Source organism: Diabrotica undecimpunctata, chromosome 4 (genome assembly GCF_040954645.1).
Source record: "Diabrotica undecimpunctata isolate CICGRU chromosome 4, icDiaUnde3, whole genome shotgun sequence".
NCBI classification, from domain to species: Eukaryota; Metazoa; Arthropoda; class Insecta; order Coleoptera; family Chrysomelidae; genus Diabrotica; species Diabrotica undecimpunctata.
This window is the reverse complement of record NC_092806.1, coordinates 32,013,218-32,072,840: the sequence shown is the minus strand read 5'-3', so window position 1 is coordinate 32,072,840 and position 59,623 is coordinate 32,013,218. Positions and strand designations below refer to the sequence as shown.

General features: G+C 33.1%; 2 protein-coding genes across 2 annotated transcripts; one reads left to right on the top strand and one right to left on the bottom strand.

The window, feature by feature from the left end:
- Nucleotides 1-15,182: 15,182 nt before the first annotated feature.
- On the top strand, nucleotides 15,183-23,304 carry LOC140438200 (uncharacterized). Its single transcript, XM_072527910.1, has 2 exons — nucleotides 15,183-15,447; nucleotides 22,784-23,304. Exons 1-2 carry the CDS (start codon nucleotides 15,439-15,441, stop codon nucleotides 23,120-23,122), a joined length of 348 nt encoding a protein of 115 aa, XP_072384011.1. The 5' UTR covers nucleotides 15,183-15,438; the 3' UTR covers nucleotides 23,123-23,304.
- Nucleotides 23,305-29,123: 5,819 nt separating this feature from the next.
- On the bottom strand, nucleotides 29,124-56,941 carry LOC140439408 (uncharacterized). The gene is made up of 4 exons (XM_072529292.1): nucleotides 56,763-56,941; nucleotides 44,274-44,906; nucleotides 37,234-37,575; nucleotides 29,124-31,275 (listed from the first exon to the last, which is right to left on the bottom strand). The coding sequence occupies exons 1-4, from the start codon at nucleotides 56,797-56,799 to the stop codon at nucleotides 31,109-31,111; spliced, it is 1,179 nt and encodes a 392-aa protein (XP_072385393.1). The 5' UTR covers nucleotides 56,800-56,941; the 3' UTR covers nucleotides 29,124-31,108.
- Nucleotides 56,942-59,623: the final 2,682 nt, after the last annotated feature.

The window sequence follows — 59,623 nt, the reverse complement described above, 5'->3', positions numbered from 1 at the left end:
ACTAAATATTCTGTTTTTTTGTTGTTGATAAATGAATTGAAGTTTTACATATAAATGAAAAGACTATCTTATTAAGTTATGTTTGAAACTATTAAATATCCATATTTAAAACGATTTCTGCTAGAAGTTCTTTCATTGGTGGCATTTTTTTCTCGTTTGTTTTCTTTTCTTTACAGGCTATAGATATTTACAGAAATGTTGCTGTGATAATAAGTTAAACATACTAAGACATAGGTATATTTATCGACTTATCTATAAAATATTTTTAAGTAAAACTAAGTATGTTTTGACATCATCATCAGCATCAATCAGTCCTGATTTGTCTCTTGTTGAACATACAGTGGTGTTAAAAAGTCCTGCATTACCTAAGCGTCTTATAGTTTTTGAGGTTTACAAGTTTTTTTGTATATTTTCGCTAGTTCATTTTAAGTTTGTGCTTACAATTAGCATTATCGGTATACTTACTAATGTTTTTTTAATTGCTAGCTTAAAATTCTACAGAAAAGATTAAAATAATCTGATTGAAGGGATTTCCCATAATCCGAGCAAATTATGAGGTGATTATTAAGTCGCTAAAGTACTATTAAATTGAATCTTAATGACAAATTTGCCACATATTTTGACTATATAAACACTGTAGTTACCCTAACACATTTATTTGCTCTTTGATTTTTAATAAAAAGGTCAAAATGTCATCCCAGACCAAACAAACTAAATTATCGGACGAAAAGCGTTTTGAAATTATTTTTCACCATAAAAACGACAAATATAGTCGCGAAATAGCATCCGCAGTAAACTGTAATCAATCTACAGTAATTAGAGTCATTAAGAAGTATGCTGAATAAGGAAAAACCGACGACAGACCACGAAGTAGCTGACCAAAGAAAACTTCTGTTCGGGATGACGATGCATTAAGAAGAATAAGTCTAGCAAACAAAAGCCTTAATTCCACCCAATTGATGAAGCTGTGGTCTGAATCTACAGGTGTAAGCGTGTGCACTTCCACTGTGAGAAAAAGACTGCTTAGTTTTGGACTTAAGAGGATGTAAGGCACGAAAGAAACCACTGCTTTCAGAAAAGCAAAGATTGCACCGTTTGAAATGGACCAAGGAACATAAAATCTGGACAGCAGAGCAGTGGCAGAGCGTACTGTTTAGTGATGAATCCACTTTCAATATTAATAATCATGCTGGAAATGCCTACGTCAGAAGATTTCCTGGTGAAGAATTTTCTCCAAAATGTGTTCTTCCCACAATTAAACATCCAACCTCCATTATGATAGGGGGTTGCATGTCCGCTCGAGGAGTTGGTCGCCTAGACGTTATCTCAGGGATGATGAATGCTACCAAATAAATTAGGGTACTACAGAATAAAATGCTGCGTAGTGGAAAAGACCTGTTTGGCGAAGAAACATTTATTTTTCAGGATGATAATGCTCCTTACCATAGAGCAAAATTGGTTAAAGCTTGGATGGAGAATAATGAAATTGATATGATGGATTGGCCAGCGCAATCCCCGGACCTCAATTACATTAAAACAAAATTAATCGAATCTCTAATGCCATGCTTGGCATCACTGTTTTCCATGGAGGAACTGCAAAAATTAATAAATTCCATGCCCAAAAGATCTGAACTACTTATTAAAAACAAGGGCTGGCCAATTAAATATTAAAATCAGTTTAAATTACTTCAATGTGATGTACAATATCGTCTTGATGTAAATAGAATAATGTTTGTAATATTGAATAAAAAATTTTCCGAACTACATTTTTTTTTATTAATCAAAATTTTTGCTGTGTTTCTATTTTATAATATTGTGTTTAAGTGCTTGTTTGATATAGATAGTAAATGGTTAAAAAATATTTAAGGTAAATGCCTTAAACTTCTATTTTCATGTATTTGGTAAGGTGATGCAGGGCTTTTTAACACCACTGTAGGTCTAGAACTCTATATATTTCTATCTATTTATGTGAATTAACCACAATTTCGTTATGGTTAAAAGCTGAAAATACGTTTATTTTGTCATTGCCATTTTCAAAATGGACTTTATTTATCTTCCAAAATCATAAAACTTTCGTCTTTTTTATTGATATGGTTTTTTATTATTTATTTTTTTATATTGAAATTCTAAGTATTCTTTATAGATAGTTTTTTGTATCATACCTTCAAAAATTTTGAAATTATCTGGAAATCGTTGTCAAAAGGTATTGCTTTTATTTTGATATGTTGCCAGATTGATTAATTTGTCTACCTATCACTATAAATTTATCCCTCCCTTTTATGATACTATGCCTACGTAAAAACTTTTTTAAATTCTGGGTTTGTCGGTCTGTTATAAATAAAAACATTTAATAATTGCTTCAACGTTTCGGCTATTTGTCATTTTCAATAAGCACTTAATTTTATAAACATTACATTACCACAAGCTAGTGAATAAGATTCGCGTGACTCTAGAGGGCTATGTAGCACCAGATGTTAGGTGTCTCTCTGCTATGCCGAATCCCAAACGAAGAAATACATCGTATAATAAAAACAACAGACGCCATAAAAAAAAAACGCGTCGCAAACATATTGGAAAGATCTTTGATGTCAGTCTTATTATTAATAGAATTTTGATCTGTTTTATGTGAATCATCTCCAATATGCATATTTTATTGTAGTTTTGCCCTTTTTTTTAATCTGTACATTTTCAAAATCAAAATATTGACTATTTTCCAGAGAATGCTTGGCTAAGGGTATTAGGTTTAAATTTTTTTCTTGTACAATATGTTTGTGTGCAACAACCCTTTTATACAGATATTGGTGTGTTTGTCCAATATATGTTGAACTACAGTCTTTACAATTTATTTTAGAAATAACATATCTTGCCAACATTTTTGACATTTGTCTAGAAAATCTATTATTGTATGGTAATGATATGTAGAGCTTGTTTGATTTAGTGATGTTACTATTATTATTGCTAGGTATGGTTTAAGTTTATTTTGGATCCGCTTTGGAATTAGATGGATTGATGATATTGCAACTTCCTTTTTTTAATTAGATGGTTGTAAAATTCTAAAGAATATTTATTTTTTCTAAGATATCTTTAATAACTTTTTTTCAGATTTTCAAAATGGTATTGTGGGCTAGATAGCTTAATTGCCCTTTCAGTAAGACTGAATACACTTCTTTTATGGGATATAGGTTTATTATGGTAAAAATGCTATTAATGTTGGACATAAAATGTTAAAAATATCCAGGAAATCAAGTTATAATTTAATAATAATTTATATTGGGCAAACAGACCAATATTTGCATAGCAGGGTTGTTGCACACAAACATAGTATACACACTACCAAATTAAATACAACAGCCATAGCCAAGCATTTTCCGGAAAATTGGCAATTTTTTGATTTTGAAAATGTATAGATTTTGGAAAAAGAACAAAACTACAACAAGAGATGCATATTGGAGATAATTCACGTAAAAAAGATCAAAATTCTAACAATCATAAGACTGACATTAAAGATCTTTTCAATATGTATCACAAATTAATAAATTGAGTTGTTTTTTTACGTTTCCGGTAGAAGATAAACATACTTCGGGGATGCGACCCTGCCCACGTAAGCCATAATTATCTCCCAATCTCCTGGTACCTGGGAAAAGTTACTCGTTTATCTTAGACTCACCTAATTGCCATCAAAGTTTTCCCTTTCAAGAATTGGTCATAATTGGACCTTACACCAAACGAAAAAAAGACCCAACCAAATCACTGGGAAAAAAAATATTGCACAAATTTAAGGAATACCGGTTAGCCTACCAAAGACGAACATTAAGACCAGACTAAAGCAGGATACCACGCTTATACAGAGATCCAAAAATTCACAAAGAGAATGTTCCCCTCACACCGACTTGCAGCATCATTAGTTCTCCTCGTAGCAAACCGTGAAAGTTTCTTCCTAGACATAATACAGCTTCTAGTACACAACTCAACATCTTTTATCAAAGACTCACAGCAATTCTTTCCAAAACTAGCAGAAATACGTTACAATTCCAACAATATGCTAGTCAGTTTTGATATCAACAGTCTTTTTACCAATGGACCTTTGGAGAAAACTTTAAAAATATTAAGAGACAAACTAGAGACGGATGATACATTAACAAGAAAAACTAAATTAAATGTATCAACTATTATGGAGCTACTAACACTTGTACAGATAACACTTATTTTCAACTAGATAATGATTACCATTAGCAAAATTTCGGATTAGCAATGGGCGCACCAGAATCATTGAATAAATTTCTAATCGAGATCAACAATAAAAAAGAATCAATCAAATTTACCATGGAACAAGAAAATAATAATTCACTTCTATTTCTGGACGTTCTAATCACAAAAGAACATACAGCATATGCAACCAAAGTTTACAGAAAATCAACCCACACCAGCAGATATTTAAATACCACTCCAACCACAACGTAAACATCAAAAAAGGAACTATCAAATCCCTATATGGTAGAGCCCGAAGCACCTGCTCAAATAAAAATGAATTTCAGAAAGAAAAAACCGCTAACAAAGGTTTTGACTAAAAATCATTACTCATTGTCATTTATAAACAAGGAATTCCACAAGATTAAAGAAAGAAATGAACAAAAACGATAAGCAATCTAGAAAGATTCACAAGAAGTGACTCTAAGGTGACAACAATACCATATGTAAAGGGTACATTCAAAACAACCAACCAACATACTGAGATCTATCCGTTTTAAAACAAAACCCAATAATACACAAGGAAAATAAAAAGGTGCGTCTATAAAATACCCTGTGAATGCAACAATTTATACGTGGGAGAAACCGCAAGAGCATTAAGTGTCAGGTTAACCGAGCATCAAAGATGCATCAAGAACAGACATAAAAAAGAGAAGTCAAAGAAGCAGCCTACTCAACGAAGAAACATGTGTAGCAGACCCATCAGTAGAATGTAGCAGGCTTTGGTTGTCATTACTAAAAGAAGAAGTCAACAACAAGAATATACCAACAATACGGAGTAACAGGAGGTCGAAAAACATCACATACAATCTTACACACAATACATATACAACACACAATACACAAATCTACGTTTGCACAATTTACGTTACAAAATCACAATTACGATACAGTTTACATATACATATAACACAAAAAATTAACAAAACAGTCATATTGTTGATATTCCTAGGGTAAAAACACCACCCTTAGATTTTTTCAACCATTTACATCCTGGTGCCTACAAGATGAAGCCAAACATGTCAATTTTGAAATGATATAACCTAATAACAAATAACTTTGGTTATATATTTTGGAAATATTTTATAATAATCTTTTTTTGAGAATGATTTCCATAGTGGCAGTCGAAACGTCAAACACTAGTTAGATAAAAATGTGATTTTCACTACAACCAATAATTATTGCTTAATTCCATATAAACATAATATTGTTCCACTGGTAGTATGTGTTCTACCAGTAGTATATATTATTTTACATTGTAGTTAAAAGGCTTTTATGTTCTTTTTCAGATGGGGATATTGATGTTATCCACGTTGTTTATTATTACGTCAGCTACAGATGAAAACTCAAAAAATGTTACAGCACACAGTAATCCACAATTACTTTCTGCAGAACCAGTTCACGATAATGAAGCAGAAAACGATCCGGATGAAATATTGGAAACAGCACATAGAAGTTTTAGGCCAATCTTCGTCTACCGACAGCGAATACTTAAACGAAATAATAGGAATGGATAAAATATCTGCAAAATCTTGTTTAATAATTTATTTTTTATAAAACGATTTGTAAAATAAAACAAGTTAAATGTGTTAATTAAAAAAAAGTTTATCCTTTTTCATTACAGATATCTTAATAAGTTTAGAAAAATTGAGTTTAAGTTAAGTTGAATATTAGTTATAATAAAATTCTTCTCTTCTTCTATTGTATATTATATTGTATATTATGTATATAATGACATCATGTCCCGATCGCTCAGATCGCTTCTCTGTTCTGGGTTGCTACACCTAGTTTGTGGGAGATCTTTTTGGCGGTGTTTTACCATTAATATTTATTTTTCTTACCATTCATTTTACCTGCGACCATAAGTTTTTCTAGGACTTCTATTCTTCGCACTATGCGTTTGAAGAATCTGGTGTAAGGCTGATTCATTTTTATTGACAGTTTTGTGATGATGTTTAATTGTCTTGTAGTTGAAATGTTGGTGCAATGTTCTGTGTATGATATTTTTTACTTTTTCATATAAGCTCACATATCTCTATATTTTTCCGCGGTTGCTGGCCTATAACGTCCGTGTCTCATATGCATATTGCAACAAAAAAAATTATTGTTTCCATTCTGCGATTTATTTCTTCGCCAGACTCTTCTTTGTTTGTAGTGAAGGATCCGATGTAGTTAAAGCTATTAACCACTTCAAAATTAGCATTCTTACCGACAGTGGATAGATTGTTGTCAATTACCATGATTTAGGTGTTTTTCTTGGTCAGCGAAAGATCATTTTGCCTGCTCATCGCGTCTAACTTTTTCATTATTTGGACAAGTTCCTAGTTTGACACTTTTTGTTATTCCTCTTCTGCCATATAATAAAAATTATTGGTGATCTTAGATTTTAACGAGAAACAATAAAAGGGAGTTACCACTAAACATGATTACAGTGCACGAAAACGATGTAGCAGCTCTGAGAAGAGCTGCCAATTTATGCTACATGTCAATCAATATAGATTTTAAAAGAAGAAAACTGGAACCCTTCCAGTATTTTTGTTGTCTTTTACCACATTTACTACTATCCCAGAAGACACTAATATTCAAAACGATTTTGAGTTTTATAAGGCATTTAAAATATGCCTAAAAAATGCAGAATTTAAACTTTTAAAGTACAAACGTAACAAAAGTTGAGTAGTTTTAAAAAATGTAATTAAAAACAAGCAGTTTTAAATGCTTAAAAAAAAGAAAATGCATGCCTTACCCACTAGGTCATGTGCCACCACTTACTTTTAGGATAACCAAAATAGGACAGTTATCTCAGATGAAGAAACCGTGATTCCTGAGCACTAAAACCGTACACTGTTAGACACGGGCTTGATGACCAGACCCTCTGAATGGTCGACTGGCGAGGTAACCAAACACCGTTTGCCAAGTCTGCATCCAATCGTATGGCACCCACAAAACTTCAGTGCAAAGATCCGGTCACCAATGTCAAAAATCAAGATCATTAGCTCGCTGAACGGGCACACTTTTGAAGAAGAGTTAATTCTAGAGGTTTCACAAAAAGAAAGGTAAGCCAGGTTGAAGACGCATAACGCAGTTTCTACTAAAGCGACATCGCCACAGAAAGGCCTATAGGATGCCTTATTTCCCAGGACAACCAAGATCAAAAACAAGTAAAACCTACCCAAAGTTATATCTGCAATTGAAGAGGGGTGGATGTACCTTGATGGTCAGGGAGGTATCGTTTCCATCTTTGATCTTAGGACACTAGAACACCTTACTCTGGTAATCTAATGTGTGGAGCCTGGAGTTAAGACTTACTTTGTTGTATATGTTTGTGTGTGTGTGTGGGTGTGTTTTTCCGAATAATCGGGTGATCTTTATATTTACGTCAATAATGATTTGGGCACAAACATCTTTACCGATGCCTCTAAATCTAATGATGGCATTGGTTGTGCATTTGTTACTCCAACGTCTACTTTCAAATTTAAACTACCCCCTAGCTCAAGTGTTTTCACCGCTGAACTGTTTGCTTTGTACCATGCCCCAAAACATGCAAACATTTTAAGAATTTTAAAACCTCTATTTGTCACCGACTCGCTCAGCTCTCTTCTTGCAGTACAGCATCTGTATCCTAAACAGCCCGTCGAGCAACTAATAAAAACTGAACTACAAATCGCCCAAGAGAACCACAAAACTCCTAAATTTATATGGATCCCATCGCTATAGGAATTATCGGCAATGAAGAGTAAGACAGTAGTGCTCGTGATGCAGCAACAAGTGCGGAATTTGAATTAGTACGTGAGAGTGTATGTAAAGATCTCAAAACGTGTTTTAAACAAAAAGTGATTGGTCAGTGGCAGCGCGAATGGTTTCTATCGCAATCTAAATTAAGATCGTTAAAACATCGTTAGTCGAGTGTGTGATCGTTAAAAGATCACACACTCTTATTTATTTTCGACCAGTGAACGTTCCCTGTGCGACCTATGTGCTACGCCTCTTACCATCGTCCATTTGTTAATTGTCTGTCTAAAATACCATAGAGAACGTTCAATAAATAATATACCAAATACTCAGATTTATTAGGAGAAAATTGTCACGTAAAAAATTTAATAAATTACCTAAGGTCAATCAATATTGTGTATCAGATTTAAAGTTTTGTTTACTGAGTAACGCCGCTAACAACCGGGAACCGGTGGATGCGGCAATGTTTCTTTTTAATAAAAAAAAATAATTTGGGTAGACGTCTATCTTTAAAACAGATAGTTTCCGTCTAGATATTACTAAGACTACTAATAAGAAAAACAGAAGGAGAGACTGCTTTAAGAACTTATAAATAAGAGTATATTATTAATCTTGTTGTTCAACGAGATCGGCACAAAGTAACGCTTGCTCAGCTGCCATTTTTCTAAATTAGGCAAACATAATAGATGCCTTAAATTTAAAAAAATGGAATATATTTATACCCAATAAAATAATTCATGTTTCACTTGGGGTTAAATATACTATTACTACATCCGTATTATGCGAGTAACGAGTAACATATTTGATACTGTCTAGAGTTTTTTTGAATAAAACGAATATACATAATAATATATTGGCGATATTAACTTTATTTTAAATATTTTCTTTAATTAAACGCTCAAGACATTATAAAATACAATTTACATTCAGTTAATTTTTAAAGGTACTTTTACTTTGTAAAACACAGTTAATATTTGTGACCAGAAAATTTTTCAAATTTGTTTAGCATCTCCACTTGAAATGGAAAACCACCAAGAAATTTGAACTGAAATAAATATTTGCCATTTACAGAGATACACTAAATACAAAATATTCTAATATTTTGGAGTTATTTTCAATTTGCTTGTAGCCTTTGTAGAAAAGAATTCAATAACACTACGAGATGTATGCGAAATACCGAACATCAAATCGTTTAAATGGTAAACAGTAAGTTTATGAAGATATTTTATGGTTGCAAACATCTGTGAATTCCTTTCCTTTGGGTGATAATTGGTAACGTCAATAAGAAAATCAGTAAGGTTGAATCACACATTGTTCTTATGAAAAGCCAAGCTATAAAAATATTGCTAATTTACTTTTGCAGTTAAAAAACTTTTTTTATTGACGAATTCCCTCTTTTATTGACGAAACTATGAGTCAATATTAAGTGATGAATTTTATTTAATCGATGTTCCGTTTTATATAAAATTTTCATAGTTTTTCGTATGATTTTTGCATTAGAACTTCATCATCTTAACTGTTTCTATAGACCTAGATTAGAGCCTCCAGTTTCCCATGTCTTATTCGTCATTCAGTTCTATCCATTCACTACCGTTGTCAGTTTGTTCCACTAACTTTCCTAGTATTGTGATCGATACCATTCTTAGCCATTAGGGTACGTTTGGGAGGGTTATTTTGTTGTGATATGGTCCATATCAGTATTTTTGTGACATATATCACGCCTTTACGCGCTACGAGATATTACCTTCGGATTAATTGTATATTTTATAGTTCTATCTACTCATACAATTCTCATATACGCTACAGATCCAATGTTCATATACGCAACCAAATATTCTACTTAATATGCTTCATTGAAGACAAAAGCTTTGTAAGCTTTGAAAAGGCGAAGTATAACTAACGTTCAGGTATGCACATTTGTTTTACAATGTAAGACCTGAAGGTAATACAATGTGGCATTGGCATTCCTGTTATATGAAATATATAATTTACTACAAGCTGTGTAATGATAAATTATAAAAACATCAAGGTAGCTAGTATTATTATTAAAACTCAACAAAGGTAGACCGTTCAAATAATTCAAGCCTATATTCTACTGTTTTTACATAAAGATGAAGAAGTGGACACATTTAACAAAGATATTTCTTAATACATAATCCTTCCTGTTTACTTACCACATCAGAATTATCCAACGCTGGCGATCAACATTGCGAAGGCTTCTCGATTTTCTACCACATGGAATAATTTTCCAGCATGATATCTGACTCCATTCACGAATTTTTGTTATTCGAGAAACTTGCTTGCTTCCTACACTTCCCCGATCTTCTATTTTGTTTTTAAGAATCAGCTGCAGTATTCCATTCAATTTCTCCCCAATGGCCAATCGCAATGTCTTCTACTTCTTCATTAGTTTTCCTTGCCGCCCAAGGTATCTTCAATATACGTCTTTGAATCCACATTTCTAATTAATGTTCTAAAGCTATTTTCTGGTGGCATCTTAATGCAATTACTATTTTTCTTGGAAATAAGCCACAATTCAAGTTTATTGACGTTTCAATTTCCACTTCTGAAATCGTTTTCAAAATACAAACCATTATATACCAATAAATTAAACAAATTTTGTTTTTTGTTACTTGGTTAAAAATTCTTCTAATAATTTAATTTTATCTGACTAATTCATATTGACAATTCACACATATATTATACATTTTAAAGTAGACGACTTTAAAATGATATTGCCAATATTGCTAAGTTGCGTTCCTGAAACGACTTCATTGTAAGTATATTCGAACATGTGATTCGTCTTTAAAAAGACAACCACATGCAATATTGACAGTAAAGTTCTCTTGTTAGTGATTTTATAGTAAATCATGAGGAAAAAACCAGGAAAAAAAACCTCATAATACTATCCCGACATGGTAAGTATTTGGTCTTACATTTAGTTTATTCTCTATAAACATCAAACTCTGATTGCATATGTGTGTTATTTAAAAAATATTAATAATGTATCCTCGATATGGTATTGACTTACTAATAGTGGTACTTTATTTTTATCACTTCCTCTTTTAATAAGGGTAGCCAGATCCTACTGAAATCTGCCGAGGAATTTGCGACGCAAATGGTCTCATTTAGCTAGAGCCGCTTCTTTGATTTTTCTCTTTTTACCATCTATTTCTTTTAGGACTATACTTATATCGTTCGATTGAACTCTATGTTCATTTTCCCATGCGTCTTTACATATTTTGGATCTATCAAATTCTCTATTTTTAATATAGGTTTGATGTTCACTTATTCTAACATTGATGTTTCACCTAAATAAAAATAAATAAAAATGATCGCATTCACAAGGTATTTTATAAATGTAATTCTGTGCTCTTTCTTGTTCATTGTTAGGTTTAGTTTTGAGATAAAATAGATCTCAATTTGTTTGTTGTTTCGAATGTTGTTGAATTTATTTCCTATTATTATGTACTATTCCTATTGTATGTTGTAGGATCTCGTTCTAAGTTGTTTTGTTCCATTCTGTCGATTGTTGAAAAAATTCTTTATGTATAATCGATAAAGGATAATCATTTTTTAATAAAACATATGTTAACAAATGTTTCTTCTCTAAGAACGAATTTTAGTTAAAACAAGTAATTTTGGCGCTATCGTATAAGGATTTAATGATTTACTTTTCAATATTTATGTTGCGATTTGATTAGTAATTTAGATATATCATTATGTTAATGCGTGTTGGTTTTATTTTGGTCTGAAGAGAAGGAATGGTGTGTTAGAGGTAAACAGATTGATCAAAACTTGATCTGACAAGGAGCGGTAATCAACACTTAGACACAGAACAGGTCTGTTTCAGATCAGTACTCTAAGACCGGAGGAGCTGCCAGGAGATCAACAATCTAAAAGAAGCGGTTGGCCTTCGGTTAACACTTTAGGGCCAATGGAGTTGTTTCCCGATCAATACTTTGATAGTACTCGATTCTCTCGTGCGGCGGCTCTTGTTTTGTACCATTGTCGACCTTTCATCTCCTCTAGTACGCATCGATGGAAATGGGACTCGGCGGTGACAGTTCGTGTATGTAGCGTTGGAGGGACGGAGGCGATAGCTAGGGATGTAAATCGTTACAAAGCAGAATTTGGAAACAAGTTTTTTGACAGAATTACTGTATTGTTCTCATATCTAATTATATTAAATTATTTTCTTGTTAATTTTTATTTCATATGGCTGTCTCTTAAGTGCATTTTTAAATAAATGGTCCGAGTAAACATTGAACAATGTTGGTGATATAATGCAACTTTGTCTGACTCATCGTTGTATAGAGATTTCGTCGGTTTAGCTATTCAATTCTTATGTTAGCAGTTTAATTCCAGTACAGATTCTTAATGACACAAATATTTTTATTGTATTCTATATTTTAGCATCTGCATTAATTTTACATGATGTACTTTATCAAATGCCTTTTGGAAATCCACAAAACATGCAGACATGATCACGGCATTTTTGTAATAGGTTATTTAGCGCAAAAAGGGCCGCCTCCCTAGTTCCCATAACATTTTTAAAATCACATTAGGTTTATCTAAGAATAAAGCACTGAAAACTTTTGTTTTCTAAACTTTTACAAAATGTAATAAAATCTACTTATTTTCACTACAGCTGTTTCAGTAAAGTGTCTTTTTTAATTAATAAATTTTGTGGAATCTGCCGAAAACGCTGTAATGAAAATAAATAAATTTTAATAAATTTTGTGGAAGTCTAGAAAATCGAAGTTTTCAATGTTTCATTCTGAGATCAAATGAACTTCCATCAGTCTATCACAGATAAGGTTTCTTCGAGATCTTCTTGGCATTTGTGCCTAATTCTGTGTCAAGTGTTTTTACTAAAATCTTAAGATGACTAATTAGGCTAATTAATCGATATTCTGAGCTATTTCTAGCATTATGTTTTTTAGGTATTTAGTTCCATTAGTTCCATTAGGAAATTTTTCCAGTTTTATTTATTGTATTATCCATTATCCTTAATTTGAAAGATGACTGTGCAATATTAATTGGTGACATTAACGCGAAAATAGTAGTAAAATAAGACGGAGAAGAACTACCAATGGGTTTCCACGGAATAATTATAAGGATCAAAAGAGGAACACGATTACTGCAGTTCGTAATGGAATATAACTTTTACCTAATCATTTTCTGCTTCGAAAAAGATTCCGGTAGAAAATGGGAAAGGACAAATTCAGATCATGCCATTTAAAATGCAAATACATTTCATATTATTTAATGGAAAAGAAATAGTTTAAAACGTGAGTGTGTTAAATACCTATTCAGTAGGTAGTCACTGTCAAATTGTGAGTGAAAAACTAGAATAAATGGCAAGAGAAAAAAAAACCAAAGTTATTATAAGTGTAGACCTAATGTTAAATAAAACTACGGAGTTGCAATAAGGATCTGTAATAATCACTATTACCTATTACACTTGTTAACAATATATTATTTGTGTATCAAAAACTAAAACTACGTCTTATCTCCCTCGAGTCGAGGTAAAGAATCATCACAACAAAAAAGACAGGTTCGTATTGAAAAACATGACTGTCTGCGCACTCGGTGTTCCACGTTATCAAGTAGAACCTCCAATATAGGGTGTACAGATATAGTTTACTGCATAAGCGATAAGACAACGAAGAATGCATAGAGAAACATGTCTAGAATGCGAAAACGTAGAGAGCATGCACCTGTAGAAAATAATTCGCAAAGTAGTAAGTTCTCTTAGATACGCTGTACAAAATCTTGTAGTCAATAAAATAAAACACCAGTTGGCTATATATTTTAAATTTCGACCAAAAATGGTCTGTGATGCTTATTTTTTGGCGTCCTTTATTTCGTCCGGTTACATAAAAATCGATCGCATCGAAGTCGAAGACGTCTTACACCCACTGTATAAAAGAAACATACCAATCAATATTATACAAACCATCGAAAACATCTACTTCCATAATCGAATACAGGCAAAGATAAATGGAAAACTAACTCAGTGTATACTAGTACAAAGCGGAGTCAGACAGCGTGACTAATTAAGCCCACTTCTTTTTAATATAATAATGGACGAAATAATACAAGCAGTATGTAAAGATCATGGTTACAGAATGGGAAACAAAGAAATCCAAATATTATGTTATGCAGACGACGCCGCATTAATCGCCGAGACAGAAGACGAGCTCCAAAGATTAACACACATCTTCAGTATAACAGCCAAGAAATACAATATGATAATATCAGCAGAAAAAATCAAATGTATGACAACATCTAAATACCCACTACGATGTAAAATCGAAATTGATGGGAAAATAATAAAGCAGGAAGCAAGGTTTAGACATCTGGGAATAGATATAACTAGTTACGGAGATGTTGAAAAAAAAGTACGACAACAAAGCTTAAAAGCAAGTAAAGCGGCGGGATCTCTTCTGGAAGAACAAACACCTAAGGCAAGACACAAAAACAAGAATCTTTAAGGCAGCAATTAGACCTATATTAACATACACAGAGATGAAAATACTTCGACGAATATAAGGGAAAAGTCTGTTGGATAGGGAGAGAAGCGATAACATAAGAAGAGCATGCAATATAGACGACATAAATGGATGGGTTACAAAACGGAAACAGGAGTGGAACAAACACATTAGTAAAATGGCAGAGGATAGGATAGTACGGATAGCACGAGATAAGTCACCAAATAAACGAAGAAGTAATTTCAGACCAAGAAAAAGATGGTGCGATAGTTTAAACAATTTAGGAGGGTGTTATTGAAGAATAAACAAGCTGTAAAGCCTACATCCAAGAAGGAAGAAGAAGAAGAACATAAAAATTGAGAACTAATTGTTTCAATACATATAAACAGGTATTTCGACAGTTAGTAAATTGTAGTATTTAATTTAAAAAATAAATCATTCGTTTTAAAATGACATTAATTAAATTGCAAGAAAGAGATGCAGCTGAATGAAACATCTGGTCAACGAAACGTCGCAAAATATATGTAAACAACGATAAGATATAGGTACTACGTTTTAACCTTTGTTTATTGCGGAATATTACAGTGAAATTCTGTAGAAATTAAATGTTTTTTTATTTTATCAAAATATTTTACTTTTTGTAAAAATAAATTTTAATAATTCGGAAAACTATTATCATATCTATATTATAGCAATTTGATTTATTGCATCAATCATTTACAAATATCGTTTTCTTAACACACACATTATCTCAGATCCTCATATAAAAACCACAGGGTTTACCAGAGATGAGTCTTTGTTGATTTAGATTTTTACGATTAACATTACTCAATTACCTCGAATTTAATTAATTCTATTTTTAACGTTCGTATATATTTGCTTACTTTGACCAGTTTCTCTTTAAATAAAAATTTGGCAGTGCTAAACACAAGAACAGTTAAGTGACAACTGCAAAACTGCGAATATGGACCAAGTGAGTAAACTTTTTAGTGATAGTTCCGCGTATATGATTAACCTTGTAAAAATCTTTCATATTCAAGAATCAATTACAATAAAAAATTTTATTCTGTATTATTTTAAAACGGTTTGCTTCAATTTGATCGCGTTTACATTTATCCATGCCTTCTTTAAATGTGACTTATATGATTACAAAAGTTTCTATATTTGTAAATATTTCTCTATCTTGGCAAAATAGGAACAATTTCCCCAATTTAAGTCTTAATTGTTCTAGATTACTTCTTGATATTTTTGTTTTTATAATTTACTTTTTTAAGTGCATTAGTTGGATACATGATAATTTATACAAGTGCAGTGTTGTTTATTATATGTTGGACATCCACTAGCTCGTACATGGTTTTTGTTTTTGTCAAGTTTATTTTTGGGCCAACTTCATTGCTATCTGCATTTAGGTCGCTTATGAGTTCTTGTAGTTCTGCGATTGTAAGCAATCAGAACAATGTCGTTTGCAAATCTTAGATGGCTGAGGTATTCTCCATCATTGCTGAATATATTTTCTAGAGTTGCAGCGAAGGGCTTTCGTGATATTGCGTGTCCTTATCGGACTCTTCTGGTAGTGAGAAATTCTAGAATGTCTTCATAATTTTTTACCTTAGCTTTTACTTATCTCTATATATCTGCTAAAGTATCTGTGTATGTATCTATTACTTCCATACAGTTCCACTGTTATGCCATCTATTTCAGCTACTTTACCGCTTTTAATTTTTGTAATTGTCGATTCTACTTCTTCCAAAACTACCTTCTGGAACATCTTCTTGGTTACTGATTGCTTCTTAAAGTGTTACTTAAAGTTAGGGGCTTTGTAAAGTTGGCTGTAGAATGTAGTTACTAGTTGTATTATTTCATTGGTCTGTAATTCTGGTGTTTTCGATTGTTAGAGCAACGATTTGCTTCTTCCCAATGATTTGCTTGTATTCTTATAGCTTTTTCTGTATTCGATTGCATTTTTTACCAGACTTTCATTGTATTTTCTTATTTATTTCCTAATGCTTTTCCCTATTGTCTTACAAAGTTCTGTGTATTATATTCTCTGTATGCTGCAACTTACTTTCACTTGCCTTCTTTGTTTTATCATTATTTTGGTTTAAATAAATAGTTTCCTATGTTCAATTTGTTGCTGCGGGACTCCAATTTCTTTGGCACTATAAAGGATGATTTCCCATTATTGAGTGCTGTCAATTTGGTCATGTAAGCTTTCATTAATTATCCTTTGATAGTAATCTAAGTTTTCTTTTAAATTGTTAATATTTATACCGGTTGTCGTTGGTTTAGCGATTAATTTTATTCTTTCTAGTTTTAGATCTAGAACAATTTTTTCTTTACTATATTGTATCTCTTTGATATTTGTAACTGTTCGTTTTCATTTCCTCTTTATTAAGAACCCAGTACTGCCCGTTGATGTTTCATTATACATCAACGGGATAGAATGAGACTCAGTTTTGGAGCTTTTCCATTACTATTGGAGTACTAATGGAGAGCTATTCATTTAAGTGTCCATCTACGTCTTTTTCTCGTCCTATTTTTTACATAATTTTTTTTATACTTTCAATTTAATTGTGTAGCCAATAAATCCACTGTAGCCTCTTTTCCTCCATATCTTTTCCGTAAATTTTTGTTTCCCATATTTCTGAGCGGCTATTTTATATATTACCTATATCTGGCAATTATTACAGGCTTAATTATTAATCTATAGAACCTCTCCTTTATTGTTAAGCAATAATTATCGATTTTTTAGTTTAACATCATTTTTGTGACATACAATAAAAAAAATATTGAAATTAAATTTTTTTTCCAATACTTTTTAATTTTACTTAAAATAAACTTAGTTATATAAAACAATAAAACGGTTAATTTTGGGGGCAGTTGAAATTTAATTTAGTCTTTGAGACATCTACGCTGTACCGTTAAAACACCAAAACTGAAACAATGTAAATCGGTAAAACAGCATGAGTCAGAAACTGTAGTTTTGAGTAAATCACAAAAAACTGTTTCAGAACAGAAATAAAAAAATATTTTTTTTGGCAATTTTATTTTCTGTCAAACAAAGTATAAGAGTTAATCATCATTAATTACATCAGTAGTAGACCACTGTATAATCTCTACAAAAAATGATCTTTTTTCCTCTGGTATATAGTCCTTGAGCCTGCGTATATCTTTATTTTTTTTTATTATTTGGTACTTTACCATTTGGATAGGCCAGAACTGTTGGCAAAAAATGAAATTCTATCACTTATTTTAAGTTTAAAGTTAATAGTGATAAAACCATTAAGATATTCTGATAGGTACTGTTACAGTCCCTGGTTGGTTTGAAGAATAGAAAAAATTGTATTAGTTTGAAATCTGCGATTCTTTTATTCTTTTTTTTCTGCTCATTGAGTCGGTAGACAAACACGTTTTTTGTAATTTTTGGGTCACGACTTTTTATATTCAAAAATATTTTATGTCTCCGCCATTTTAAGAAGAAACTTTTTGTGTCGTGTAGAATTTACTATCATTTGTGTATATTCTTTTGGGTGGTAAACACGGTCAAAGTTTTTTATGACTCTTTTTATTGTCGCAAAGTTTCTATCGTTCGGCAAAAAGGGGTGGCCACGTTATGGAAAGTGCTGGTTTGTGGTTTTAAAACTTCCAGTATCTACTAACGAAAGTAGAAATCTCACTACAGCATGATTCCGGTTTTGACTGGCACAGCTGTCAAAAAATAAGTGAAGATGTTTCACAGCAGTAGAGGCACTTCAGACTTGATATAATCCATAAGAAATGAAACTACTTCATTGGGACCCTTTCTAGCTTGACCCTCCTGATAGGTGTAAAACATGCCTTTTTTGCATATTGTGAATTCCATAGACGTTGTAGGTTAGTTGACGTAACTAAAAAGTCTTCTGTGCAGGAATAAGTAGAAGTTGAAGATTTTGCATATAATTAAACATCAGACTACATACAGTGGCATCTGTCTTGCATATCTCTGCAATTTCCGCCATTTTATTGTAGAATTTCTTTGCACGTCTTTTATGTACAGATAATTCCACAACGACCACGCGCTTCGGTGTATCGTTTAAAGATGGACTCTTAATTTTTATTTCTAACTGTTCACATTCACAGCAAGTGTCTAAATGTAGGCGTCCAAAATATAGAGAAAAATATTCCTGGAAAATCTTTAAATAAAATTTATACTTTACTAATTTATCATTTTTATCAGGAAATTTGGCACAAAATAGGTAATACATAATTCGTATATTCAATTTTTTGTAATCAAGTAATGCTTCTCCTTCCCTGTATAATGTGAAATATTAGTGGGAAAACTCCCAATATGAGTCTTAATCTGTACTAATAAATTTTCAGACTTGGCATTCTGACATATTTTTTCCACGTTTATCTAGTGGTGCTTTTCCTTGTACAAGAAGCTTAGAAATTCTTCGAATTCTTTTATGACTCACAGTGTGAATTCCCATGATAGCTTTTTTGCAAACAATAATTTTGCCACTCGAACCTGTCACGGAGTTACTAATGTTTTATCTTCTATTCTTTGGAATTTGATTTCGAGGGCGTCTCTTTTTTACTTCACACTTTCCCATAATCCCTTGTAAGTATGGATCTTGTGCATTATTGGTAAGCATGCTTCTGAATTTGGCAAGTATTTCAGCCCTTACTCCGCATTAACTATTTCAAAGCACTTCAAGCGACAACTACAAAAAAATATATAATAATTTTACGTTTTAAATCTTGACCTTAAATCTTACCGTCTCTTCCTGGATAACATTACCTTTATAATTTTCATATTCTTCCCCACACAGCCTTGCTTTCTTAATAATTTCTGACTTATAATAATTGTCTTTTTTACCTCTTTGTTTACTTTTTTCTAAATTCAGGTCATTATTCGTGCCATTTATTGCAGCCATCTTGATCGTTTTGTTTACAAATGCCAATTCCGCGCCAAAACAACATCAGTTGATGACTCATGTGGTTTTCGAATGGAATGGGTATTGATATTAAGCTGTAGTTTATTACCAGTTAACGAATTTGTATACCTGGGAACGCTCGTCAATACTGAAAATGACACTACCGCAGAGATAAACCGCAGAATTTGCACGGCTAATAGATGCTATTTTGGGCTTAATCTCCTTTTTAAATCTACAGTTATATCAAGAAATACAAAAGTAAAACTCTACAAAACAATAATACGCCCAGTCCTAACATATGGTTCAGAAACCTGGACTTTAACAAAAAGTAATGAAAACATGTTAGGATGTTTCGAAAGAAAAATACTAAGGCGCATCTATGGAGCGGTAAATGAAAATGGTGTCTGGAGAAGACGATACAACTTCGAACTCTATAGGATATACCAGGAACCAGATATCGTAAAACACATAAAGATAGGACGTCTAAGGTGGGTAGGCCATGTTATGCGGATGGAGCAAACCGACCCAGCTAGAAAAACGCTCCTTGATAGACCTATTGGTCAAAGAAGAAGAGGAAGACCCAGAACAAGATTCCTAGATAACATCGATGAAGACATGAGAAATATGGAAATACGTGCTTGGCGGAGGAAGGCGATGGATAGGGACGACTGGAGAAAAATTCTTGGGGAGGCTAGGACCCACACAGGGTTGTAAAGCCAAAATGATGATGATGATGTAGTTTATTACAGCCAGTCGAAACTAATGTCGTTTCTGCTTAGAATGGTGCGTTGATGTATAAAAAATGGATTTATGAAGAAATGTCAATATTGTCAAAAATTGACTCTTGTGCTTTCTGAAAAGACCGATTCAAGTAATGAAGAGGGCAAATATTTAAAATTCATTTGTGACTATAGTTTATTCGTCTTCCGGGTTTGGACCGTGTCATTTGTGAGTGACCCAAAAGTGGGTTCATCTCGACGTTTCGCTACAATTGTATGTAGCTTCTTCAGGAGAACAAAAAGAAAAAGAAACAAAAGACAGGAATATGGGTAGTTAGCAACGGTAACTCAGTTACTCAACGCAACCAGAGGCGAATACTAACTACCAAGATGGGCATTTGGTCACAGTAACTCAACTACTCAACGTAGCCAGAGGTGAAAACCAAATGCCAGGACAGGGATTCACGTCCAACAGCTCAGAACACTAACGCGTCGAGAGGCAGGGAGTGAATCCGACGATTACTCCGCTACCGCTCTATTTATAGTCGCGGTGACCTGTCGTGTCGGGACGTATCGGCACACTTCGTGGCGCGAACGTCAAGAAGCGCGCGCTGGCCAATCATGTGGCTGCATCGTGGTAGCGGGACCGGACGGCGGCTCTAGACTGGGATTCCAGATGGGAGACAAGTAGTATCCTTCCTCTCGATTGATATTATGTGGATTTTTTCGGATCTCTAGAGATTCGCGGATTTTCCTGGAATAAAAGAAGGGGCTCTTAGAAATAATATGAGTTTTTTCGAACAATATGGAATGACCGGTTTCTTGGCAGTGTTCTGCAACTGCAGAATGGGAGAAAAGACCTGATCGAATGCATCTTTGATGCTCTTGAATCCGAGTTTTGACGGAACGACCAGTTTCGCCAATATACACTTGTCCACATGAACAAGGAATAGAATAGACACCACAGGAAGATAGGGGCGGTAATGGGTCCTTAGGAGAGGGTAGATATTGTGAGATTTTCTTGGGTGGTCGAAAAGTAGTCCTGATACCTTCCTTGCGAAGAATTTTGCCAATCCTATCAGTGACACTTCGAATATACGGAAGAAAAGCCACAGGAGTATTACCCGAAGATTCTGAATTTGTCGTCCTAGGGTGTAAAGGGGGATGTAGATGTCGGTGTGTAATATTTTGAATTGTGGACTTGGAGTAACCGTTGGCGACAAGGGTTTTTTGCAGATGGCCAAGTTCTTCTCTAAGGTTGTCAGGTTCAGAAATCGAAATGGCCCGATGGATGAGAGAGTTGATCACAGAATTCTTTTGGGCAGGATGGTGGTGTGATGAAGCTTCATCACACCACCACCACCATCCTGCCCAAAAGAATTCTGTGATCAACTCTCTCATCCATCGGGCCATTTCGATTTCTGAACCTGACAACCTTAGAGAAGAACTTGGCCATCTGCAAAAAACCCTTGTCGCCAACGGTTACTCCAAGTCCACAATTCAAAATATTACACACCGACATCTACATCCCCCTTTACACCCTAGGACGACAAATTCAGAATCTTCGGGTAATACTCCTGTGGCTTTTCTTCCGTATATTCGAAGTGTCACTGATAGGATTGGCAAAATTCTTCGCAAGGAAGGTATCAGGACTACTTTTCGACCACCCAAGAAAATCTCACAATATCTACCCACTCCTAAGGACCCATTACCGCCCCTATCTTCCTGTGGTGTCTATTCTATTCCTTGTTCATGTGGACAAGTGTATATTGGCGAAACTGGTCGTTCCGTCAAAACTCGGATTCAAGAGCATCAAAGATGCATTCGATCAGGTCTTTTCTCCCATTCTGCAGTTGCAGAACACTGCCAAGAAACCGGTCATTCCATATTGTTCGAAAAAACTCATATTATTTCTAAGAGCCCCTTCTTTTATTCCAGGAAAATCCGCGAATCTCTAGAGATCCGAAAAAATCCACATAATATCAATCGAGAGGAAGGATACTACTTGTCTCCCATCTGGAATCCCAGTCTAGAGCCGCCGTCCGGTCCCGCTACCACGATGCAGCCACATGATTGGCCAGCGCGCGCTTCTTGACGTTCGCGCCACGAAGTGTGCCGATACGTCCCGACACGACAGGTCACCGCGACTATAAATAGAGCGGTAGCGGAGTAATCGTCGGATTCACTCCCTGCCTCTCGACGCGTTAGTGTTCTGAGCTGTTGGACGTGAATCCCTGTCCTGGCATTTGGTTTTCACCTCTGGCTACGTTGAGTAGTTGAGTTACTGTGACCAAATGCCCATCTTGGTAGTTAGTATTCGCCTCTGGTTGCGTTGAGTAACTGAGTTACCGTTGCTAACTACCCATCTTCCTGTCTTTTGTTTCTTTTTCTTTTTGTTCTCCTGAAGAAGCTACATACAATTGTAGCGAAACGTCGAGATGAACCCACTTTTGGGTCACTCACAAATGACACGGTCCAAACCCGGAAGACGAATAAACTATAATTCTGACTCTGGCCGTGGAAGCCTACGATTTCATTTCATTTGTGACTGTCAGATTCGCTGTTAGCTTTACTGACGTCTGGTGGTGCTGACTCTTTTAATACAATTAATTAATTATTCAAAACGCTATCCATATCGTTTTATATAATTGTGTAAGTTTTTATTTATTTTTAGGTAATAACAATTTTACTGGTTACACTATGTGCCTGCTTACTAGCATCTCCAGTCCCAGAATATGGGACAGGCGTAAAAAACGCAGCTCAATCTGGCACAAACAATATTATAGACACTAATATAAAACAACAACCGTCAGTGGATTCTATTAATACGGATGGTGAAGCAACAACTACATCGTTAGTTCAAGCTGCAGATGACGATGATGGTGAAGATATGGAAACAGCTGATATGATTATTTTTAGACCGTTATTTGTATATAGAAAGAGGACAGCTCAGAAGTATCGTGTTAACAGACGAAATGATAGACCCCAGTATGGATATGGGTATTACGGCTAAGGTTATAAAAAATGTATGTTATTTATGAAACGATCAATGGAAAATGATTCTCTTGCCAAATTTTGTCTAATTTTAGAATCAAACTATTTATTGCTTTTACGTTAAAATATACTAGCTAGAAATTCTTATTTATTATTTTATATTTATTTAAATTTATATTAAAGGCTTAATGTTTGAGTTAATTTTGCATATTTTTTTATTAAACATCCCATTTAACACGTTAAACTCGAAGACATCTAGATGGGGCGTTTACAGAACTTGTTGCATATAAAACAATTCTGCAAAATAGGTATCAATATTTTCATATCTCTTCTTTGATTTTTCTTTTTTCTCTCTTGCAAGCATCTCGTTCTTTAAATGGTCTTCAATTAAATCTTTCATTTCATTTCTCTCTTCTTCATTGCTGTTTTTATGTATTTCGCACAGGTCACACAAATCCTTTTTTTGGTTTGAAGAATCTAAGATTAAAAGTTGTGTTGAATAAAGATATTGACAACTTCGCGAATTGTTGAATATTTTTATTCATTCAGTCTTCTCTATTTAAATCATACATTTTTGTAATATTTAGATTTGAATCTAAATATTGCCTCTGTGTATCTTTTCGGCAATAATGACTTTCTACCCTCGGAAACATGTTGATATGATCCATCACTGACCGTTTTATTTTTTCAGATAATTTTGTAGCACAGACATTTTTTCCTCTTTGATCTTCGCCAACTATATTCAGTATTTTATCTCTTTTGGAAAATGCAGTTTTTACCATTTGATGTGAAAGACACAATGTATTCAGGAAAAACATTTTACAAACTCTTTCCTTCTTTTCAGAAGTACAAAGATAATAGAAATAAGACATAGACCGGCGTGATTGTTTTCTACTACTGCCTGTCGACGTTTCTTCATCATCCTGATCGTCAACATCATTAGTGCAGTCAGCAATCAATTGTATAATTAGTTACTCTCGAGCGTATAATTGGCTTCTCCACTACATTATTTATAACAAAAATTACGATTTGCTAAAATGTAATTATAAAAGTATAACCTACATAACCTAAAACCTATAACATAAGTTTAAGAAATTAAACTATTTAATTGTACAAACAGGAACTCAGATGAAAAGAGAGCTAATAAATGTTGACATACGCTACTTCTGCACCAACAAAATTAAGATAATGGACATAGACTACTTCAGTGTTATTTAAAATGCTTAAATAATTTTAAACCTGGACTTACAACATTTTTGCAGTAAGTATCCACTGTAACAAGGAAAGTTGTGGTCAAAAAACAGCAAACAGCTAATTTTGGACATAGACTAGTTCTGTTCTAAGGCAGCGATATTATAGATAAGACAATAGATTTTGCCACAAAAAAATGTAAGGACTACGACAGTCTCACCGAAAGACTAATTCGACTTAAAAAACGAATGTATGGTGAGTTAGCTAGCAATCCAGGACTCACACTTCGAGCCGAACTTCAAAGGGATATGTTGGAATGTTTTGATCGATTCAATGTTAAACTCGAAACCAGATCAAAGTCCACTCATGATGTGGCTTCATTATTCGAGGTTGTGCAGATACACTGTTTGCTGTCCGCGAACAGCGAACAGTTGAGATAAGCTGTTTTAACACTTTGTGACTTTTACCATAAAGAAGTATTAGAAGCTAACCTCCTGCTAGAAATACCAAGTCTTAGAAGACATTTACTTCTTCTTATTTAAGTTCCATCTTCTATCGAAGGTTGGAAATCATCATGGCTATGCGGACTCTGTTGACTGCCGCTCTAAAAAGTTCTGCACTACTGCATTCAAACCATTCCCTTAAGTTTTTAAACCAGGATATTCTTCGTCTTCCCACATTTCGCTTTCCTCGGATTTTGCCTTGCATAATAAGTTGGTTGTAATAATGCGTATTTTTGCCCTCTCATCACATGTCCTAAGTACTCAAGTTTTCGTCTTTTGATAGTTAATATTATTTCCGTCCCATTTCCTATCATTCTAGTCTTAGGCATTTACAAGCCGCCAATCTTACAGCCTCCAAACGGTTAGCTGTAGACTTTTTAAAATCTATATGGAATGGGATTTTATGAAATCTCTTCCAAACTTAAAAGTCGTATTAAACTTGGTTATGATTATTTGTGTATTGGTTGCTTAATTTGAGAGCAGTTTTAGTAAGCTAAAATTAATCAAGAATTGCTTGTGAGCAACAATGACGCAAAGAAGGCTAAAACTATAAAGCAACGTAAAACATAAATATAGAAGATGGGATTTCGGAGTTTGTGCTAGTACAGCTAGAAAAAAATATTATTTAGTTTATTATTAAGTTGAAAAATATTGTTTCGGAAAATATAAAATAAAAGTATTTAGTATTTATTGCTTCTCAAAAGTAAAAATAATAGACAATAAAACAAATTATAAATTCAATATTACTTAATGTATACTAATATTTAATTACGAGCTCTTGTATTTTTTTACATCTACTAAAAGTCTATTTGAACTAGCTTTTTGAATTTAACGTTGAGTTCGATCTTTTTCGCTTGACTGTCAGAGAAGGAATTATCAAATTTTTTTAAACAATTTGTTTAAACATATTGTAACAATAAATTTTTTCGGTCCGGACAATTTTTTTTGAATTTTTTGTATCATTCTGAACAAAATAGATCTCCTGTAGTTTGTCTTTTAACTTAATCGTTTTCAAGTAAATAATTTCAAACTGAGAAAAACGCAAAATTACGATTTTCAAGGCTCGAAAATAAAAGTAAAAACATTATTTTTGGATTCACTATGAACCTAAATTTAAGTTTAAACCTTGTACTATCATTTTCCGATAAGTATTTATTATCAATTAAAAAACAATAGTTTAATAGTTATTTTTGCACCAAGGGTGTTATTAAGATGATTATGTCCGGAGATTTATTTATCGTATGGCATACAATAAGAACACATAATTAAAAATCAATATAAAACGTTATATGGAGTATTACAAACGAACATCTAATGTATTATTAATATAACGTAAAACATTTTCGGTCTCATTCAGGAACTCATCGAAAACTCCAGGAAATCGCCTTCGGGGGCATTCTTCAATAATGTGACGGACGGTCTGTCGTTGCGCACCACTGTCACACTCAGGAGTAAGGGCTTTTCCTCATCTATATAAGCTGTCAGCACATCTACCGCTACTTGTTCTTATTCTGTTTAGCGTTGTCCATGTATTGCGGGTCAGTTCAAAGATCGATACAGGCCATTTGGTGTGCTTCCTGTGGTGAGTCGCTCTCCCATTATCTTCTCCAGGCGTCGGTGAGGTTGAAATGTTCCTGTTGTAAGGAGTTGGCTTTTAGCAATGGAGTATATCTGGAGCACAGTCTGTTTATTTCGATATCAAGCTTATCGTGGTGGATGGGTAGTTGATGGTTAGCCTCAATTTTTTGACTTTTATGACTTCTTCGCAGTTTCGACGGTGCAATGTGACTCAGAATGGGAAGCCAATAGTTCGGTGTGGGTTTAATTGTACCTGAGATCATTCGCATTGTCTGGTTTAATTGAATGTCAATAAGCTTCGTGTGTTTGCTATTGAGCCATACCGGGAAAGCATATTCAGCCACCGAGTATACAAGTCCGAGAGCGGATGATCTGAGTACCCCCATGTAGTGCCACATAGCTTTTGGACGATATTATTTCTCGTTTTAAGTTTTGCTGCCGTTCTTTGTAGGTGTTCTTTAAAACTTAATGTTTTGTCCAGACTCACTCCAAGATATTTTGGTGTTGAGTTATGAGTGAGCAGTGTGTTTTAAAAGTTAACGTAGTTTTTTGTTGGCTTGGGTATTATTCAGATGGAAACAGCACACTTCGGTTTCGTTGCATTGGGCCGTAGCCTCCATTTGCGAAAGTATTCTCCCATAACGGCAAGGTCCTTCGTTAGTATTGTTTCTGTAATATCCATGTTATTATATCTTGCTGCAATGGCCCAATCGTCACTGTAGCCAAATTTCTGCGAAGTTGTCCTAGGTAGTCAAAAACCGATATCTGTGGCAGTCCATTGCTTTTAATTTTGGCACTTTTAAAATTGCCCATTGTGACTTGAAAAGGTCTGTCGTTGAGCATGCTATCAATAAGTTTAGTTACCTTTTGACACGAAATGGCACAGATTAGTTGGCAGATTAGTCTCCATACAGTATCGTATGTAGCTGATAGGTCAATTAAAGCAACGGATGTTCTTTGCTTTCTTTGAAAACCTGCTTCAATATGTGTTGTTAGGGATAGGATCTGGTCTGTGCAATTGCGGTTAGGTCTGAACTCTGCTTGCTCAATAGGTATCAATTCAAATAAGTTTCTACGAATCCTGTTGTAGATTAAGCGTTCCAACAGATTATAGACACAGCTCAGCAGTGCAATCGGTCTGTAGTTTTGGGGCTGATCATTTGCCTTTATTGGTTTTAATGTGGCTATAATGGAGGTCTTTTTTAATGAATGGGGGATTTCTCCTGATTATAACGTATCTGTATTGAAATCAGCCAGCCATTTCCTAGCATATTTGCCACAGAGGAGTAAAAATTCAGGATGGATTTTATCTGAGCCGGGTGTCTTTCCAGACTTAATTTCTAATATTGCTGAAATAATTTCTTCTGGAGTAAACTCATCAGAGTATTTGGATGTAGGCGGGCATAAGAATTTGGTATTTTTATTTCTTGTTTTACTTTGGTGGTGTGGTCACGATCTCTAGGTGCTCTTGAGGTTGCTACAATATGGGAGTCTACACTGTTGGGAGATATTGGTACTTTGTTTCTAGTTGGAAGTCTTCTACTACCAAGTTTTCTAAGTAAAGACCATGCTTTTCTGCTTGATTTACTGAAGTCTAATTTTTCCACAGTTTCCATCCATTTTTGTCGTCTGGCTTCATACAAACTGTGTAGTAGTTCGTCCGTAATTTCTCTGTCTTGGCTTTCGTTGTATTCTTGATACAATTTCTCACATTTTTCATCCCATCATGGGACATACTCTTTACGATTTCCTTTAGGTAGAGTTTTCTTCGCTGTAGAGATAACCGCACCAACAAATCTCATGTGGTTTGCACGTGTTGGGGATATCCATCCCAGACATTTGTCCAATCTTTCAGTAAAAGTCGCCCAGTCTGCTTTTTGAAAGTTCCACCTAGGTCGAGGAAACGATGATATTATTGGTATTTTGATGCCAACTTCTATTACAACTGGTCTATGTTGGCTATGTGGAAAATCTGAGAGTACTGTACGTGAAGCTACCAGTGGTTGATTGTTTTCATTTGTAGAAACAAAACATAGGTCTGGGTTGTATTCTCGCCTCCAGGCTGCAGATCGAGGCGAGAATGTCCGGAGAGCAACATAATCTATCCAGAAGGCCTCTAACTCGAGGGATGTATGTTGCTTGGTGAACGTAATCATCCAGTAACACCAGTGTTACATACAAAATATGCCAAAATATTTTGTAGGTGCAGTAAAATAAAAAAGTAAAAACTTCTCAATTTTAGTTTTTATATAATGTGAAGTGAAAAATAAAATCTTATATGTAGCACTGGTGTTACCGAATGATTACGCCCATCGAGCAATATCCATCCTTCGTTCCAGAAGCTCCCTGGCTGGATTATGCTGCTTTAAAAAAGTAAAGTTCGTGTAACCTTCTGGCTAAGGTCTAGTGTTAGGCTTTTTAGGTAGCGCAAGCGCCCCTAACATGACTTAACGACAACTTTCGTTGACGGCTTTACGTGCCCTCCGAAGCACGGTGACAGCTCAGTTAAATTAGAAATTGAAAATTTTGTCAGTGCCAGGAAAATTATGCTGCTTTGTATGCCGGGCATCATAATCTTTTTAACATCTTGGTGCATAAATAGCTATTAAACTATCGTTTTTTAATTAATACTGAAGCGCGTAAAGCGCTTATTTGTAGAATGAGAATTTAAACCAGCAATAATGTGTGCCCTAGATCTTGTCCCATCTCTTATTGTAACTATAGGGGTAATTAAATAAAACACAAGCATAAAGTTTCTTTTTCTATATAGAATGTCACTTATTTTTGAACATTAAAAAAAATTATTAACACAAATATAATATATAAAAAAAGTTGGTTGATTAGTTGATTTTGTAAATAAACTTAAACTAAGTCTCTAAAAACACTATTTTTATTAAAACATAACCTAACACATCACAGGGAAATGCATCGATCAACGAGATCATTCAGCCATATTTGATACTAATAGCCCTGTCAACAATTATCACGCTTACTTTAATTTAATTTATTTCACTAAACTCTACAATAAAAAGAACTCATTAATTATTTTAATGAAAAGTGCAACTATTTTTAGTAATAAAAGCAACAGATGTGAGTTAAGAGAGAAGTTAAGATCAAAAATATAAGTTGTAAGATAAACTAAATAAAATCAGCATTCTCAAATTAAATTCTAATGTGTCCAAAAAAATACGATGCCGATCACAAAAAATATGGAAATCCGGCTACACGTTAACACTAACCAGTTTAATTTGTCAGAAAATAAGAAAATATATTATAAGAATAGATAATAAATGAAGAAATAAGAAGTTATCAAACAAACTGAAAAATAAAACTCATAACTTGCTTGTATCGTAGAATCATGATTATATAATCCTAATTGATCTTGTCAATAATTTAAAATTAAAAAATATTACTAAAACTGAATTTTATATATAATGGTTGCTCATTAAGAGAACAATCGACTAAGTAATAATTTCCATCACCATTTTTACTTAACATCAAGTTAAGAAGTGGGAGATAAAAGACCATTTCAGAAGATCGGTAACACTAATTCAATTTTAAGCTTTAATCTTAAAACGGTTAGTAAAAGTATCTAAACGAAAAACGAAATGGATCTGTATATAGACTGATCAATGAATAATAGACTTATCTTAACTCATTCAAATATCTCTAAATCATGAAAGTTTACCCTGTAAGTTTATTGTAGGTTGATTTATTATTTGGGTAATTTGTTTTGACAAGTTCGATGCCATCATGCATACAAATCAAAAGGTCCCATAAGCCGTTATAATATTTTTGGCATAAATGGTGTGACCAGAGTGGCTTTATGTGGTCCTACAATCCCATAAAAGTGCGAGACCATGTTGGTATCATAATATATGGTACTCAACGTGTTAAACAAAATATTCTGTTTACTGTAAGTAAACCAATTATAACATGCAGCATTAAGATAATCGAAAATTTAGGACAGTGCGATTATACAAGCTAAAATTAAAATAAAATTTATAGGAAGTCTTTGATTGTTTTTACAAAAACTCAGCGAATGGATTTTTAAATATAAGAGATATAAGATTTTAAACACAGTAAAATGTGTGCAAATTTTGTACTGTTAGCTATAATATTATAGAATAATTGTCAACACCGTTCAAAAGTTTGAACACCGTTCAAAAGTTTCGAAAATGTGAAAACACCGAATAATAAACACCGAATTTAAAAGCCAGAAAATAAATTAAAATACCAATGTACAAAAAAGTTACACTTCCCAGTAAAAAATTTTGGCAGTGGCAACAAAGCTAAAAACGAAAACTAACCAATTTAATGAATTTATTGGCTCAAATACCGACTAGAAAAAATTTTTTTTTGTACGTAAGAAAATTTGTTTCGGGCGACCTTTTACCGGTTGGGTCAGAAATATTTGTAACTAAATTATAATAAAGCACCTGACGTTATAATTGAATATACTATTCAGGTTTAGACTATTCGCAGTATTTTAGAAATGGTTAAGCTCATCACAACTAATTAAGTTGTCGGACGAAAATAACTATCCCTTCTGTATATTTAAATAACAGAATAAATCAGTACACTTAATTGCTATAAATATCAATAACATAAAGCAAAAGCAGTCCTTATAAAATAAAAAAATGTAAATATTCTAGTAACAAAACAAATAACACTAATTATTTTTGGTTTACATTGACTAATGACGGTCTAGTTGATAGTTCGAGAATATTTCTCTAACAAATATTTCGATGCGATTTGATGTAATCTGAAACTATATACAGAATAGTTCCGTTATATACAAAATTTCTATAACATGGATCCAGTTTTTGGTCAATTGTAGCTTGATTCAAAAAGTTGAGTACGTATCTTGGAACAACTTCTCTGATGGCATCATTGTCAACTAAAAAAGGGAAAAAATAAAAATAACATAATTCATTTAATCTTCCAAATATAATAAATAATGATTTATTAAATACATGATAAAAATTTATTTTATAATTAAAACTCCGAAAACTGTTGTTATCGAAACTCTGGATTAGAGATTATAATTTCATGGTTTAGACAGACATAGGCAAAATACGTCTCGCAGACCAAGTGCGGACCTTTGGGCTATTCAATCAAGCCCCCACATGATTTTGAGTAACATCAAAAATTATGGAACATAGGTATGTATTGTTACGATAAATAATGACACATCATATGACTCAAAACTGTAAACATATTTATTACTAATATCCTTATTTATTCGAGTATTTTCTAGTAAGAAGATCCACGGGTCTCCCTCGGCTAAAAAACCAGTATAGCGTGACCTCCCAGTCTTTTCGCCAAGGGTCAGGAAGGTCGACATCCTTCGACGAGATTCTAGATTAACGGTGCTTTATATATAAAGACGAAAGTTTTTGAATAACAGTTAGTTTGTGAATATGAAGTCGAAAATAAATGTTGTATCGAATAAATGCATGAAGCATGAAGCAAATTTTCACTTCTAAAAGCCTCACCCTACCTCTCAAAATTCGACTTCCGAAATGTTATGTATTCCCAGTTTTGTTATATGGAATGGAGGCGTGGACAATGACCGCAACATTGATGAAAAAAGTAGAGGCCTTCGAAATGTGGGCTTACCGACGTATATTACGTATATCCTGGACTGAGCACGTGACCAACGAAGAGGTACTACGCCGGATAGGTAAAGAGAGAGAGAGGTAAGAATAAGTATAAAGAAAAGAAAGTTGGAATACTTGGGTCACGTTATGAGACATAATAAATATAGAGTACTACAACTGATCGTTCAAGGGAAAATAGACAGCAAAAGGGGTCCAGGGAGGAGAAGACACTCGTGGCTCCAAAACTTGCGGCAATGGTTCGGATTGTCATCTGCTGAACTATTCAGATCTGCCGTAAACAAAGTCAGAATAGCCATGTTGATTGCCAACGTTCGGAACAGACAAGGCACATAATAAATTATTGTGTTTTTTAGTAAATTAGAATAAGTGTAGAAGACTGTAATAAATTAGAATTAGTGGAAATAAAGATTAAATAAACTAAGTGTTAGAACATTTTAATAATAAATCTTTATCATCATCATCCAGCCCCATTTTCACATCCATTGTTGGATATAGGCCTCCTCCAAACGTCTCCAGTTCTCTCTATCTCTAGCTGCTGCAATCCAGTTTGTCTCTATTCACTTTAGGTCGTCGGTCCATCGGGTAGGTGGTCTGCCTCGACTTCGCTTGTCGGCTCTTGGTCTCCACTCCAATAATCTCTTCGTCCATCTTCCGTCTTCCATTCTAGCAACATGTCCAGCCCACCTCCACTTTTGTTTATTGATTCGCTGTATAATATCGTCTACGCCAGTTCGTCAGCGTATCAACCAACAACCAACAAAATTTTGAAGTTCATATCGGTAAATTACTTCGAGAAAAATCATCAACAAATGATAATAACATCCTAAATGACATAATAGTAGAAGCAATAACAGAAACTCAAAAGAAATGCTGCCCAAAAAACGCGAAGGAAGAAAAAATTAGTCTGGAAACACAGAAAAAAATGGAACAAAGAAGAATACTGAGAAGCGACGAAAACTCTAGTAACGACGATATAAATAGAATGAACAAGGAAGTATCAAGAGAAATCAGAAAAGACCTAAGAAAATACAAAGATGAGAAAATCATCAAAAACCATTGAGGAAAATAAGAGTATGAAAATAATGAGACGCAAACTCACAAATGGAAATAAACAAATAGTCAAACTCAAGGATAGAAATGGCAACATCACATCAAACAGAGAACATTTGTTACAAATTGTGGAATCATTCTATGAGACATTATATAGCAACCAATCGACTCTAGATATAGTTGAATATCAGCAGAGGAAGGTTCAAAATCAGGGTTCCGAAGATATCCCAGAAATCTCTTTGGACGAAATTTACAAGGCTCTAAAAAAGATGAAGAATAACAAAGCTCCGGGGGAGGACGGTGTCGTCACGGAAGCGATAAAGATAGGAGGCTCAGTACTGATAGCCAAAATTCAAAAGCTCTTTAATCTATGCCTATGGAATCAAAATATTCCAACAAAGTGGAATAATTCAATAACTGTACTCTTACACAAGAAGGGAGATATAGCAGACCTGGAAAGATACAGACCAATCAGTCTCCTTAACCATCTTTATAAATTATACACCCGAATAATAACGAACAGATTAAAGACAAGGCTGGATTTTTACCAACCTCGGGAACAAGCCGGTTTCCGCCCTAATTACGGCACAAACGATCACCTGCAGTGCCTAAAAACCCTGATAGAAAAAACTAACGAATATAACCGTCCCTTGGGATTGATATTTGTAGACTTTAAAAAGGCGTTTGATACAGTGGAACTACCGTCCATCTTAAGAGCACTACAAGATTGCAGGGTCGACCACAGATTTAATAATAAATAAAGACAATAAGTTAGATTAATAAAAATATAACAGTATTTTAAATGTTTTCCTCTGTTGCCTCTTCGACTTCTGCGTTCCCCCAACACCACAATCTCATTACCATGCACTTCATGATGACAGGTGATGTTGAGTATAATGCGTGTGTTGTTCAGCCATGTTCGGAACATATGGGGAACTGAGTTCTAAAAGGCCCTGTCAAAATCAAGTTTTCCAAACTTGAAATCTCATGCTAAGAAGATTGCATTAAAATTGCGATGTTTGCATCTTCCTACATTTGTGGACAGGTGTTTTTTACCACAAAGCTTTGCAAAAACAGCATTAGAAACCGATCGACTGACCAACACCTAGCTTCACTCCTGCGAATCAGCTCATTCAAGTTTCTGCGAGATTATGAAAAACTTTTAGGAACTGTGTCTCAGTTTCATATGTCACATACCGCTTCATACTTTGCTAAAGAATAATCTATTTATATTACCTTTTTAATATTTTTTTTACCATTTATACACATGAGATACGTGTGATGTAAAATTAAAATATAACGTTTATCACTAATAATAACTTGTTTTATTTATTTTTTTTTTCGTCCCATCTAGAGAATGTTTTGATTTTGTGTAGCCCTCCACTTAAATAGTTTACCCATGTCTGCTTTAGACCCTTCTTGGTTATTCGGCAATAATATCTGCTAATTTTTTTACGTCATTACTTAGTTTGCATATCCATATGATAGAGTAGGTATGGCCATTGCCTATTGGTCTATTAACAATTGACAAGGAAAACTATTTTTATTTATGTTATGTTGGTCTCATTCTCTCTACCTCTCTTTTTCTATCTATAGAATACAATCGAAACATTAAAAATCATTATTGCCCAGAGATTTGCCTCCAAGATAGCTAAGTTCAGCTAGAGACCTAGTTTCGTGTATCTCATAATTATTCAATATAATACGAATCTCATGCAACCCTGGGCGTCTTCGAGACCGCATTACGCCCTAGAGTTTACGATGGGTATAAAATCAACGTCTCAAAAGTTCGAATAGCTATGATGATTGCCGACCTCCGCCGCGGAGATGGCACTTGAAGAAGAATAAAATCAACTATAACGTCTGAACTCAAATTAGTAGGTACAGTCTGTTCCTCTAGTTGCAACTGCCACAACTACTTACCAATACGTCTAAAGCCCTAAAACAATAGATCTTTAAACCTAATGAAATGTTGGGCCTTAAAACAAAATTATACTAAATAAGTAGATACCAAGTGCCAATGTATTGTTTTTAATTATTATTAAATATATATTGTTCTATAGCCATTTTCTTGTGGCATCTTACTACAGTTTTTTTGAGAATAAGCCACAATTTTATTTTAAAATAAGTTTATTTGAAGTTTTGATTTCCACTTCGCAAATCGCTCTCAAAATACAAAACATAAATCAATTAAACAAATGCTGTTTTGTTACATGGTAAAAACATTGGTCTAATAATTTAATTGTTTCTGACTCATTCACATTGACAGTTCAGACATGTATTATACCTTTTAAAGTAGATGACATTTCAACAACATTCAAAACAATAAACACATTGAGATCTATTTTATTTAAAACTAAATCTAACAATGAACGAGAAAGAACAAAGACTTGATTTTATAAAATACCTTGTGAATGCGATCAGTTTTATTAAGGTGAAACATCAAAGCCATTAAATGTTAGAATAAGTGAACATCAATCTTATATTAAAAATAGAGAATTTGATAGATCTCAAATATGTAAACAAGCATGGGAAAATGAACATAGTGAAAAGACTCAAGTATAGTCCCGAAAGAAGCAAATGGTAAAAAAAAAAAATTAAAAAAGCGGCTCTAATTAGGTTAAATGAATCCAATTGTGTCGCAAATTTTTCGACAGAATGCAGTGTGTAGGATGATGTTGTTACCAAAATATGTTAAGAGAAAATTAACAGGAAGAAAATACCACTATTAGTTAGTCAATAATATATCGAGGATACATCTTTAATGTTTTAAAATAATACATACATACATATAAAATTAGAGTTTGGTGTTGATATTGAGAGTAAAATAAAGACAAGGAACAAATACTTACCATGTCCGGATAGTATTATGAGGTTTTTCATGGTTTTTTCCTCATGATTTACTATGGGATCACTAACAGGAGAGTTTTACTGTCATTATTGCATATGATTATGATTTTTTTGCTATGATACATTCTTAAGTTAAAGTTGATTTCATGTAATACAATGATATATATTCAGGGATTCTACAGTATTCACTGCCTTCCCTCGCTCAACCGTTTCGGGGTCGTCCTCTTTTCCTCTTTCCTATGGTGCTTTATTCGGTTATTCTCTTTATCCATATGATAGTTCTTGTTACATGTCCATACCACCTTAGTCTTTTTTGTTCTATATATGTTAATATGTCTGTTTCTATTGATATTCTTTGCTTTATTTCATCCTTACTTTTCCTATCTATTCTTGTTACTTTGCAGCATCTTCGCAGGCATTCCATCTCTGTTGCTACTATCTTACTGCTACTTTTCTTGTTTATGATCCAATTTTCAGCCCCATATGTCATAATACTTCGCACTAATGTTTTATAACTCTGTGCTTTTAATACAATGGACTCTTACAATAAAGTCGTTCCAGGAACGCAACTCAAAAATATTGGCAATATTATTTTAAAATCATCGACATTAAAATGTATAATATATGTCTGAATTATCAATATGAATGAGTCAGATAAAATTAAATTGGAAGATTTTTATACCAAGCAACAAAAACAAAATTTGTTTAATTTATTATTGTTTTGTATTTTGAGAACGAAAACCGTGGCTTATTCCCAACAAAAATAGTAAATTGCATTAAACCACAAGAATACAGCTTCAGAATAATACTCTTATCTGTAATAACTTCCCCTCGGAGAGCAGTCGAATTGTCGTGGTGGTGGAGTTCTATCTTAATGCTCGATCCTGGCCACTGAAACACCCGGCAAAACTTTTCTGGTTGTATCAGTCCATTAACTAGCCTCTCGTGGAATAAGAATGGACATTGAAGAATGTCCATACTTGTATCATGAATGAAGATGAGTAAGGTTTAACAAAGATACAGCCAAGAGCATGATAAGTGTAGTCATAAAAAGATTTAGCTACCTTTTAAAGGAATACTTCGACCCAAAAACCGCTAAAACCTACCCTAAATCCGCAAGCAAAAGTGTGGAGTATATTTAAAGATCTTTTAGGTCGCAATGTGCAAGAGTTTACTAGGTCAAACGATCTATTTAGTTTCAATCTACAAGTAATTCATTCACGCCGTAATTTCTCCTGCTTGGTAATAATGATAAACATAAATATATATTGTGAATATCTTTGAAATTATAGTTATGAATATTTTTAATTTTGCAATTTGTTATAAATACTTACTTAAAAAGGCAATTGTTAGATCTTCGTCTGTAAAACTTGCTTTACAAGTACAGCGATCCCAGCTTCGTCCTTCGTAAATAGTTCCGTCTTGGTCCACGATAAAATTAAACAAAACATCCGGTTCGTGCCTATCTTTCATTTGGTTCTTCCGAAGAAGCTTTACGCAATTTTCGTTAGATGATGCATTATGGCAGATTGTTTTATCCATAGAACTGAGCTCGATGAAAAAGACGTTATGGGCAGGAAGTTTTAATTTTTTCATGTGAGTTGGAGATTCATATCCGGCTTCAAGAGTAATCCACTGGTTTTTAAGAATATAATTAAAATAACCATTTTCAGATTCTAAAAAAAAATATTATACTGATTAATTTCAACTGTATTTATGTTTTAACAGAAAATCGCATGTATTTAAAAAGGAAGTTCATTTCTTATATTATTTACGATAAAATTTTGATGTCTGATACACAGACGGTTTTTAAATTGGGAAATTAAACAGATAAACTAAAAAAGTTGACCTACCAACGTAAAATAGGAATTAATGTTACACTATTGGCAGTTAAAATTAAGATGATGCAGAAGGCCACAAAATTGAGAAATATACAGGTGTCACTGTCTTAGCAAATAATTTTATAAAGTCTTTTATATCAGTTTTATAGTTGATACAGCTTTGCTATTTTTCAATACGAATTATTTTAGATAATCCGTTTTAACTGTTAATAATTTTAACTGTCCGCTATGTCCGTTTTGTCCAATAATTCTATGTAAATACTGACGCTTCTGACCAATATATTTTAAGTAAAATAAATCCTAAATAAGTATTATCATAAACCTGTAAGCATCCACTGCTGGAATTACGTCGTCATCAGCTTTTTTACATCTGTTTATGTCTTGTGCAGATTGTATTCAGTTACTATTAACACGCTTCAAATCTATCTATATGTCTATCTGGTTGGTGAGCATCCTCTGCGCCTTAGTGCTTCTTGTCATGCCTAGTGTACCAAGTTAGAGGGCGATGAGTGTGCCTAACTAATAGTAAATGAGTGGAAATGCTCCGATGAATGTAACACTGTTGAACAAAAAACGATACTAATGTCCGGAGTTCAGTCTGGTAGAGGTGTCAATTAATTGTATTGGTATCATTTTCTTTTTATTATTACATCGTTTTGATTTATTAAGTTTCCAGCTTTCTGTACTGCTGCGATCTCCAAGACATGAATTGATTTTGTCGCAATTTCTCTCCTAAGGTTAATTATTTTTTTCTATCGTATTTTCCTTCGTACTCTGGTCTATGCTTTTTTATATGCTACTTTATCATTGTTGTCCTGAGAACTTAGGTATTGTTGGTATTTTTTCCTCTTTTGTTCAATATCCTTTTCTATTTATTCATTCGACCAGTATGGTTTTAGTCTTAGGTCGCTTTTTTCGTACTGTTCCAAAGCTTCTTTTGGTGATGTATGGATACATAATTTGATCCATTCATAGTATTTTTTAACATTGATAAAATCTCTGAAATCACCTTTTTTGAGTTTTGTTTAGTCTATATTTATATAGTAGTTTTGTTTAATTCGTGTTGTTTACATACTGTGATTAGCCTTTGCCCGCTGTTATTGATGATGTTTTCACCAAAAAACCTAACTACATACGTTATTCCTCTGTTTTCTTTTAGTTCAGCTGTTTAAATCCCCAAGTATTATTAGTTAACTAGTATTTTAAGTTTTTTAGCTTAAATTAGCTTAAATTTCTTTAAGTTGTTTAAAGAATTCTTCTTTGTCATGCATAAGTGAATCGTCATTTACTTCATATTTTATATATCGTAATTTTATAGTAACGGTACTGTACTGGGTAACAAGTTGCGCTTTTTCATCTGTTGAGACTCCGCTATAAAAACGGTCGCATATGGGATGTTTTTCAAGAAAGTGGTGTCGACGGATTACATATATTTTTTCATATTATCAATTTGATGATTGTGAATGTATGGATGATACTCTGCCGAAGAAGCAACAATAAATTTAGAAACTTTGTTCACACCATCAATCTACAGTCAATACTCTTCCACGTTGACCTAACAGGTACATTGTGGCTTATTCCTAGGTTAAAGTTGGTCTTTCATCTTAGCTTTTTTAACAAAGTCTACTATGGCCTTTGATGAAACTTCTACGAAGTCGTAGGGTGCGAGCTAATAACGATCAAATGTACGGAGCCTTATTCTAAACAGCTCATTGCTTAACAAAAATATACTTTGTTTTTACAAGTTTCATACCGAGTCTTCTTCTTAAAGTTCCATCTCCTATCGGAGGTTGGATATCATAATGGCTATGGTCACTTTGTTGGCTGCTACTCTGAAAAGTTGTAGTGAACTACAGTTAAACCATTCTCTAAGGTTCCTCAGCCAGGAGATGCATCTTCTTCCTATGCTTCTTCTTCCTTGGATCCTTCCTTGCATAATTTTCATATGCTCATATTTTTCTCCTCTGGTTATGTGACCCAAATACTCTAGTTTTCTTCATTTTATGCTGTTCATAATTTCTAACTCGTTATTTAGACGTCGTAGTACCTCAGCATTGGTAATCCTTTGAACCCACTGAATTTTTAATATTCTTCTGTAACACCACATTTCGAACGCTTCTATTTTTCTTATGTGTTGTTTCTTCAATATCCAAGCTTCCATTCCGTATAGTAAGATAGAAAATATGTAACATCTTAGAGCCCTCAATCTGAGATGCAACTGAAGGTCTCTATTGGTAAGCATTGTCTTCATTTTCATAAATGCTTGCCTTGCAGTTTCAATTCGGACTTTGATTTCTCTGTTTGGTCATTTTTGTCATCAACCCTGGTTCCCAGATATTTGTATGTTATACTTTTTCTATTTGAGTTTGCTCTATCATTAATCTTTCATTTCCATGTTGCGTTTTTAAGACAATCATAAATTTAGTTTTTGTTTTATTTATTTTTAGTCCGTATCTAATGCAATAATCGTTAATTCTATTTACCAATTCTTGTAGCGATTCCAGAGTGTCTGCCATTATAACGGTGTCATCAGCGACTCTTATGTTATTTACTATTCTTCCGTTTACAGAGATTCCATCACCCACATCCGCTATCGCTTCCTGGAATATGGCTTCACTGTACACGTTAAACAGTAATGGTGACAGAACACAGTCCTGTCTTACTCCTCTCTTTATATCTATATTTTCGGACTTTTGTTCTTCTATCTTTATATTGACCTGTTGATTCCAATACAGATTGATAATGATTCGTAAGTCTCGTCTGTCTATATCTTTGTTTCTCAGTACCTCTATTAGTTATTCATGTCGGACCCTGTCGAATGCCTTCTCGAAGTCGATGAAACAGGAATAAATATCTAGGTTCATATCTAAGCATCTTTGAGAGAGGACATTAAAAGCAAACAATGCCTCTCTCGTTCCCAGTCCCTTGCGGAACCCAAACGGAGTATCATCCATATCATCTTCTAGCTTTCTATATAATCTTCCATGAATCACCTTTAGAAATATTTTGAGGGTATGGCTTATTAGTGATATTGTCCTATAGTCTAAACAATCTTTGGCATATACTGTTTTTGGTATTGCTACAAAGGTGGACACCAACCATTCCTGTGGGATTTTTCCAGTTTTATATACTTCATTAAATAGGTCCAGAAGTACAGGTAGAGTTTTATCGTCTAGACATTTCAGTAGTTCCGCAGGTATTTCGTCTGGACCTACAGTTTTTCCGTTTTTTGCGTTTCGTATTGCTTGTTCGATTTCCTCTATTATGATCTCTGGCCCCGTTTCGCTGTCGATTTCTTTCGGTTCTTGTCGATTATCCTCAAACAGATCTGTTATGTATGTCTTCCATTTTTTTAATTTCTCTTTAATTTCTATAATGATTTTTCCATTTGCGTCTTTCAGAAGGGCATCTTTCTTTTTTCTCAGTGTATTTGTCATTTCCTTTATTTTCTTATGCATGTTAAAGCTATCATACTGTTTAGCATATGCCTCTATTTCACTGCATTGATTAGCAAGCCAGGTGGATTTGGCCTCTTTTATTTTCTTTCTTATCAATCTCTGTAGTTCCTTGTATTTTGCCTTACTCCTGCCTTTATGTTTCGTTTTTTCCTCCATTAGATCTAAGATTTCTAAAGTCATCCATCTCTGTTTTTTTCTTATTTTTGTCTGCAGTAGCTTTTCTCCTGCCTTTATTAAAGTTTCCTGTATCATGTTCCATTTGTCATTAACATCTGTTGTTTTTATCACGTCTTGTTTGATCTTGAAGTTATCATTTATTTCTTGTTTTAAGCTCTGACGTATAGGTTCTTCTTTTATCTTTATCAAACCGTGGTATATTTGTTTGTTTTTGGATCTTCTTCAATTTTATCTGCATTACGCCTACTAATGGATTATGGTCTGAATTTATGTCAGCTCCGGGGTATGTTCTCAGAGACTTTATAGCGTTTTTATATCTAGATTTTATTAAAATATAATCTATCTGGTTTCGAACAATGTTATCTTCTGAATCTGCAGGTGATTTTTAAGTATAAAGTCTTCTTTTAGGTAATTTAAAATTTATATTCATTATTACCATCTTCTCGCTTTGGCAGAATTCGACAAGTCTGTCCCCTCTTTCATTTCTTTCTCCCAAACGAAATTCCCCCACACATCCGTCCACTTTTCCTTTTCCAACCTTGGCGTTGAAATCTCCCATCACCAACAATATATCATCTTTTTTTGTGGATCTTATGATTTCGTTCAATTGCATGTAGAACCTCTCTATCTCGGTCTCATCTTTGTCGGCAGTTGGTGCATATATTTGTACAATGTTTATCTTTTTAGAGAATGTCTGCAATTGAATCATCATCAATCTCTCTGAGTAGGGAGTAAAACCAACTACTGATTTATTTGTCGCTTTGTCTACAAGAATGGCGACTCCATATCGATGTCTTGGATCATTGTTACCAACGTAATACATGATGCCGTTGTTTGTGGCTAGTTTTATTGAATCGGGCTATTGAACATCGCTGATCATACCGAGTGAGCTTTACTAAATATTATTTAGTTTGGATTTGGCTAGATTAAATTGTAATTTTTTAATGTGCTTTTATACCCCAAGCCGTCAGAGACGAAAATGTCACTTAATCTCTAAAAATCATACAAGCAAGCTGAATTTTGCTGAGAATGTCCATTTTGGAACTACACAACTTCAACTACAAGATCGCCGGTCGCTTCAAGCGTTGTTTCTGAGATAACAAATCATTCTACACAAAAAGTGGTAATAAACATTTTGGGGTGTCTCTAAATTGACATCAGAAAAATTCAGCTTGTTCGTATAATTTTTAGAGGTCAAATCTCTGACGACTGGACTATTAGTGCATATTGTGCCATAAATAGCAAAAATAAAAAAAAAAACTAGAATTAAAAGAAAAACAAACGGTGAGGGAACATATATTTTTTCCATAAAAAAGACCAAAATTCATGCAGTGAGAATTTAACGATACAATAAAGAAACAGACAAACTGAAGATAGACAAAAAATGCATGTATAGAAACCTGTAATGCAGCCTATCTAGAAGTACACCGTAGAAAGATAACATAAAATAGCCTAAGAAAGAAAAATATTAAATAAAAATCATATATATATATATATATATATATATATATATATATATACATATATTGTCATACTTCTTCTTTCCCAACCAAAGAAAAATAAATAAAAAGATCCATCGGAATAAAATTTTAAGATATCATTATAAACAAATTGTATATAGTAATTTAAGATAAGATTTAGTGTAGATAAGAATAGAAATTTCGTTTTCCGTTTCCAACAAAATTATCAAAAAACCCCTTTGTGTAGAATTAGAAGACATTTTACCTGTAAGTTAATCTTGTCATTGTTTGTGTATTAAATGACCATATTCTAATCTTTGGAAACAGGTATAGATTGTGTATTAACAGACTGAGGACAGAAAAATCAATTTTTATTTATTCTTTCTCTGAAACAGTAATTTGGTCTTCCCAAATCATACACAGAATTTTTAGAACAAACATTAACAGTAGTAAACAAGATTTGAGCTTTTGATTGGATAGTCGTTATTGAATGGTAATGGGGTTAGCCTGATTAGGAGACGGGGAGAGGCAGTTGTAATTTGGCCATCGAAGGAAACAGTCGTTTGTTAGAAGATAGGGTGTGGTTCGTGAGTTTGGATACCGGCATTGACACCATGGTTGACCGGTTGACATCATGGTCATTATCATTCAAATTTAAAGAATTGAGTTTTGTTTGACTAATCAAAAGTTACAGTTTTGTTGTTTTTTGTTTCAAGTAAAGGAAAGTTTAAGTAAAATTGGTTTTCACTTATTATAAATTTATGTAGATTTAAAATCTTATTATTATAAAAATTTCATTTATTTTCTTGTATGCTGATTGATAAGATAACGGCAGAATTTGAAAATTGTTTTATTCTTTTTCATATAAAATAAAGAATGCTTAAATTTTTGTAATATACTATTTTCTTTTATTATTATCCTTCTTCTCTATCTCGATAAAGGACAACTAGAAAATCTTTGAATCCATCGAACACAGGTAATATAAGGAGTCTTATTTTACATTTGATAACAATTAAGTTATAATTCTTTTATTGGCTCAATAAATTAAAATCACAGTCAAAATAAACAATCACAACAATATATATATATATATATATATATATATATATATATATATATATATATATATATATATATATATATATATCAAAAAATAGTAAAGTAGAAAATAATTAAAAAAGCTTGAGGGAAGTAATCAGTTGCAAGGAGATTTATAGGTTGGTCCAGAAAGATGTGTAATTATAATATTTAAAAAGAAAACGTTCACTAAAAACAGGTAATATTCTTAAATAAAGATACTAAAAGAGGAAAAATAAATTATAGTCAGATATTTTGACTTCCGACTATTATTTGTACAAAATCATTTCCTTGAATATGGAACAGATGCATTAATTTTATTTTATTATTTAAAAATTGATGTGAAATGATTATCACTTACGTGTTTGACCCAACCAGATTAATAAAAATGCACCAATAGAAACAGCTAATACTATGAGCGTTACGAAAAGCACCATCCATAGTCTATCCAAGAACCGTCTATTAAATGGTGTTCTCGACAACAACGGGGTCGACTCTTCATCTCCTATAGATTCTGGATCATATTCGGTGGGCCGGCTACTTTCACTACTGGATAAAAAATTTTCAGCCACGCTTTTTATTTTATTCACAAGTCCAGTACCATTTTGCTGGTTTCCTGGATTTTCTAACTTAAACACTGTTGGTGGTTTGCTAGCTGGATCATCAATAGGTGGCTTGTTAAATGGATTATCAGTTAGAGGTTTGCTAATTGTATTATCAGGTTTAGTCACAAGTTCAGTACCACTTTGCTGAGTTCCTGGATTGTCTAAGTTAAATGCTAGTGGTTTGCTAGCTGGAGTATCGGGTTTATTGTCCTTGGAATCTTCGTTGGGTCCTAGCAACGGAACTCTTTCCCCCTCCTTTAGAGGAGGGTCGTCATCAGTTTCGGGATTTTCCTCCTCGTGCGTTGTAAGACTAACATTCTCTAAGGGACTAGAGGTATTCTCGTTTTTCTTTTCGTTCTCAGCTGGTGCTGCTGATTTATCTTCCAAACCTAAAATAAAAAAAGTTGTAGTTTATAAAATTGTTTTTAAATTGTTTAAATGCTCCTCAACTTAAGAGAAGAGACAATTCGACAAAAGAACAGAGAGATAAAAAAGACATTGGCTTTAGAACTCACCAACTGTGAATTTATCAATATTATATAAGCTTTATACACAAATATAATATTTTTTCATGATTCTTTTTTATCCCTGGCTCCTATTATCAGTATTTAGTAAATAGATATGTGAGTGAATCTTAAAAACGAATATTGCCCAAAAAAATAATGTACAGCCTCGGAACAGGACTGATACTATGAAGACGACCACAACGAGAAATAAGGACAAGCTAAAAATATCCAAAACTCTGGTGAGAATTACTACATGGAATATCAGATCGCTCAATTCAACCAAGGACCAGGAACCAAGAAACATCCCAAGTGCTGAAAGAGAAACAAATACACATTTGCACTCTACAGGAAATACAAAAGAAAGAAAAAGACAATCAAAAATAGTGGAGTAGCGAAAGAAAGCAGGGCCAAAGAAGATGTAGCCTCACTAATACACACAAGGTATCAAAATCACATCAAATAGTGTCAATACATATCAGAAAGGATTGTAACAACAAAAATAAGAATGGAGAAGGAAGACCTACAGGGGCTACGTCTTATGACGAATTACAACAAGTAGTAAATCAATTCAGAGAAAAGATGATATTGGGGGATTTTAAGTCGAATAAGCAATCAATTAATACCTGGAACTAAGCAAAAATATAACGGGAATGTTAAAAATGAAAGTGGAAAACTGATGATTAACCTCTGCAACGAATTTTTTAACTACAAAGACCAACACAAATATACATTCAATAACACCAGTGGACAAAGATCTATGATAGATTACGTTATAACCAACAGAGATATACTGTATCCATCAAAAATAATGGACGTAAGATGCCCCAATACCTCATGTAGGTAGCGACCATAGCCTAGTATTATGTAACATAAGAATCATCATGAAATACTTCACTCTTAAGAGAGCGGCGACAACACAAACAAAAATCAACGCCGAACGACTAAATACAGAATCCATTTAATATTTATACCGAAAAAAAAAATATTAGGAAAGATTGCTGGGAATCAAATATTAAAAAACGATAGCATCGAGGAAAGCTGGGAAAATTTAAAAAATAACATACTTAATGCAGCGACAAAATCACTTGGAGAGAGAAAAGTAACAAACATTACCATATCAAAAAAGAAAACACCATGGTTTAGAGAGGAAGTAAAGATAAAATGTGAAGCAAAAAAGAAAGCCTTTTTACAATATAGAACACAATAAACACATGTATACAACCACTATAAACGAATCAGAAATGAAACGAATACTTTAATTAGACAAATAAAAAGGAAACACTGGCAGAGCTTCTTAAAACAGATAGAACACGACTTCTACCGAACACAAAAAGAAATATGGTGAATGATCAGAGTTCAAAGAAAAGAGATGAACGAACTAATAAAAATGAAACACATTCACAAACAAACATGGGCAGACTATTTTCGATCCCTATTTGCTAAAAGCGACGATATAAATATTGAGGAGGAAGATGTAAAGCGAGCATTAAGGAAATTAAATAACAGAAAATAACCAGGAGAGACTAGAATACCGAACGAACTTCTTAAGTACGAAGGACTAGATCTGACCAAAGAACTACTAAAACTAATCTAAAAAATAATAGAACAAAAGAGAACTTCTCAAGAACTAAAAAATGATACCAAATGAGAGAAAAACAACTTAAGATAATCTGCTATGCAGACGACGCAATACTATTCTTCCAAGGTGATGAAGATTTACAACGTATGCTGCACCAATTTTATGTAAACGAAATAAAATTTAACATGTTAATTTTCCCAAAAAAAAAACCAGAATGTATGGTTCTAACAGCAAATTGCAACAGAAGTAGAAGATCAAGTAAATAGAGCAAACATTGCTGCAGATTGCCTGAATGAAGCAATATGGAAAAATAAAAATATTGATAAAGAAATATGAAATGCAAAATTTAGAAAACAGTCATTAGAGCAATAATGTCATACGCTGCAGATACACCACGTACCACAAAGAGGACAAAAATGATGTTAGAAACAGTGAGGATAAAAACACTTAGAAAAACTTATAGGAAAACACTATGGGGCAGAGCTAGAAGTACAACTATACGACGTAGATGCAAGGTGAAGAACATCAAGGACTGGGTAAGAAATAGAAGAGTAGAATGAAACTATTCTATAAGCCGAATGACAACAAATAGATAGTAAAGACGGCAAGAGACGGTTCTCCAATGATAAGTAGGACGATCAGTAAGAAGGCCACGATAACGATGGAACGACAACTTACTGGAGGCACATTGTCGCGATTTTCGTAGTCCTGAGCCAAGACTATTTGGTGTTCTGCAAAGCATACTGTAAACAATTTGGTATCGTTTAGAGGGATTCCCATACCACTAATTTCCTTTTTTACATCTTCAGCGCTTGCTCCAAGTAGATCTTAACTAAAGTCGGGGACAGACAGCATCCTTATTTTAATAATCTGTCTACCACAAACCCTGTTATGGTTTGTGGTGGTTTGCCACAAAGGATTTGGGGTAATAAATCTTATAACTTATAACAAGTGGTTTTGAAGAAAATTTGGGGTGTCACCAATTGATGTTAAAATGAAAGAACATAAATTAAAGTGGTAAGCGCGCATTCAAAGAAGTCGAGGTGCTAATCACCCGTTACGAAGGATCGCTGAGTTGGGAGTTCCTGAAAGGAGTAGGAGACAAAATTCCAGAAGACCTGGTGGGAATAACTTAGACAGAATATGTGAATAGGATTAATAGTGGTATGATCCAAGAAATTTGTAGAGAAATGCAATTCGGGAAGCCGACACCGCATAAGGATAAAATCAAAGAGAGTGATAAAATTACGCAACACTGTCCAATCGTGTATAGTCTTTATCTTTCGTCTAAACTTTGCAACTCAGTGATATAAAATGGAAATTTCCGAAAACATTATTACTGTTAATTTTTTACCATTTACAATCTTTCTTTCAGTAACTCATTTTTGGTAGAGATAACAACAAAAGCTTCGCTTCTGTCTGTACCTTTCTCAGTTCAACTTACTTTTTTAATATTTTTTTTGTATTCTTTTTTACATATCTAATACATCTAATTTACTAGTTTACTCTTTATTTAAACATATTTCTTTATCATATTTTAACCTTAAAATAAATTATGTAAAATTATGAGGACTAATTCCTGAAAACATAATCAAAATCTAATCAGATGATAAGATATACTCCAAATTTAGATCAATACCGTAAACAAATATGTATCAGTAGTTAACTTCATTTCTATTGGTATATATGAATTGCAAAAGGCTAACGAGTCTAGATTAGACGAAAATAAATGAAAAATTTCCGTAAAGATAACCGTTACTGATTTAACCGATTATAACTACAAACAGCAACCAAACATTTTCCTTGATATGTCGATATGTTGAATATAAATAATATTTCGGCCTAGATACGAGAGGGTTTTTGGTAGTTATTATGCAAATTAATATTAGATCGGGAATTAAGTACAAAAAGGAAAACGCTCATCTGTTAGAAATCATATCTCATCAGGTAGTTGTGATTAAGGAAACAAGGAAAATATTTTCGTTTTATTTGGAATAGTTAACAATTAAAACCGACACTTTAGCCCAAGATCTGTATAAATATAAATAGGCAAGTGACAAGACCTATTTAAAAAATATTCAATATAAATGAGAAGTTTTCTGAAAAATAACAGGTACAATAATTTAAATAGTTACAATCAAACATCAAGTGTATTTATATAATCAATTGACTCTAAAGTTGCAAACAGGAATTCAGGGCTACTATTGTAGGACCTTGAGGGACACTCTTCAATAATGTGGTCGATGGTTTGGTTCTCCCCACAGTTACATTGAGGAGACGGATTCTTTCCCCATTTATGTAGCATGTATGCACATCTGCCATGTCTGGTTCGGATCCTATTTAGAGTGGACCATGTTTTGCGTGGAAGATCAAAACCTGGTGGCTTGTGGGTAATGCAGGGCATGTTATTTTGCCATTTGTTCCATTCTTGGGACCATGCATTCGTGATGTTGAACTCCTCATGTATCATTCTTGCCGTTTTCATTGGTGGTTTTCTAGAACGGAGGCGGGTATTTCGTGCATCCTCGGTATCTTGGTGGATCGGCAAGTTTATATTGGTTATGATATTTTTGTATTCACGTGCGTCGACTCGTCGTAAATGTGGAGGTGGGATGTGACTTAATACTGGAAGTCATTGGGTGGGAGTTGATTTAATTGTACCAGCTATCATCCTCATAGTGCTGTGCAGCTAATCGTCGACCTTTTTTACGTGTGGACTGTGTAGCCAGACTGAAGTACACTATTCAGCGGTCGAGAAAACAAGGGCTAAGGCAGTAGAGCGGAGAGCGGAAGCCGATGCTCGCCAGGTGGTACCGCAGAGCTTCTGTATAATGTTATTTCTTGTACTCAACTTTTGGGCAGTTTTTGTTAAATGCATTTTAAATGATAGCGTTCTGTCTAGTGTTACGCCCAGGTACTTCGGTGTTTTGTTGTGGGTTAAGTGTGGTATTTTCAAACCGTATGTTGAGTTCCTTTCCAGCAAGTTTATTGTTCAGGTGAAAGCAACTAACTTCTGTTTTGGATGCATTTGGTTGAAGTCGCCACTTGCGAAAATATTTACCCAATATATATATATATATATATATAAGTCTGCCGTCAGAACTTCTTCAGACGTTTCTAGTATTCTACATTGTGTAGTGAGGGCCCAGTCATCGGCGTATCCGAACTTTCTTGACTGTGTTTCCAGCATATCTGCTAGGTATAAGCTAAATAGTAGTGGAGAGAGCACTAACCCCTTTGGTAGACCATTCTTAAGTTTCTTTGGTGGGCTGATATCTGTGCCCATCACTACTTGAAACATTCGGTCGTTGATCATGCTATCTATTAGGCGTGCTATTGGTTTACAGGGGATTGCACGGATAATTTTGTATATAAGGCCCTCTCTCCATACTGTATCGTAAGCTGCCGAGAGATCAATAACTGCCGCTGAAGTTTTAAGTCTTCTTTGGAAACCCCATTCGATGTAGGTGGTGAGTGACATTACCTGGTCTGCACACTTGAAAACTACAGAAAACATATTTCCCAGAATATACAATAAATGAAGTTTTATGAGATAAAAACTAAAAGAGAATTGCGTGAAGAGATGTAAAGTTAGCATGAGATACAAGAAAGATTATATTTTGGAACTAGGATGTTAATATTGACATGTTTTTTTATTTTTAATAACGCGTCAACCACGCAGGGTCATTAGCATATTTAGATTAATATGACAGTTGATACAATTAGTGTATATACATTAGTTTACAACAATAATATGTATGTGTATTACAATGTATGTTTTAGATCTTTTGAAGTAGGCCTATAGTGAATCTGCCTAGTTGACAGTCTTAAGATAAGAAATTTTTTTTGGGTATCTGTATTTTCTTCTAGGGCATCTCTTAGGGAGTTGGTAATGCTTCTTAGGAAGTCAAAAATTTTCCCTGATATGTCGATAAGTTGATATAATGTCGATATTAAGAATAAATTGGGTGGATAGAGTCACGAATGTCAAGGTGTTGGGAAGAATGGGAAAAGTTAAAGAGGATTTAAATACAATTAAAGTCAAAAAACTGCAATATCTGGGACATGTCATGAGGGCCGAGCGTTATAACTTGTTGGTTAAACAATTTAAGAGCTTGGTTTAACTGCACTTCTGCTGACCTCTTTAGAGCAGCAGTATCGAAAGTGCGAATTGCCATGATGGTTGCCAACCTTCTTAGAGGAGATGGCACATGAACAAGAAGAAGATTAAAAAATGTTTGACCGTTAGAACACTGTTGCAGAATTCACACACTGGTTTATTTTTGCGCTGTAATAAATAGTCATGAGTAAGTCGTGTATGGCCGATAAGGAGACGGGTAAGAATCGGATTTCATCTACATAATCTAGTTTTTGTTCGTGTAGATATAGTTCTTTTGTATGGATTTGATTTCTCCTTAAAAAACAGATTGCTTTCGTTTTTGAAGTGTTAAACTGAAGTCCACTTGTAGCTGACCTTTTCTTAATGTGTGTTAACGCTTTTTGAATGTGATTGTGAATCATTGTTATGTTTTTTCTTCTACAGAAAATAACTAGGTTGTCAGCGTATAATCTAGCTTTGACTGGGTTTTCAATTTGTGTTAACATCGAATTTATTGCTACTAAGAATAAAGTTGTCCTTAAGTTTGATCCTTGTGGTATACTATTTTGTTGAATTTTTGTTTGAGAATATGTTCCGTCAACTCGAACTTGAAATTGTCTGTTTTCAAGAAAATTCGAAATGTATTTTAATATGTTACCCCTTATTAACCAGTTGCTGAGTGTTTTAATGATTGAATATTTCCAAACTGTATTATATGCTTTGCTTATATCAAAAAATATTCCAACACAGTGCTGTGTTATATGTGAGTGATACCGGTCGGTATGTTTGTGGATCTGCTTTTGGTTTAGTTGGTTTTAGAAATAGGTATTATGATTGAATTTTTCTATATTTTAGGAAAAACTTTTCTGGATAGGATTATATTATAGATTTTGAGTAGATGTTGTTTAGATTGAGAGCCTAAATTTTTAAGAAATATAAACGGTAACATGTTGAGTCCAGGACAAGTGTTCTTACAATTCTGAAATACATTTTCTAATTCTTCCTATGTTATTGATATATTTAGATCGTTATTGTTTTGATCGTAATATTCTATAGGATTTTTTTCTTCTTTTATTTTGATATCTAAGAAGTTGGAAGTATAATTTAAGTTACTTGAGTTATGTTTATAAGTAGATGTTAGAATATTGGATATTTCTTCTGGGCTTTTATAAATAGTGTTATTTTGAGTTAGAAAGTTAATTGATTTATGGGGTTTGGATCTAGACATTTTATTAGTTTTTTTCCATATAGTTGTTATAGGAGTTCAACTATGTATTGTGGTGACATATTCTCTCCGAGAGTCACGTTTGGCTTTTTTAATGGTATACCTATCGACTGCTCTTAATTTTTTAAATTTTATAAAGTTTGAGTTCTGTGTCGTTTGAATTTATTAAAAGCTTGTTTCGATTGTTTTATTGCTACTTTGCAGTCCCCACCATGGTATGATCCCACCAAGGTACCGACTGATGTTTGTGATCGTACTTAATTATTCCAACGGTGTTATTTGCTGATTCTGTGATTACGTTTGTCAGAGAGTATATTGTTTTGTCTATATCTACATTTTCATTTAGGTTTTGCAGATCGTTTTCAACGTAATTTTGAAATTTTGTCCAATTTGCTGTTTGCAATAGTTGATTGTAGTTCATTGCTTAGTATGATAGGGTAGTGACATGTTTAAATTTGAAATAATACTCGATATGGCATTTGTTAATACATTTCCTTATAAAGAGAAAATAGTTTCTGATACAGTTTAAAAAATATTCCTAGTATTATTAGAAAAGTTACAAGAGGACACTGGGTGATTGTTAAACGAAGAAAAATTTAAAATCCAATCTTTAACAAGAAAGAGAATTACGGTATCACAACCTGAGCAGAAGCTTATAAAAATTTATACAATAATATTGACACCAAATTAGGTCGAACAAAATATATAAAATTATTAGGTCGAAGTAAACATAGAGCAAATAGTTTAGTCAGTTTAGATATATTCGAAAATAATACTAGTATATAAAAAGTATACCAAATGCGCTGGAAGAATACTTTGAAAGTATATTAAACGAATAATATGAGATAATTGTGAATTGTAACCTGTGAATTGTTAAAATAAAAAAACCAAAAAGCTCATTCAAATAAAAATTGCTAATAATTATAGGAACAAATCATTATAAGTGTAATCAATTAAGAAAATAGTTAAAAGATGCCCTAGTTATAAATAATAAAATATTAAAACTGATAAGTACATAACTAAAAAATGCAATAAAACCGCATTTTATTCCGATTTATCTTATCGCAACAAGCAAGAGAACAAAACGACCATTTACTGAAATGTAAACACGATTTATCGTTATATAAACTATTAGATAATTTAATGGTAGAACTAAAATCAAAAATAAATACAAATTACTTTGTCGTCGGAAAGATAAGAAAATTAAAATTTTTATTTTTAACAGAAGTCTTAAATTTATAATATTTAAAACAACTACCTACATCCAGATCTATATTACTATTTTTATTGAGAATAAGCCACAATTTTCCTTAAAAATAAGTTTATTTTGACGTTTCAATTTCCAGTCCGGAAATTTTCATTTTGGAAATCAAAACAACAAAATAGACTTAGCTTAAAGTAAAATTGGTTCAATGGATATAAAAATAGTAAATTGTATTAAAATGCAACAAAAAAATAGCTTCAGAACAATATTAGATCTATTTTGTCTACCTGATTTTATGTATTTTATGCTGTTTGATGATGAAGTGTATCTATCTGAACAGCCTAGGCTGGTATGAAATAACCCTGATAAAAACAACAATAAAATACCTTGAAATACAGTAAAAAAATAATTAAAGTCTTAATTAAACAATAACAATCTTAAAATATGAACATTCATAGTAAATACACTCTGGGCCAAAATTAATCAGCCACCTTAAAAATGGTTAATTTTTGATGTCTTATATCTCCTAAACCTGTTGTCCGATTTAAGTGATTTTTTTAATATGTTATAGCCTTATTCCTTGATAATATCGTTATAATAATATGGTTGCTCAGCAGACAAATTTTCATTGTATACAGGGTGTACGAATTAAACTGTGTTTTTTTCTTAAAGTTTGCATCACCCTGTGGTGATGTTGAATATTCTAGCATTTATAAAATATTGAAATTAAAACTAGTTTATAAGTTCTATATACAATTAATAGTTTAATAACTAGCATGTTTTTCATCAACACAGACGATTTAACTCACCAGCAAAATTAACCCCACCACCTTTATTATTGTTTTGTTTACATTACCTGTGACAGTTTGTTTCCTAAATTTGTGTCATCAAAGGATTTTTGACATATAGTCGTTGTACGACATTGTTGCAAATCTGTTTCCGTGTAACAATTCTTGAACAATTTGTAATTAAAATTAAATTTGGAATTAAAATTAACAATTAAAATTGTAATTTTATATCATTTTGAGTGAATACTGTTTAAGTTGAAATTTTAGTGCTTACTTATTGTTTGTGATTTTAAAAATCCCACTCGTTCCAACTGATGCTAGGACAGTGGCTTTAGTTGATGCTGGTTACAGTCAACGTCATATCGCTGATATACTCGGTGTATCCAGAACTACGGTACAAGATGCCATCAGACGATTTCGGGAGACAGGATCGTACAACCGCAGGTCAGGTCAAGGCCGAAAACGATGCACTTCAGTTCGAGATGACCGCTTCATTGTGACTAAAGTAATGAGAAATCGCTTTTGCACCGCTCCTGAATCTCCTAAGTCTCTTCTTAAGGTGAGAAACGTTAGTGTGACAAACGATTAGAAAAAGACTGTCAGAAATAAACTTAAGGGCTTTTAGTCCAGCTCGCGAGCCACAACTGCTCCCACAACACCGTAGGGCTAGACTTCATTTTGCGCGAGAATATGCTAACTGGACTATGACAGAATGGAATAATATAATGTTCTCAGATGAGAGCAGAATAGCCCTAAAAGGTCCAGATGGATGCCAACGTGTCTATAGGTGTCAAAATGAAAGGTTTGCTGCATGCGCTATAACCGAAACAGTGGCTTACCAAGGAGGGTCAATAATGATTTGGGGAGGTATTTCTTATGAAGCGCGTACTGATCTTGATGTGTTCGGTAGAGGCAGTGTGAATGCCCAAGTATACGTGCAAGAAGTTCTCCAAGACCATGTCATGCCTTTTGCACCATTCATTGGTGATAACTTCAGACTAATGCATGACCATGCACGTTGCCATACAGCAAGATCTACCCGTGAGTACCTTAATGAGGTCGGGATTCAAGTTCTACCATGGCCAGCACACAGTTCCGATCTTAACCCAATTGAGCATATCTGGGACAACCTCAAAAGACGGGTAAGAGCAAGAGTACCAGCCCCTGCATTCTTTGAAGAGCTGAAGACAGCTGCGGTAGAGCAGAATATCATGAATGGATTGCCAAACCGGCTCCAAGAAGTCCTAAGGGCTAGAGGCAGCAACACCCATTATTAATACCCAATTTTTTTTTCAATTAGATTTTGATTTCCAAAATATTGTTAATTTGAATTTTCTTCCAAGATTTTATTCATTGGATTTTTACTGTAACAAATGACTTTTTTTCAACAAGATTATTTTTTCTCTTCCGCGGAGATAAAAATTGATAAAAAATATGTCTAGTTGTTAAAGCACCTAACTTTGGTATTATCCAACATAAGCGAATCAATCAAAAAACAAAATGTTAAGAAAGCATGAGGCTATAGTTATGATTTAATTTCAGTATTCTACAAATGCTAGAATATTCCACAGGGTGATGCAAACTTTAAGGAAAAAACACAGTTTAATTCGTACACCCGATATACAATGAAAATTTACCTGTTTAGCAACAATATTATTATAAAGATATTGTCAAGGAATAAGGCTATAACATATTAAAAAAATCACTTAAATCGGACAACAGGTTTAGGAGATATAAGAAATCAAAAATTACCCATTTTTAAGGTGGCCAGTTAATTTTGGCCCAGAGTGTATCTTAATACTTTAATATTCTCACATCACAAATTCACTAACAACAAATAATACCATTCGCACAGAATGTATATCCATTACCAAAAGTCCTTATTTATTCTTCAGACGACTAAAAAACCAATATTTCCAACTTCTTATGGGACAAATACACACAAATTAGAAATGTTTGGAAAGGGTTTTTAAAAATCTCACCCATTGTAATATCAGACTTAGGTAGTCCATTCATAATAATCTGTATGTTGCAAACTGCTATTATGTTAGAAAGAGCTCCAGCTTTAAATGTTTATTAAAAAAATAAACAATAATTATAATGTAATAAATATGGTAAAAACATTTTTTTGGTTTTATTTTAGATTATAGTGGTAGACATATGTCTTTAAAAAGAGAATGTGTCTAGGATTAAGCATCTACGTTTATATAGCATTATAGTATTATATAAAAATTAAATTAAATTATATAAAATTATATAACTAGGCAGATAAAATTATATAACTAGGAAAATTTTATTTCCAAATAACACAAAAAATACTTTTTTTCAGTTTTTAATAATTTGTAATATAAAAACGATTTCCAAGCAATCAGAGAAGCCGAAGTTATTACAGATAATTAATATTAATTTAAAGATGTTTTATTGTTCTTTTTCCTGTTACGTTTTCAAATTCTGTTCCTAGTTTAATTTTAAGGGTAATCGTTTTTATTTAAGGCGTTTAAAAGCGTCGCGACGCCCTAAAATACTTATATTTGCGGCTTCTTTTAGATTATTCTTCGTAATACTTATATCTTGATTTGTTCTGTCAAGGTACCTACATAATTTAAAGTTTTACTTCAATCGCGAAAATTCTCAGCAAAACTAATTAATAAAAGTTTTTTCAATCTAAACTATGTCAAAAGTTAAAGCATTCTATAAAGAATATTAATTATCAAGGAAATATTAAAGAATACATACTTTACAATTTGTGACAAATTTTACTAACAACAAACATTTCAAACACGGATATAGAAAATAGCGAGTAGTCATCGATCATGAAATAAAATCTATTTTTAAATGACTTACTTGGCTCTGATGCAGCATTGTTGTTTGCGTTATCCATTTTTCAAATTTGGTATCACTATTTGCAATTATAATTCGGCCTCATTATTAAAAAAAGTATAATCGCACAGTAAAAACAATCAACTGAAACAACTTAAATTGATAACAGAAAACCTCATGCTGAATTTGACACGCGCACTGGATTATACTTTGTTTCGATAAAATCCCGTACAGTAGACGTCATAGTGTAAACCACGAGTATTAATAAATAAACAATTTTATAACTCTGTTTAATGAGCGAATATAGACGCTATGGTTTATATTTTTTAGTGTTTGTGTTTAATTTAATCGATACATAGCCCAGTCTGGTAAAAAAAAGGTCGAAACATTTTTCGCAGATATCTGAAGTTTTTAAGACATAGGTGGTGGTTACTAGATGACCAATAGATGAAAATTATTCTTTTTTTTATCTTGCGTTTTTTTTTAAACAATAATTTATGGTGACAATTTGATTTTTTTCTATAAGTTTCTTCCCTTATATTTTACATAAACAATATTTATATCATTTTTTTATATCAAGAATATCTTTATGTTCCCGTTTTTTAAATTAAAATTGATAAATAATTTACGGAGATATTTGCAAAAAACAGTTTTTTTGCACTAATTTATAAATTTTATTATTTTTATTAATACATTTGAACATCGACGAATTACCGTCTTTTAAATTTGTGCTAAATTTCCCCCCGATCGGTCAGACAGTTTAAAAGTTATTTAATTTGTTTATCCCTGAGGCTAAATATTTAAACTATTGAACTTGCTCTATTAATGATGCTAGACACATTTAGAAAATTTAGTAGGATTTTTTAAGACTTATACTATCTCAGAAGTAAAATGCATATTGTGTTTTCATCGATATTATTTATAAAATAAACGTTTGAAAAAGAGGTATGTTTTTTACTTATAAACAATTGTAGTAACTTCTATGTTTTTTAAACTACAGACTTGTACGTACAACCATTGGATAGCTGGTAAAAAAAAACCTATGACCAATAGGAATGAAATTAGGGACTATTTTTAAAAAAATCATATCTCCATTGTTAATAAACATTAAGAAGTGAAATTTGCACAAGTTTTGAATGTATGTTCCAACAGTATGATATTAAGGAAGTGTAATCTTATGATCTTGTTAGTTCTCGGCAAATACTTATATTTTTGATATAAGTTTTTTACATACTTTACTACTCTAGTATCTTAAGCTTCTTTACATTTTACACCATTGACTGCTACATGTCTTTTTAAGGTAACACATTAATATTGACTTTTCAATGGATGTTTGGTTTTTCATATTGTGCTTTTTAGATGAACTGATGATGCTTTCTGATTAGAGAGCGAAACGTCTTCAAATAAATAGATGAAATAGCCAACTTCTTTGTCTTTTTTCTTCTCCTTTTGACCGAAAAACCCACCACTCTTCGAATGATCCCTATATATATATATATATATATATATATATATATATATATATATATATATATATATATATATATATATATTGTTGTGATCTGCTTTATGATGTTTTATTATTATTAATTAACACTAATTTAATTAATCCAATTATTTAATTAATTAATTCACTAATTTATGCAAAGTCATACAAATCAATTACTATTAAAAATTCTCAGGGTGCCTTTTTAATTTTACTTTAATCAGTTTACTTTATATATCTCTTCTAGTGGGTTCAGTATCTCCTAGTTGCTCATAATCGGGATAGAACAGGAAACGTAACTAACATTAAAACAACATAAATATGCACACAAATTATTATTTATTTTCAATAAGCAATACGATGAATATTAATAAATAACTTTTGTGGGCAATTATCTTTCCCAACAAACTCCTATACTCTAAATTTAATTTTAATTACAAACCATCTATTGATCTGTTTTATAATATCTACTAAAAAAATGACCATATAAATATATAATTTATTCACAAAAAAAATAACTCTTTGAAACTTGGAATCTTAGTTTGTATGCTTATATTTGATTTTATCTCTAGAATATCTTAAAATTTTTATTCATTCAAATTATTTGACTGACCTTTATTTTTTTACACCAATGATGTCTCCTCTCGATCAAACCACAGTTCCTTCCTTGATTGATTATGTCCGGCTACCATCAAATCTTTCCCGTTCTCAGCATCGATCCAAACCGCATACCAGCAAACTACTCCTCCGAAAACACAAGCCCAAGCCTCTTTTGACCGGTACTCTTTATTCACAAATTCTCCTTTCTTTCTCAATTATATCTCGCAGACTATGCAGACTCAAAAGAGGTATTAATCTTCTCGATTTTGATCTGCTCTCAGCTTCCAACTTTTTCACTAACAAACGAAAACACTGGTACTCAGATTGACTACACGAAAACACGTCTTCTCTTCTGGTCTGCCGGTAACATAATAATTCTTTCAATCTCTCCCAGACAACCTTCTCAAATCTCTCATTCCCACCATTCCTTTTTAACCAATCATAAGCATTCATCTTTCCCACTTATTTTCGATTTAGAAAATTTCCAACATGATATTTAAAACAAATAAAGTACTTTTACTCAAATTACTTTTCAGAAACCATTAACAATTTTGCCTTTTTCAACAGAAATAAGTTTCCAAATTGTTGTTATCTCATATCTAAATCTAATTCTTATTTACTTTCGAAAAATGCCCACCGCAAAATACAATTATAAGTTTATTCCTAAATCTATAATTATACGATTTCCATTGTCCTTTCACTATTCACTCAGTCTTTCACGGAAAAACTCGTCAGGGTCACGTCACGGAACAATGTTTTCTCTTATTCTAACTATTACAAATAAGTACAGGGTTGTATT

Coding starts and splice junctions, on each gene's coding strand:
- LOC140439408 (XM_072529292.1), bottom strand. CDS start 56,799: ATGGATAACGCAAACAACAATGCTGCATCAGAGCCAA. Junction 44,907..56,762: donor CAATGCTGCATCAGAGCCAA/GTAAGTCATTTA, acceptor TTTTTATTTTAG/GTTTGGAAGATAAATCAGCA. Junction 31,276..37,233: donor TCTAACAATTGCCTTTTTAA/GTAAGTATTTAT, acceptor TCCCTTTTTTAG/TTGACAATGATGCCATCAGA.